We start from the raw sequence: 72,089 nt of genomic DNA on the forward strand, positions 1-72,089 counted from the left end.
CTCCAGGAGGTTCAGAGCTGCTTTCCACCCACTGTCTAAGATCTGACTGAGCTCCTCCGTGGCGGTTAAACAAGCCAGCTCTGTGCTATGCTGAGTGGGGAATCCAAACTGGGAGGAATCCAAGATGGCATTGTCAATAATAAAAACTGATAGTTCAGTATCTATCACCCTTTCGATTACTTTTGCAGGAAAAGGAAGTCTGATATTGGTCTATAGTTGAGGATCTCCCTAGCATCCAAGTTAGGTTTTCTTTTGCAAAGAAAGTATAGAGGCCTTTTTCCAGTCCATTGGAAAGTGCCCTGTCGTGAACATGGAGTTAAAAATCCCTCTTAATGGAATGGTTATAATTTCTGGTGAGATGTGCAAAATATTAGGAGGGCATGGGTCTGAAGGAGAGACAGATTTAGTAGCAGCAATAAGTTTGGCGGTTTGTTCGACGGTTAAAGTAGTGAAGGAAGAAAAGGTCTGGGGGGCTGATGCCGAGGGATCCTGACAGGGGAGGTTGACAGAAACTTTTTGAGTTGTGTTCTGTTGGAGTAATTAGGTTATCTTCAAGTCGCCACTTCCTCTCTAATTTGCAAAAAAGTTGTTTCTGGGCTCTCAGGGTGTCATTGAACCATTGTTCTAATCGTGTTCTTCTGGATCAATGACACCGTTTAGGGGAAGCTAATTGTATCATAGCTGAGGCAAGCCAAGAGTAGTATTGAGCGGCTGCTTGGTCGGAATCAGTGGACAGATTAGAAAGTGTTTTTAGAAGAGTTGAGTTTGAAGAACTAGCCTCAACTTTCTTCCAAGGGCGACTGAAACAGATTTCTCTGGTTGCTTTAGGTTTTAATGCGCCAATTGAATATCGAATAGGACAGCCTTATGATTGGACCAGACCATAGGCAGAGCTCCGGTCCAGTTTAAAAGGGGATTGTCTGTAAAAATACCATCTAAACAGAGTTTCGCAATGTGAGTTGAATCTAACACGTTGTCTCATGTCTGCGCTATCCATTTGATCCAAAAGTGCTTTTGTGTCTGGATCGGCGAATTTTTCTAGATGGAAATTAAAATCCCCTAGCACCATGGAATTGGGATGATCGACTTTATGAGCTAAAAAGGTACCTAGATTATCTAAAAAAAGTGACCTTGGATTTAGGTGGGCAATAGATTAAAATTCCATTAAAGGAGTGTTGGCCGTACAGTTCGATTTTACAATCAAAGGCTTCACAGTCCTTATTGTCTGTATTCACTTTAATATAGGACTTGAAGTTGGATTTGAGAATTAGGGCAATGCCCCCGCCTTTCTTCCCCACCCGGTCTATTTTATGAATTTTGTACCCTATAGGTAAGGCCAATAATAGATCCGGGTCCGAGGAGGCGTCTGCCCAAGTCTCTGTAAGAAAGGCTATTTCTATCTGGTTACCCTCCATGAATTTTCAGAACGCAATAGTGTTCTTGATTAGCGACCTCACATTAATAGGAGGGCAAGATATTCCTCTGGCGTGTGCCTTAATAGTGGTGTAGGTTTGTGTAGCTATTGGGGTATGCTGGATACTTAGGCTGCAGTTTATGCACCGAAATCCGACTTGATCTACATGGGGGTCAATGTGTGGTCCGGAACATGTTTTACCTGCCCGTTTTGAGCATCTTGGCTGTATTGTATTCTTGGTTTCGACTGGAGATAACTGGCCCAAAACTGGCAGCATGGCCGGCGCCGGTTGTATTAGCTGGTATTAGCTTTATTTGTTACGAATAAAATACATGATTTTACACAACTTATTTACATACACAGCTGAGCCAACTAGATTTCACTTTTCTGCTTCCTTGAAGCTTTCCAGTTGTATCATTGTACATATGTTAAAATTAGTTGGTAATTATTCAAACTCATCTAAGCCTATGATTCAGTCTACCTCTTCAAACATCCCATCTCTTCATCGAGCCTGTTCAAGTACATTGACAAGTTAAGATGTTGGGGTTCAATCAGGCACCCACCTAGTCTGTAACCAGTCGGATCATTGTAACTATGGGGCTGATTAGGATTGCGGTCGGACACCCTATCGGAGGTGGGACCGGCTGGCAGGATGGCGGCGGACCCGCCAATGAAATTACAATGCGACTGCCTCCAAGGCAGTCACTATGTCTATGTTTTGTACTGCGGCAGGTGCTGCCTGCTGCAGCACACGTCGCAGGGCAAAACATAGACATAAAAGATATCCCTGCACTATGCGGCAGGTATCATGCAGTGCCTGCCACATGGTGCAGGGCTATGTAGGGGGGAACCATAGGTGCCCCCCAACACCCAAAATCAAGGGCCAGGGAGAAGGGGGCCCGCTATGGGCCCTCAATGTCCTTTTCCGGCAGCCTTTGCATGGCGTGTAAACCGCCATAAAGTGTCTGGCAGGGAGGGACATCATAATCCGTACGTCAGTGCCTGGCAGGCACTGCCACCATTCTAGGTGTTATGGCTGCCTCTTACGCACCGGCTGTCTCAAGGAGCCCACCAGATGCATGGCATTCAGGAGCATATTAACAAGGCCTTTATCTCCGCTTTTTTGGCTTTAAAAGCCAAAGAAGCGGAGATAAAAATATCGACCTATCAACAACAGGGTGCTAACATGCAAAATCGCATGTTAGCACCCTTCTTCACTACGCTTCCCTTTGCATCTCTAATGAGATGCAAAGTGGGCGTTCCAGAGCAAAATAATAGGAGAAATGTCGCTAAGCGACTTTTCTCGTATTTTGAAGCTTCACGCTAACCCTGTTAAAGACAAAAAAGAAGCGCTAACCACGGTTAACACTGCTTTTTTACGTCTGCTAATTTTCAGACTTAGCCATATAATCCAATGGGAGGTGGATTACATGGCTAAGTCCACCATGGGCTATCAAAAAGGATATCCCTATCCTTGTAGTTTTATCGCTGCATTACCAGCAATAACCTCCCAAAATGCCGCTATCGCTGGATCTTTTTTATCGCCTAGGCGGTTAGCGTTGTTAATAACGTCATAACCAGGCGATATAATCCAGCAATAGCGGTCGTTAAAAAAATTAACGCTAAGTGCCCTTAGCGTTAATTTTCCCTGTTCCTTGTTAATATGCCCCTTGGTCTTTGCGACCGCCCATTGAGATCAGTGATTGTGGCAGAGACGGCGATCTTCCCCTGACCGCTGTGGGTTGTAATTCGGCAATCAGACCTATGGGCTGTCAGCAGTTAGACCGCCTGTTGGGGTGCGGTCGACGTTCATCAAAATGGGGCCCTATATTTTTTTAAATAGACGTTTAGAGAATAATACCTTATACATGTGTTTAGTACACAAATACAACAAATACATAAACAGTTTGCTTTTGAAAATGTAGTAAACATAAATATCTATTGTAATTAAACACAAACACTGGATACTTAGAGATAGACATCTAATCGTTGAGCCAAGATGACACATGCAACTTACCCTTTGGCCCAGTTGGCTACTGAGGACTAACAATGGCCTGCTTTATTCATTGGATAGTTCTTGGACATTCAAAGTTCCATAACAAATGCCTTCAGATGTAATACAAATATCACTCAGACACACACACACACACTCACACTCACTCTCTTAAATTTGGATGTATATCCTTTATCTGTGTATTCTTTAGATCCTTTGTGTATTTCCTTGGGAACGACAGAGGTGTTTGTTGACCAAATTTAATTGCTGCTAAATGATCAAAAAACTCTCAAAAGAAGTACTCATGAGATGATAAAGTGGAAAATGGTGATGCAGAGATAAATCAGCCAGACAGCTTGGTAATGTTTTTTATTGTGACAGAGGTAGACATAAAGAAACAAAAAATACATAGAAACATTCAAAGAACAGAGGAATTTACATTTTGCAAATTTCAGTTTCTTTGCTTGTTGAGGGCAGCATGATCACTCTTCACTCTCTGTTTTCTAGGGGAAAATAAATTAAGTTTATTTAAAGAGTTATGTGAAAGTCACATAGAAAGAGTATTACAATCTGCAGGATACGTGATTATATTACTAAACCTATTGATACTGGGAAACAAGTCAAACACCTCAAGCAGGAATACATTTTGATGCTTCAAACAATATGGTGGTACAGATTTATCTTCATTTTAATTAATAAAACCCACTTTATTCAGTTTGATGCTCTTTCATGATTCAAATGTTTTTATCAGAAATGATCAAAGATAGATATCATCATGTTCTCAGTCGCTAATGCACCTACATCCTCACATGTATAGCAAGGAACACCGACACTTTGGGCACATGGGTTCCTATAAATTAATTAAGGTTTGCTTTTTTTTGCTATAGTGGAATTTGACTGTTGATGGTATAACCCTTTCCCATACCTTAATGGAATAATCAGGATTTTACTACTCCTTGTATAACCCTTTTATGAACCTCCACCCCTTTGTTACTGAAGGCTTTCGGTGTTACATTTGATGTCAGGAAAAGTGTTGCTAATTCTGGAGCATTGCAGTTAGGATTTGATCAAGCTTAGTCTTGGCAACATTTAAGTTTAGGTAAAACTGATAGAATAACCCTTGCAATGAAGACAGAATTGAGATCAGAACAACATGCCTTATGCTTCATATATATTACCTTGCTCCCAGCATCACGACTCTTTGTCCTGAGTTTATTGACTTGGGATTCTGCAATGTCAGCCCTTTCCTCAGCTTCTTCAAGCTCGTGCTGCACCTTTCGGAATCTGCTTAGATGAGCATTGGCTTGTTCCTCCTAATTGAAAAAAAATCAACAATTTACTTGCATATAGTATGGAATATTTCATAGAAATTAGAAAGTTACATTTTTAATGGATCCACACAACAGCCACATGTTTAAATGTGTTACAATGGAGATAATGGACATTGGCACATGCCTAATCCTTCACACTTCTGCGTTTGGTTTGGGGGAAGAAAGAACTTTTGTACATATGCTATGGTTTCAACATTCGATTAGGACTCAATTCAAATCAAAATTAACTTTATTCGGTTTTCATCGTATGCAAAACCATAAAAGTACAATTATAAAATTTTTCTTTTTACATCTCAAGATTATAAAAGTTCCATTAATTTAAAAACCATTATATAATAAAATTGAATTAAAAAGTATTAAAATCTCATGATATACAGAAAAGACTAGTTTTAAAAAGGACATTGTTTTACGGTTACATGGAGATACTGTACCAAGGCAAAAGAGTAATGATCTATTCTAAATTTGGTCTATGCCGAACAATAAACTTTAAAAATTTGATTATGATCTTCGTTAACCATTCCTCCTCTAAGAACTGTAAAGGGAGCAGTGCGGGACGGCATTTTCTAATTCCCATGAATTTTAATACCGGGATAAGCCAGGTCTTTCTAGGTTCACTATAGAACTTACAGAATAAAATTGTGTGGATAGTGGCCTGGGTGGAGAGATCATCACATGGACATGGTGGTAAAACTGTTGCCCAATTGTTTCTTTTTGGGTAGGTAACCAATCGGTGGAAAGAAATCTCTCATAACTAGTGGTAAAGTTAAGTAGGGTTGGATAGAAAAAGTGGTTTGTATAGCCAGAATGTGTCTAGTAGATAGTTTGCTGGCCACTTTGGTCAGTCGCAGTTCGTCTAAGTGCATTAGGCACTGCGCTCGAAATGCTTTTCTGGATATTTCTAGGATTGAAGTGGGTGAATGGAAATATTTTCCCAAGCCTAGGTTGTACAAAAAGCTTTTGATCTAACGTAACCACCCGATCTTGTGAGCATTTTCCAAGGAAATACAATCCAGAATAAACCCTTGGGAAAAAGTGGTTTTGTCTGATGTCCATATACCGTGCCACAGAAGGAGCGGTTGTATTTTAACAATATCAGCCAGATAAGAGAGACCCAGTTCCACGTGGCACGAAAAGGTCGCAGTACCCCGAGGAACTGCAAGGAGATACCTCAGGAAACTGTTTTCGACCATTTGTAGGACATTTATATTTTCATAGCCCCACACACCTGTCCCGTATGTCACTACAGTTAAACATTTGGCCTTGTAAATCTCTATGAGTTCGACGGGGGGCCTTCTTCCCAAATTTCGTGAAAAGTTTACCAGAGCAGTGGTGGCTCTCATAAAGAGGAGTTTCATGACTCTATAGCCGGTTTCCAAGTAATTTCTGATCAATGGTAATCCCTAGGTATGGGTATTTTTCAGTACTGTCAAGTTTTTCATTTTCCAGAAAGATATCCTTTGTTCTTTTTTTACTGGATCCCGAGGACATAACAAAGTTTTTTTTAATGTTAATGCTTAGGTCCAGGTTGGCCATAAAAGAACTGTATCGATGGCCCGCTGTAATTCAACTGCGGTAAAAGAGGAAGGATGTTACACTGCCTCACCTATTTAGGGTGGACGGTGTCATATCTTTTCTTCCTGTCTGTCACCCCAGGAAAAAGCCTGACGGTGATGGGACAGGAAAAGGCTACAATAACCCTCTCACTCTGAGAGAAAACACCCAGGGTGTGGGGTCATTAATGTTTTGATTTTTAAAAAGAAACTCTCACTTTGGGAGTACGTTTTTGAAAACTAAAAAAGATTTGGTGGACAACTCTCAAGGTCAATGGTGGCCCCCTGCCAAATTTTACTACATGGAAAGGAACCGCTTTGATGGCAGTTCTCTACATGTACAGAGATGACCGATGGACCTGCTTTGGCACGCAGAGTACCATCAAGATGGAGAAGGTAATGTCCTCTTCTAACCCAATGGCCAATACTCTGTCTGCCATAAGGCCCTTATTCCAAGTGGCTCGTGTTAAGTGTGATATTTATCGTACCCGCTAAATACCAACACTACAGGGCGTATTTTTTATCAGGTGCAATGAGTAGCACCAGTTACTAGCTTCCCCCAGAGCATCACGTGCAGATTTTGTTGGTTACCTCAGTAATCTCTGCAGGTTCCAGATTAACAAGGGGGCTTTTGCCCTTTCAAATTCTGTAAGGTTTAGCCTGCCAAAATTGAACAGAGCATGCATATTTTATCACACCCCTTATAAGAAATGCACAGCTCATAATCCCAGTATGTGCGGTGACAGGAGCTACCAAACATGTCGTAAATTTCCTGTCAGCTCATAATGAGAGCCTTAATTGAGTTAAGTGTATGCAATTTAGTTACCAAGATTATCGCTTAATTTTCTGCTGTTAAATTCTGTGTCTCCGCTTATGAATTAATAAACATGATCCTGGGTGACGATTTGTGATTCAAACAGTTTAGACAGATGGCAGCAGCTCAAATTTCAATGAGAAAAACCTAGAGATTTACCAGCTGTAAGCGTAGACGTCGTTTAGAGGTCACCAGGGGTCACAGCTGCGACCCCTGGCTTGCCCTCTGCTACCCCTAGGGCTGCCTTTGCACCCCGGGCATCAGAGGAGGCAAATTCAGTGCCAGGAACCCTTGGCCAGCTGGGGCTCCACTCTCTTTATTTTCTGTCAATTATTTATTAGTCTAATAGTGAATTAAATAATATGAATTATTGACTAATAGTGTATTAAAAAATGGGGAACAATAAACTGGAATATCCTCTTCCATGGCAGCTGAGGTAAGTAAAAAATGCTTTTAAATGTATTTTGTGTGCGTGCTTGAGGGTAAGATGTGTTTATATGGGAGAGAGTGTATATGTGTGAATTTGTGTGCATGTGTGTGTGACTGAAAGTGGAGGTGAAAGAGCGTGGGATGCCACTTCCGCTAACCCTGGCATTTCGGTGGGTTGACGTCCTTGACTGTAAAGTGATTTTTATCCAGAAGTCTGCCAAAATCCTATCTAAAACGTGGGCATTCTCTCAGGCTACCAACAAAGCATCCAAGAGTTCACCAGTGTGTCCGTTAGTGGCCCTTCCAACTTCTGGTTTGTCATATCATTCAAGAGACTGCACCAATATCCAGGGAGCAGTGGGGGAAATCTTTCAATTCTAACATGTTGTCATTGGAAACCGGTGACACTTGTATCTCTTGTTCATGGCTTGTCAAGTGCATTAGATTGTCAGCATAGTGAGTGATGTGTAGAATAATAAAAGCCGAGTACATTTCTGGCTATGGCACCATTCTCCAAAGAATTGAAATGTATGATTGGAAAATATCTGTATAAAAGAGTAAGAGACAAATACTGCTAAACTTACCGTTTCCTCAGCCTGTCTCTTGTAGGCTTTAACCTTTAACTGCAGCTTGTCTGCCAGGTCCTGCAGTCTCAGGACATTCTTCTTATCTTCCTCAGACTATAATCACAAAATGTGTTGGATTTATTAGTAGGATCCATTCTTATCATCGTCTGCATTGGTAAAATGGTAAATGCTTTATATTTGTAAGTCATTTTATTTTTCAGAATAAAATACTTCTAAAAAATGTTGATTCTGTTATGATAAAAGAGAAATACATTCTTCGGAGTTCTATTTATTCATGAATAAGGTTAAACTCCATCCTGATTAATTATACATACCTGGTATGTCAGTTCCTTTACTCTCCTCTCGTACTTGCGGACACCTTTGATGGCTTCCACTCCACGTTTCTGTTCAGCTTCCAGCTCGTTCTCCAGTTCATGGACCTGAGAAGGGATTTGATATGATTATAGTCTTCTGTCACTGATCTCCACATTCAATTTTTAATCTCTGCTGTGCAACTCACTCTGCTCTCCAGTTTCTGGAGCTGCTTCTTCCCACCCTTCATCGCGAGCTGCTCGGCCTCATCCAGGCGATGCTGCAGGTCCTTCACGGTCTGCTCCAGGTTCTTCTTCATCCTCTCAAGATGGGAGCTTGTGTCCTGCTCCTTCTTGAGCTCCTCTGCCATCAAAGCAGCCTACATAGAACCATAAAGTTGTGCTTAGTACTGAAGTGAACATGTTTTTCTTTCAAGCACATTTTTGTTTTTTAGTTAAAACACTTTTTAGTCCATTAACACCCAAACTATTGTAGCAGGATTATGAATGTATCAAATTACTGAAGATAAAACCAGGTCTTGAGAGCTTTCCTGATTGAGTTGTATGTGTGTTCTTTCACTCCAAAAGATCTTGGTATAGATTTTCTCAATGGTGTCACAAGAGGCAGTCAGCTGCACCACTACTACAAATCTGCATAATTACTTGCCTACTTGAGCCGTTCATCTACTACCTACACCACCATTACTTTCATATTCCTGCCTGGATCCAAACACACCTATAATGGGTCCAGGATATTACAGGAATCTGCTTCAAGCTGTTGCTCAGCTGTAGCAGAATGCTAAGAAGACAAACAGAAATGGCAGGCGGAAAGCTGGACTGAATTTAGAAAGTTGGATAAAGAAAGGCCTTTTTCAGCAATAGTATTAATCCTATAAGTTTCCTTTCCTGATGATCTCGCTTGTAAACTAGAAAACAGCAGATTTATAAAAAATAACTTTTGGTAGATGTTAAAGTCTGAAAAAGGGGAATGATAAGAAATGGTCTCTGAGATTCTGGATATCAGACGAATGAGGGACACCCTCTACTTCATTATTGCTGTGGAGCTTTGTACACTGAAGCAAAACAAGTTGGGTGACTCGACACACAAGACATCAGAAAAAGTGGCATTACTCCTACATTAGGCAGGATACGAAAATTTCCAATATACTTTTTGGGCCATAAGTATACAACATTTGTTAAAATAGGTTTTTAAACATTGGTTAACATATTTGTAAGTGTGAAATTGCACATGAAAGTTGGTTCAGATGGTTGAGCATAGACTAACCTCCAGGGTTTTCATGTGACAAAGCTCCCTATTGACCCTAGTCGGATAGAACATCAATCAATATAAATGCTTTTGTGAAATGTACAGACTGCCAATAGGAGGGGACGATCTCATCTTTCTTTCTGGAATCAGTGGTCTGGGTAGTTTTTTGTTGTTGCAGAATATCAGTAAAGAGTGAAACCGGATGACAGAGTGAATGTCCTGTATTTTCCTGAACACAAGGAAAGGCCTGAAAACAATCTATTGTGTCACTCAAAAAGGCAATAGTATTGGAAGTGATATTTGGTTCCATCAGTAATATAAATATCTCATAATAAAATGATGTTAACTGCAAGCGACATTCACCTGCATTACCTGCAAACATGAGTTAGTGACCAGAAAATATTGAATATTAATGATCTCTAACTTCAAACACTCAAGAGAAATTACTCACAAACCACCACTTTGTTACAAGCTGTGGCCTTATATAATGGTGTTAAGATTGGGGAAGGTGGTCTTTCAGAATGGACATATAGGGCTTGATATGTAATTTAGAAGGCTGACATTCCATCCACTATTAAGGCAAAGTTTCTACATCCCTCAAGGAAATGGAGAAAAACCTATCACATTTAGTTCTTTACCAGATTGAAAGAGAATTTTTAAGTGGCTATATCCTCCAGGGAACAACGCAGTTTACGTGCAATCTCTATGGAATATGTGCCATCTCCTGTGTCATTTAGACCCTCAGTGTGGTGCATCTGTTTTTTGATAACAGTCTTTGAGGAGAGGCGAGGGATTATAGCATGGCAGGTTCTACCTCTCTCTCAATATTGGTCTTTCACATAGACAAGTTCCACAAATATTTTGGTGGAGCACCAAGTTTAGTTCAAAAGGTTGACCCAAAACCATTTCTGGCAGTGGTTTTGCTGCATATTAGCAGAGAAGATGGCAGAGCCGAGGAAATTCTACTAATGAGGCCTCTACCATGCGCCTAATATTAAATAGACTAGACTTGTTACAGGAGAATCAGACCTTTAATCTGACATTTTCACCCATATTCTCTCTTACCAACTGTTTCCCAATGAACTCCATAGTCTGGTGTGCTTTCAAGTTTATCATTCCAACTAAAATCAAGTATAAGGGTTTTGAATCCCTTTGGTGAGTGACGAATCATGCCAGCTGTGAAATATAATAAAGATGCTGTGGTAATAAAGCTTGATTGTACTGTCACAACAATGCTAGTATTTGTGTTGTAACTCACCAAAATATAGACATCTATGCCCTGATTAGGAGTGGATCTGTGTATTCCGACCCGTAGATAAACCCATGTTTAGGCATGGGTTGGAATAGAGATTTGCTATTTACTTAACACATCAAATAATTATTAAAAACATTAAATACCTCAACCTTCATTAATTTTCAGCAGGTCAAGCCTGCTGTAATTTAATTGGGAAAAACATGTGGAATTCGCTGTATCATGCACATTATGGTGTGTTAAACACCAGAATCCACATTATTCCCCACCAACTCGTAATAGGTGGTATTTATTAAAATCAATAAATAATATGCCCTGCGGTATCGTTATTTATCATATACGATAAATGCTACCTACGCTCGTAATCAGAACTCTATTGTTATTAGGATCTTTGAAACCACTAATAAAACATACTCAAAGCTTTATTTATCAAGAACGTTAAGAAGAAACCTACATCAGTTATGGCCTTCTTGGCTTTTTCCTCAGCATTCCTGGCTTCCTGGATGGCTTCCTCTACTTCACTTTGGAGCTGAGAGCTGTCACTCTCAAGCTTTTTCTTGCTGTTGATGAGACTTGTGTTCTAAAAATAAATTCCGCAATTAATTTACTGTTACTGTTACATGCAACACCTTATGTTGCTATATCATGTAGCTAATGTAAAAAATAGGTTGTACCTGAGAATGGAGGAGCTGCAAACGTTCACTTGCATCAAGAAGTTCTTGTTCAGCGACTTTGCGAGATCGTTCTGTCTGTTCTAAAGCAGCCCTCATCTCTTCAATTTCCGCCTGCTGCAGGTTGTTTCTGCGTTCAATGACAGCCACCTGTTCCTTTAGGTCCTCTTGTCCTCTAACAGCATCATCAAGATGAAGTTGGGCATCCTACCAGAAAATAAACACACTTCAAATAAATGACACGTATTCTTGAGTGAAAGATTGATATGGAAAATAATATTTGGAAGTATAAGGAACTCAAAGCAAAGATAGCAATGAATATATTGGCAATATGAAGTGAGTAACTGCGTGGTACTAGAACGGATTTTACTCTGAAACACATCCAAAATGTAACTTCAGTAGTGTGGGAAATACTGGATTCACCTCTGTGGCATGAAAGATCTCATAACCTATAGAACGATCTACCTAAAATTTAGATAATAGATAATTTTCCAATTACTCCAGTTTTGACATCACTGACCACAACTAGTAAAATAAATGGCATATCATTTTCGAAATAACAGTTAAGGACACAGAGAGTCCGCCTCCCCCTCAAGATCATCTCTTACGCCGACGACACCCAGCTGATCCTCTCCCTCACCAACGACCCCGCCACCGCCAGAACCAAACTACACGAAGGGATGAAAGACGTCGCTGAGTGGATGAGATGAAACTGAACTCAGACAAGACGGAAGTCCTGATCCTGGGCTCGTCACCCTCCGCCTGGGACGACTCCTGGTGGCCCCCCGCAGCGCACCCAGACCGACAGACCACGCACGCAACCTGGGCTTCATCCTGGACTCCTCCCTCTCCATGACCAGACAAGTCAACGCCGTCTCCTCATCGTGCTTCAACATCCTGCGCATGCTACGTAAGATCTTCCGGTGGATCCCCACCTAGACCAGGAAGACGGTCACCCAGGCCCTCGTCACTAGCCGACTGGACTACGGCAACTCCCTCTTCGCCGGAACCACTGCCAAACTCCAGAAGAGACTCCAGCGGATCCAGAACGCCTCAGCAAGACTCATCCTCGACATCCCCCGACACAGCCACATCTCCGGACACCTGAGAGACCTGCACTGGCTCCCGGTCAACAAGAGAATCACGTTCCGACTCCTCACCCACGCACACAAAGCCCTACACAACCAAGGACCAAGATACCTCAACAGCCACCTCAGCTTCTACACTCCCACACGCCAGCTCCGTTCGACCAACCACGCCCTCGCCGCCGTCCCCCGCATCCAAAGGGCCACCACAGGAGGAAGGTCCTTCTCCTACCTGGCCGCCAAGACGTGGAACTCCCTCCCGACTCACCTCCGCCGGACTCAGGACCACCTCGCCTTCAGGAAGCAGCTCAAGACCTGGCTGTTCGAGCAGTAGCGGACCACCCCCTCCCCAAGCGCCTTGAGACCCTCCGGGTGAGTAGCGCGCTATATAAATGCATTGATTGATTGATTGAACTTCACAATACCTTTTGCTAGACCATCACCCAGAAACTTCTACTGAAAGCCTTCTTTTTAATACTCCTTACTGAAAAAAGTATGTCTTTAAGTCCACACCCATTAGCATATACCAAAAGATGTATGATCCTTAGTTGATTAAAGTGTATTGTTGGAAGTCAGTGCAGAAGAGAATAAATTTATCAACCAGTGACTATAAATGTTAATTAAAAAAGCTAGCCTACTGTGTAAGAAGCATGCGTGAAACCATCAAGTTCTTTAAACATTTGTCACAAATTGGGGGCTGTGTGTTTGTTAATATAATTTCTACAGAATGGATTTCAATATTCCTTCTATCTGCCTAGTTGCAAAATATTCTTGTATCAATGATAGCAATACATTTTGAATGAGTGAATGAATTTATGAAGTGTCTTGTTGCTTGTCCGAGGTTCACTCTTTCTTATAAGAAATATAATATACTTTAAAATACCTACAAAGAATGTTGCAAGACATCTTGGACTTCAATTTAATTTGCCCAGAGGTCGTGCAACTTTATATAGTGAAATAACTTTTGACTGAGTAGCAATATCTTATTATTATAGTCTGGGAGTATTATTATCCCGTGCATGTTACAAATGTACACTTCCAAGTGATGCAGTAGCAAGTTCTTGCGTAACGAACATTCTCGGGCTGTATTCATGCCTCTGCCTGCATGGTATGTATTCCTTATCTTTGATGTACAATTCATGGCTGACTGCAGCAAACATGCGCACAGAGTTCACATTAAATAGTAAATTAAATAACAGCAGGAGTAAAACGATAGTAGAAACATATGGCCCGGCTCACACAACCATTTTTTATCAGCATGTTTAACTTAACAGAAAGTAGGGAGTAAGTGACATATGTAAGGAGTAAACCACATCTATTCACAAAAATACTTGGCAAGTCGAGCTCCCCCTTTAATAAAATATAATGTGATTAATATTGAAAACCAATCTGTAGTTGAAAGCCTGATTAGTAATATATGTATTTTGCTGAAAATGTGTATAGTACAATAATGAAGAGCTAAAGATGCAGAAATACAATGTGAGATAGTTCACCTTGAGTTGCCCCTGTACATTCCTGAGCTGCTTCTGCGATTCAGCGGCTTGGCGGTTGGCATGGCTGAGCTGAATCTCTATTTCATTCAGATCTCCTTCCATTTTCTTCTTCAGCCTCAGAGCATCATTCCTGCTTCTGATCTCAGAGTCCAGTGTACCCTGCAGAGAATCTACAGCTCTCTGGTTGTTCCTCTTCAGCTGTTCAATCTCCTCATCTTTCTCTGCCACCTTCCTGTCGACCTCACCCTTGATCTGGTTCAGCTCAAGCTGAATTCGCAGGATCTTGGCCTCTTCGTGTTCCAATGATCCCTTTTAGAACATGAAAATAAAGAAAATGAGTGAAGTAAAGAACATTAAAAATGTGATATTTGTATTGAACAATAGGTCACTAGAGTTGTTTGGTTAATGCCAAAATGATAGCCTTCACTCACTTCCGCTTCTTCTAGGGCAGCCTGGAATTCACTCTTTTCTTGTTCAACTTGCTTCTTGGATTTTTCCAATTCATGGATGCACTTTCCGGTTTCCCCAATTTGTTCAGTAAGATCTGAGATCTCCTCTACAAGAGAAATATATTTAAATAGCATAGAGTGCTGATTCTTTAATGTATGCATTGTGCTTCATTGGCGAGAAAGATTTTTATGCAACCTATAAATGACAGCATTGTATGTACAATATGAGAAAACATTACTGGCTGGAAAGGTTCATGGTTTCTGTATTCATGCCTAAGAGACATAGAAGCATTCATTGACATAATGGGCCTCATTAACAGCTCCTTATTTTCAGTACGACTTCATGGCAATGTCTTATCTTTATCATCATCAGAATTAGTATAATTTAAGCTGCCATTATACAGAATGGAGAATCTTACGTTGCAGGTTCTTGTTTTCACGTTTCAGGGTTTCAAGGTGATCCAGAGACTCTTCATAGGCATTCTTCATTTTAAACACCTCAGTGCTCAAGGATCGGGTATCCTTTAGCGCTGCTTCTAATTCAGCCTGACCTTCCTCATACTTCTGTTTCCAGTCTGCTAGGACCTGGTAAAAGACGTATTATAGTGTATATTACAAATCTGAATTGCAATGGACCCTTAATGCTTTCTCTGAAGGTTTGTGTCAGATGTTACCTTATCAAAGTTCCTCTGTTTCTTGTCGAGAGCTGCAGCAGCACTGTTGGCTCTCTCAACATCAACCATGAAGTCCTCTACTTCAGCCTGTAGTCTCTGCTTGGTCTTTTCTAGAGAGGCGCACTTGGAGTTCACAGCCTCAACCTGCTCCTCTGCATCCTGTAGTCTCTGAGCAAGCTTCTTTCTGCAGTTTTGGAAGAAAACAAGAATATTGTAGATCATAAAAAAACAGCCAATCATATTCTTGCACCTTCTTACTGAATTGAACATACTTGGCCTCTTCCAGTTCCTCTGTGCGCTGAATGGCATCAGTTTCATACTTGGTCCTCCATTGGGCAACTTCCCCATTGGCTTTGGACAGAGCGCGCTGGAGCTCAGCCTTGGCTTCCTGTTCCTCCTCATATTGTTCACGGAGCAGATCACAGTCATGTCGAGCAGATTGCAAGGCGTGTGCCAGGGCGTTCTTTGCCTTTAATCAGATAAAAAAGGTAAACACACATTCACACATACCCCGGTTCAGTCAACACTGTCAAAAAGCCTCCCAATTTAATCTAGTGGTTTCAAGAAGGTAACATAAATGCTCTGAGGATGGTTCTTGCCTGCAAATCTGCCTTTGCAAACCACAGGGTTTGCACACACAAACCCCAGATCTATCCTGCAAAGCCAGACTGGGGAAGCAATGTGTCCAGATTTAATTTCTTCTTAGTGGGTATATTATGCCAGTTCTATTTATAAATCAAGTCATCTTGAGGTTCTTTAAGTTATCATCAACACAAGTGCTACCCTTTATTTTGTAATAGGGAGTCTGGATAAGTAAGATAGTAAGCAAAGATATGTTCCCTAGACATCATTTTTTAATGGTTGTCAGGGGCATTTGTCCCATTAGTACAGCACAAGCTGTAGTTTACGCTCCACTAGAGGAGGACCTCTCGCATGATTTAAAGATCCCTTTCGGAGAGGCACTGATCTCTGTTATTCAGTGAAGCCACTAGAGTTGCAGCTCTACTGAAGCCACTAAACTTTGCCAAAACAAAGTGCGTTGGGGTCATTATTTGATTTAACGGCCCTGTCATGCACGGCTGTCGTAGACAGGGAAGTCTAAAGATGATTGCCCCACCCTAAATTGGGCAGGGTAACTGTCACTATGACCTGGCGGTCCTTGTTTAGATGTGCTGCCAAGTCAGAGGTTCATGCTAATCGAAACCGCTGGGGCTCTGCTGGTGTAAGCCTGGAGCTTCTCAAACCTCTAAATGAGGTGGAGAAACTACATGTTTTCCAGTGCAGGAGATCTGCTGATTTACGCCGGGCCTCCTACACTTGTGATTGTGCAGAACATCTAATAGGGGGAACATCCTTTACGACGCGGATGTTACCCCGCGCTACCATTACGGCGCGTCTCTTACAACACAAGTCGTAACCACGACTTGCGCTGGAGGGCGCTCAAGGACAAGGAATAGTTAATTTACTATTCCAACACCTTCCCTACTATCCACGGGGACTGGTGTTGGAATAGTAAATTAAACTATTCCTAAGTCCGCACCCTAAAGCGCAAGTCGTGGTAACGACTTGCGTTGTAAAACACGCGTTGTAACGGTACGCGTGGTAATAGCCCGCGTCGTACCGTCATACATCCTCTAATAGTAATCCACAGTGAGGTGTTTCAAGAAAATTCCTAGGGAACCCTTGTTTGTGTAGCAATGGTCCCTATCCTGTTTCCATGTACCAGGATATCAGAAAGCTTACCCACACTGAACTGCAAATGAGCCTCAATACCACGCTTAGCTCTGTTGTGATCCTGGACTTAAGCATCGATTCTGTTGTACACATGTGATCTGTAATCTATTGCATCCTCTAATACTTACCGGGTAACATTGCTCTCTTTCTGACAAGACCACAGACACCCAAATATGCAAACCTACTCCACAAGTAGTAGTTGTCTATCCCTAGCGTTCAATTTGGGCTGCCATTCTTCTGGCACATCTGAAGTAAAGGGATTTCACTATTCGAACATTAAATATTCTTCATGGATTGTTATTGTGAAAATGACCAATTACAATTGTGTGCTGCATATGTTTCCAGCTGTTTTGAATAACGCACCAGCCATTCTGGGAGCTTGAAAATTGATGAACCAACTCTAACCTGGAACTCAGGTTTGAGGATGAAGGGAGAGTGATGCACCGTTTTTAAACATTAGCATCTTGTACGTATATCCTAAATCAGACCTATAGACAGCAGTTCAAGATCAAATATTTACTTTTACACTTCTGGAATGCTCCAAAGAGTGTAGGTTTAAGATGAATCTAAGAGTGTCTGCTACTCTTTGTTTTTAGGTTTCCTATTAAGCACCCTGCCAGAAGGGAAGATTTGTAAGGATGTGTTGTGCTGTTTTTGACAGTTATGCCCAATTGTGCCTAAGTGGATGTTTTTGTGATGTGTAAGATGTTAACTATAGCAGTAATATTTCCATGGAACACAGTTAATATTAAAGTCAGAAAGAAAGATACCTTTGTCTCTTCTTCCAGCTGCCTCTTCAGTTCTTCTGTCTGCTGAGTAAAGGCTTGCTTGCCTCTTGTGAGCTGAGAGACCAAAGATTCTTTTTCTTCCACTTGGCGGGAGAGTTCACCTTTTATCAAAAAGGGTTAACCATGTAAGTAACTTTATAGTGCATTTGAATATTTGACTGATTTGTGCGCAATTCTTTATTTTCTTAATCACTTCAGAGTATAAACTGTAAATTAATGTATATCCTTAGAAATAAAATGACCTCTGGAATGCTGTGTTTAATATGTTTGAGAGACCTTTAGATAGGAACTCTGTGGTGTGACAGAATATCAACTTTTGCCCAATTAGCTTCAGTACTGTTACACTTACCTGAATTTCACCCCTTAGCCCATTACATTGTCTCATTCTTGAAATAGAACAATAATAGCTTGTAGGTCAGACTACTAAAATCAAAAATATTGACTAGCGTATAAAAAACATTTTTAAAAGTATTGCTCTGTTGAGTGTTGAGTTACTATTATTACCTCCAGTGTGGTGCTATTTTTGCAGATAATATGTAGAATGCACTATTTTTCTAAGACAATAGTTATGCCTTGATATTCTGGTACCAAACCAATTAATATGTATGAAATACTCATGTGTAAACCTGTAGTAGGTGCATGCTAATTATCTGTTGATTAATTAATTAAGGTATTTACACTGTGCATTCTGCGGACCAAATCAACTCCTGGCATTGTGAGATACTTGGGGGGACCTTGCATGTCTTGTGCATAGAATATTAATAACATATTGGGACCCTTCAGGATTTTAGATTAATTTCAGTATTAATTCCAAAACTGCACCTATAGAGTGTACATGCACTTGTGGCCATTTTCTGATGGGACTAATGTTGATTGATAGTAGAGTGGCACATTTTGGTTTATATATGGAACCTGTTACAAAGTTCGGGCAGGTGTCCCTTGTTGAATGCTAGTAAGACAAAGCTTTACTTGACTGTGATCCAGTGGCTAGTCTTTAGTGTCACTTGTGGTTACAGACTGGGTTTTTACTCTAAACAGAGTGACTCTGCACAGCTCTGAATTGTTCTTAGTAAGTACAATCTTGGTGTAAATATGAACATGTGTGTGCTGTACTTGAACAAACTGGAATCTCCTACGCAAGGTATTACTGAAATTCCTACCGTTTTCTGTCTGAAAGCGTGCCTTCTGTGTACTGAGGTCATTAATAAGACGCTGATGCTCATCATTTTTGGCCTTAATCTCGCTGAGCTGATCCTCAAGTACACGGCTCACCTTCTCCAGGTTTCCCTGTAGAATAAGAGGAATTGAATTAGAAGTCTTTAGAGAACAGTATTTACTGATTAGAAGATTGCTTGCCATTAGCTTACCTTGGATTTGGATACATTCTCCATGTTGCTGGCAAGGTCATCTATTTCCATTTTGTATTCACTCTTTTCTTTCTCCAGCTTTTGCTTGACACGCTGCAGATTGTCGATCTGTTCCCCAAGTTCTGCAACACTGTCTGCATGCTTCTTACGAAGCGCAGCAGCAGTAGCTTCATGCTGTAGAGTGGACTCTTCCAGGTCTCGTCTCAGTTTCTGGAACTCTGCTTCACGTTTCTTGTTCATTTCAATCTGGGCTGAAGTTGCTCCACCAGCTTCTTCCAGTCTTTCACTGATTTCTTCAAGTTCCCTGGAGAGATCAGCCCTTTGTTTCTCAACCTTTGCTCGAGCTGCGCGCTCAGCTTCAATTTCCTCCTCCAGCTCTTCAATGCGCGCCTGATGAATGAAATATCACATTCTGAGAATGACATTCTAATGATAACATTCCGCACTTCTGCTATACTAACTTCACTAACTGAGCTGATAATTGATACATTTCAGTACCTGGAGTTCTTTGATTTTTTTCTGCAGCTGGGCTGCCAGAGATTGTTCATCTTCAATCTTGCTCTGAACTTGGCTTAATTCAAAGTCTTTCCTGAATTTCACAAAAAAATGCATGTTAGTAAATGTAAGGTTCTTGTCTGCATGTCATGCTGACCTGCTTCAGAGTTGCTAGTTTAGCCATTTTAAAACTTTATTATGAATCACACAATTAAAAGTTACAATAGACAAATTCATACATAAATCAAATGCGCCTGATTTTCTTTATAAATAACAAAATCTATTAAAAAATAATTTTATGCGAGAAAAGGTTGTAGACAGAGAAGAGGAAAAACAGAAATCGTTGTCAATATCAACCTTCACAATGTTATTACCCTTTGACAGTGATGTCTATCTTTGAATTACGCATTTTGCAGTTGAGGAATTTACCACAAATGTTATTAGAAAGCTATGGAAATTATGTAGTTCATTCTTGTTCTAATCCCCAGTCTTGCAAATTTCCTGCATTTGAATTGAAACATTGCAACTATATAGCTTTATATCCCCCTTACATGTACTTACTTCTTCAGTTTTTCATCGCTTTGCTGTTTATCATTCTCAAGATCCATCACAGTTTCCTGGGACAGCTTCAGGTCACCTTCAAGCTTCCTCTTGGCCCTCTCAAGGTCCATGCGAAGTTTCTTCTCTTGTTCCAAAGATCCTTCAAGCTGAGTATTTAAATTAATATCTTAAATGCTATGATGATGAATAGGGTTCAGTTATTTATGCACATTAATACGGTCATTTTTGACAAAGTGATGGCATACTGCTATATTGGCCAAAAGTACATTGTGTACTATTTTGGCAGACGTGCTTTTGAAAAATGTAGTTGTTTTCATCTTCATCGGTGCTTACAAAAAGAGTTTGCTTAATCCAATGTTTTGCGCTCCAGTTTTTAACATCTGCTTATTAATATCTGTGGTATCAGGCTCATCTGGAATGCAGTAATCCCAGGTACACCGATTGAGCAGGCGTAATATTGTGTGAATGTGATAAGTTTAGCTCTTTTATGTGATGTCAGGATCCATAATGACACAAACCATATCAGAAATAGACTATGATTGGTTAAAATGTTTCACCCAGGAGATTTTAAGGCATTGCTAAATCACACAAAATGAAAGAAACTATTTGTTAGATTTGTGGAAGGTGGTAGAGGTTTGTTTCTATGTGGGTGGGTGTTTGCATGTGTGTAAGTATGAACACAAATGATTTAGCTAAAACGCTGTAAAAATGTTAGTTTTTGTCTCAAATATCCATTGTTGAGGTTTTCAGCATAGCGTAGGCCAAAAGTAGACTGCATCATATGTAATGGTAAATTGAAATAATGGCTTCAGGTTACCATGGTGTCAGACTTACTCGCCTGTCATGGATTCAATAATACTTTGCTCATATGGAGTAATTTCATACTAGATCATGACATTAGGTGGTAATAAGTTACCCAGAGGTATTGTACAACTGAAAGATATTTTTACCTAACTACAGAGAAAGGTGTTTTATTTTCATTATATATCAATAATTAATGTAGAGTCTGTTTAATAAATACATTATTTATGAAGCTTGTAAAGGATTACTTTTGATTAATTCTCATGACCAAATAAATAATTGAATACTTCTCACTGAGTCTGTTTGACAACACAGCAGAACATTCTTGTGTACAGAGTTGTATGGGTCCTGCTATATACCATACTATCAGACGATTGTTTCTTATCAGTTAGTACTAAGTCAGATGCTCTTTCAACCTCGAAAGAGGTGCCCACTGTGGGAGAAATCTGTCTTTTAGGACCTTACAGTTTTTTTTTAACCAATTCAACCTTGTATGAGCACATGATCTTCTGTTCACCAAATGTTAAGCAATACGTGCAGGTTTCACACACTATTTGATCCTCCCTGCCATCAAGGATTGACCCACTTTTCAATACAAAGCTCCTCAGCGCTTCCATTGAGTAGGTGTGGAAAGATCACAGAATAGAAGTCTCCTAGAGCCTTGCTTGCCTTCATTTCATGCTGCTCTTTCATAGCCAGTGAGACTAGGAGCAGCAAGGACAGTAGCAGGAGTACCAAAGGACAACACAGAAAACCTACAGCTATTTCTTCTGGCTGCCTATAATTGGAATCCATATGTAAGAGTTTTAACTATATTTTACTCTAACACAAAATGTCATCAAATTAGTTGTTTTGCGCTTAGCTATTTCTCCCTGAAATAATATGTGAGCTGCTGCCCAAATAGACTCTCTTAATGTTGCTCAAGTGGTATAAAAGCATTTGTAGAATAATGTGTCTTTTATGTACCTTAAGGTAGTACATGTATTACATGTGACAGAATCGTATTGCAAATAGTGGTAAATAGTATTAAAGAAAGTCTTTGTAAAGGACTGTATGCCATAAAATAATGTGAAACGTCAACCTAAGGTTTCCTTTCATGCTCTTTGAAACACGTTCCTTTTAAATGTATACTTACATCATCCACTTGCTGTTCCAGCTTGGTTTTGGCTTTGGTCAGAGTGCTGACTTTATCTTCCTCTGCCTGTAGGTCATCCAGGGTTTGCTGATGGGCCTCCTGGAGAGATTTTTTCTCTTTTGAAACTTTTGCAATGTTTTCATCAAGTACAGCCATTTCCTCTGTAAGATTCTTCACCTAAAATATTCAGATGAATACAAATAATTTAGGATGCAGTTATTCTCTATATTTTTGTTAATGTAAACAATCTGTCTACATTTACCTTATTTTCTGTGGCATGCTTTTCCTTCTCTACTTTGGCAAGAGTTAGCTCAAGGTCATCAATATCTTTCTTGAGCTCAGAGCATTCATCCTCCAGTTTTCTCTTCTTTGCTGTCAACTCTGCATTACTTTCCTCCTCATCTTCAAGTCTTTCTGTCAGCTCTTTCACTTTAGCTTCCATTTGGATCTTATTTTTAATGAGACCTTCGCATCTTTCTTCTGCATCTGCCATGTTTTCACTTTCCTAATAGAATAGTGAATACAGAATGTGTTTAATATTTATTTTGTAAAAGTATAGTTAGTTGTCTTTGACTTATGAACTGTCACCTACCGCTTGAACCTGTAATGCAAGATCATTCTTCTCCTGAAGAAGGACAACCATTTTCTCCTCCAGTTCCTTCTTTCTTGCTTCAGATTTTACCAGAGCTTCCTTTGTCTTTTCAAACTCTTCTTTCATGTTTGCCATTTCCTTTTCTGTCTCAGCGCTCTGCAGAAGTGGCTTTATCTTAAAATAAAGCTTCATCCATGGCCAGGTTTTGACATTCATGAAGGATCTAATATTGTACTGGATGGTCATAATGGATTCTCTGTTCAGGGTAAAAACAACAAATATATTATGAAAGGTTCAGTTTGAGTCATTATTATAGATTTTAGTGAACTGTGAATTTAAATAAATACCTTCTTTCCATCATTTTCCTGAATTCTACTCTCATGAGGAATCCCCTGCAGGCAGCCTGGGTTCGGGTGATAAGCTCTGCTAGCTTTTCATCTCTCATCTCTTCTAGGGTACCCAAGAGGCCGGCTTTGAAGAACACCTTCAATGAAGAAGTGGACGATGAACACTTACTGGCATTCTTAATGTTCCTTATTTTAATAATTTAATATATATATAATTTCCTACCTTTGTGTGGCCAAACTTGTACTGAGTATGGTCAACATCAATGGAACCTAAAAGTTTCTCACTAGCCTTCTTGCTGTCAATGAAGGCACCGTCAGGGATAGCACTTGCATTTAGCACTTTGTACCTTAAATAAATTATGATTAAACTTAGTTTTACGGTCAGTTCAGAAATGAAAAATGTGTCGCTACATTGTTTTACTTAACATATTTCTGGGATTAATGCTACTGTGTTATACTACAATTTTATGTAACTGATGTATAGGATAACGTTAATACATGATTTACAATCTAAAGAATATTATGAAAGTTATGAAATTCGCAACCAGTGAAACCATGTTTGTGCAGCTTTAGTGTAAAATCATCTTTTACCTATAAGACAGGGTATATTGAACTATATTTCACACAGGTGTTACTTGCAATCTTTTTACCTCTGCTTAAAGTCACCATAGAGGATCCTGCTTGGAAATCCCTTTCTACAAATTCTGATGCCTTCTAACACACCATTACATCTCAACTGATGGATCAGCAGATGATTGTCCATTACACCTACAGACAGAGAGTAGAGACCATATCAGTTCATGTAACACTCTCATGCAACACAGTGATACTCCAATACTGTATGAATGGGTAATCATCAAAATGACACTCTACCTGGAGTCTTTGTCTCATTGGGAATCAGGCAGCGCACAAAGTGGGGATGAGTGCTCCTCAGGTTAGTCATCAGCTTGCCCAAGTTTTCCTGTAATTGGGGAAATACAAGAGTGTAACACACTAAACACATAGAAGCCCACTTCTGAAATATCGGGTAAAACAAACACCTCTCAAGCAGTATTGTCTGATATATCATGTCACAGGACTAATTGTACCACAGTGACCTACAGTTATCTGTTACACTTACTCTGAACAAAGCAGACACGGTCTGGAAGGACCCGCCCTTCTTCTTCTTTCCTCCTTTTCCACCAGCAGCAGCTGCAGCTTCTAAGATTTGAAAGTAACAAAATATTACATGCATCAGGCATTCTGTCAAGATGACTTAGTTTTATTGTTGTTGCATCTTTTACTATTTGCATACAATATAGCATGATATTTACCGATTTCGGCTGCAGTAGCGCTGTAAAGCATGGACAGAACTTTAAGGGATGACTTTTGATACAGCTGGATGACAGAGTCATTCAATGGATCCTTGTTCTTCTCCAGCCAGCCAGTGATGTTGTAATCCACAGTACCAGCGTAATGCACCAGAGAGAAGTGAGCTTCAGCCTTTCCTTTGCCTGGCTTCGGTTTCTCAAAGTTCTTGCACTTGCCCAGATGCTGGTCGTACAGCTTGTTCTTGAAGGAGGTGTCTGTAGACTTGGGAAACATGCACTCCTCTTCAAGGATGGAGAAAATACCCATGGGCTGAAAAGAATAGATGTTATGGGTGAGCACTTACATATTTGTAACCAGTATTACTAAAACATTATTCACAATATGACCCACCTTCTCAATAAGTTCTATGCAGGCAGCGAGATCCATACCAAAGTCAATGAACTCCCAGTCAATGCCTTCCTTCTTGTATTCCTCTTGTTCCAAGACGAACATGTGGTGGTTGAAGAACTGTTGCAGTTTTTCATTGGTGAAGTTGATACACAGCTGTTCCAAGGTGTTGAACTAAACCAGAACAGTCATTCAGTGAGTAGATATTCATTACGATTATAGTATCAAAATGCTTCTACATCTAAATATCTTAAACTCACATCAAAAATCTCAAAGCCTGCAATATCCAGGACTCCAATGAAGTACTGCCTGGCTTGCTTGGTGTCCAGCTGCTGGTTGATACGGATCACCATCCACAAGAAGAGTTTCTCATAGACAGACTTAGAGAGTGCGCCAATGGAGTTATAGACCTGATGGAGGAAAAATTACCTATGTGACCTTGAAACAATGTACTCAATAAAATATTTGCTGATATTTTTCTTCATAAAAAGCAATCAGTATTCCTGATAAACACATGCAAAAAAACATATTTACCTGATTAACCGTCTGCCCCTTGGTGACAAATTCATTGCCGACCTTGACTCTTGGGTAGCACAGTGCTTTGAGCAAATCCGCTGAATTCAAACCCATCAGGTAAGCAATTTTGTCAGCAACTAAAGGTAGAACAGATGAGTATTATATTTCTGCTCTGTATATTTCAAATTTTCAATGCCACTTCTGCAACTTTTTATTTATGTCGACCTTTTAAACTGTTTCACATAATAATTGATATGATTTTAGCTACACATATTATCTCCCATTCCACTTAAATTAGTTTTTTTATTTGGTTCTTCACTTCCGTTACATTCCTGCTCCCTTATAGTCAATAAGATTATGTGACATTAATGTGCCTGTGGCCCTGTCTGTGTAGTAGCTGCATCGGTATTATTAGACTGGTTAAGTGCATATTTTCTTAAATAAATCCCCTATAGGAGCTTTTTTACACATTAGGGGGCCTATTATGATTGCGGTTTTTCCGCATCCTCCGGGCCGGCGGAAGCCACCGCCGGCCCAGAGGATGCGGAAAAACCGCAGCGGACCCACCAAAGACCCACCGCCACATTAGGATGGCTGGTGGGTCCTGGTTTCCGTCCGCCGCTTTTCCGCCGCGGTTGGCTTACAACCGCGGCGGAAAAGCTCTAATATGGTGGCGGTGTCTCTCAGACACCGTCCACCATATTAGGAAGTGCTTGAAAAGATGCTTTTCCGTGCGGATTTTCCGCCGTGGAAAAGCATGTGGAACTTCACTGCGGGGGCCCGTTGCGGGCCCCCTAGGTGAAGGGGGGGGTGGGGGGTGCACATGGGGGGTACCTATGGTACCCCTCTGCATTTGTATGCAGAAATCGGCAGGCACCGCGCGGTGCCTGCCGCTTTCTGCATACAAATGCAATGTATGCATTTTTAACATTGCGGCGGGTGCAGCTTGAAGCTGCACCCGCCGCAATGTTAAAGATAGAGGATGTGACCGCCACCCTGGCAGTCACATCCTAATCTTCACGGGGGAAACGCCGCTGCCCATGCGGACGTTCCCCCCTACTCTATGGTGGGGGACGGACTCAGGTCCGTCCGCCATCATAATCGGCCCCTTAATATGACATTTTCACCTATGTGGCTATGTTTAGTGAGCCAGGCAAACAAACTTTATTTGCATGTTAAACACACACATAGAAGTAAACATATAGTTAAAAGTCAATTCATGGAAATTTAGAGAATGGCATTAATTAAAGATTAAAAATATAAAAAATATAAAATTACCATAGCATACTTTTCCAAGAAAAAACTGTAGGTTTAATATAAATATTACCTTTCAAACAAATCTCTGCATTATTTAATAATTGGTCATGCTGACAAGTTGCTCTACATTGTACATAATTAAATTGTTTTAAATATGAAATATAAAAACTTTTTATTAAAGACTACATAGAATTGAGAAAAAATTAAATGTAGGATGAATTCAGTGCCTACCCCATCACATAGACAAATTTGAGACGACAGAGAATGTTGATAGCCAAAAGGAAAACAAAGTAGATAAAGAATCGTCCCTGACTAGAAAATAAACAGTAATTACCTATCCGTCTACAAGCACCAAACACTGTTAAAAAACCATTTCCATGACCATCTTCAGGGAAATTCATTCTTTTAAAGCTGGTTTCATGATTTCAGCCTTTTTCCTTCTGGGGTGATTACTCACTATATACCATGCTTTCACAGCCTTCTTATCTTGTGCAAATATTAAAGATGGATTATCAAATAGATGGGAAAAGCCTATTCTACTTAAGGTTTCTGATACATCAACCAACCAGAGAATACTAGAAGCTTTTTCTAGGCTTAGGCAGTTCTTTTGGATGATATGATTAAGGGTTTTCTCTGGATTACTCTATACTGAAACCACAAAGCCAAAGGTGACAATTTAATGTGATCTTCCATGTAGCTGAGACCTAATTCCCCTTGGGCAATATCTGAAGAGGATATCTAACACCCTCTTACAAAAACGGTTCTCCCCTATCAATAAATTGGCGCAGTTTGCAAATCTCCACACCCCAGAACCACGGGCTACAGTTGGAACTCAACTGTCATTTGTAGATCTCAAAATGTGGGATTAGGCCCATATGCTCAGAAAGGCGTGGTAGACTTAGGGCCGAATTATGAGTTTGGTGGTCCATCGGACTGCTGAACCCGTGGTGGCGCCGTCTCTGGACTGCCAAATTGGCGGTCCAACCGTCACATTACAACTACGGTTTTGAGACCACCACAGGACTGCTTCAACCGTCGGGTAATCCTAATCCCGCTGGGGTGGTGTGGTGAGAAATCTATTGGGGCTCTACAGGGCCCCCTGTTTTCTCTGTGCATGTGGGGTGCATGCAGAGGGGAACATGTTGTGTCCCCATGTATTTTTGCACCCCCTGTTCTTGCAAGGACCGAAATGCACAACATTATGCATTTCTATCTGTGCAGGAACGGGCTGTGGCGCTCCTATGGCGGTGCCTTTTTAAGGCTCTCCTATGAGCCATAGAAAGGCACTGCCGCAGGACCGCCTGCCAGGATTACAACTCATAATCTGGCGGGCGGACTGACTAGAGGTTTGGAGTCTTAGAGCGGGGCGCTGGCGTGTTGGTCCGCTCCAAGACTGCCTAACTCGTAATCAGGCCCTTAATTACTTGCATATGTGTCTGATGGACTTTAGCTAGGTAATGGTGATGTGAGTAGCCCATGACTCTGATGAATCACAACAAATGCCTAAATATGAAAAATTATTAACATAATTTGAATAGCTGGAACCATGAATGATGCCTGGAATACTTTTTCGTTTGTAGCCGCTGACCAAAATGTGTGACTTCCCAAAATTCATCAAGGGATCTCAACTGGACACGAATTCCACAAATTCGTCGACCAACGAATGTCAAGCATTAGGTGTTAATGATATGAACACAGCCTCGTCTGCATACAGCAGAGGGGGTGGTGGTGGTATGTTATTGGCAATGGAAAAATCACACAAGGAATTTGCCAAGGACAGGGTGAGATTGTTAATATATAAAATAAATATCAATGAGGAAAGCACGCAGCCCTAGTATCCCCCTCTACCTAATGAAAAAGGCTCTGTGAGCTTCCCTCGGGCCCCATATCTAAACGTTGCTATGAAGTTTGCATGGAACTAGTCCAAAAAATGAACCAATGTATGGTCAAAGCCCCGTTTCAGTAAGATCTGACACTGTTTAGAGTGCTTAACTGAATCAAAGGTCAATGGTGTATTTGCTCAAAATAAGGTGGAGTTTAAGGCACTGCTCGACTGCATAAAGTCACTTCTTAAATCCGTATTGAGCGAATGTAAAATATTATTACTACGAGCCAAGGCACACACCCAATTGAAAATTAATTATCTTGACTGTGGTATCAATGAGTGATATCTGGCAGTAGCACTTGGGATATCCTGATTAGATTACCTTTTTCAAAATCTGGTACTATTATCGAGAAAGAAGAACAGCTTGGGGGGGTTATTGCTAACCAGGATATTGTAAGCGCTGGTCAATAAAGGAGCCCATAATTCCACATTACACTTCTTTAAATCAATTGGCAGTCCATCTGGTCCGGGAACCTTATGGCCTGGTCTAAGTTTGATGCCTTCCTTAACCTCTTCTAATTTTAAGTCCAACGTAAATGGATGAAATATCCTAGGCTCGGACAGGATAGCTGATGATCCATGCTCCATTGTACTATAAACATCTGAGAAATGGTTAACCCACGCTGCAGTGTTTATGTGACAGCTAATTAGGATTTCTTGACAAAAGCCTAGCTTACACATCTTGGCAATAGTCTAAAATTCCTGTGAATCCCTTAGTTCATCCACTGCTACCAATTGCTCTCCATTTGCTACATTAACCTCTTGCCTCCTATTAACCAATATTACCTTATAAAATCAATGCGCATGTGCCTCCTCAGCAGGAACCGTGGGAAATGCCATTAAGGCTCAATTGCCTATTTGCTCTCGTGCATTTAGAATCATACCATTTTTGGGCGGGTGAGTATGTTAATATTGTGCAAACTAAGGGCACAGTAGACCAGATGTACTAATTGCTGGCCGTAAAAATCTAGTCACAATCTGCAACCAGTATTTTTGCAACCGGGAAATAATTTAATGATCGATCAATGTACTAATAGGCCCACTTGTTACAATCCAAATCAGAGTGGGCCGGATGTTTTAGTAAGGTAGGCAATTTACTCCAATTGGTGGCCATCAAAGGTATGGTAGTCTAGTAGGGTGAGCAGACCATCATGTCCGTGATTGCATTTCAATGAGAGGCAGTTTTTTTTCAATGCAACCTGTTTTCATTAAAGGAAACAGCTGCATTTAAAAAGAAAATATTTCGCTTTTGAAAAGTTTGCTTGATAGTTTCCAGAGGTCCACAGGACCACTCCCTACTGCCCAACAAATTATATTTTTAATTCCTGTCAGCAAATGTATTACCACCCCAATTTGGAAGCCAACAATTCTTCGGTGTTACTACAGGCACAAAACATTGGTACGTCACACAACGATTTGGTACTTGGAAGAAACACCTACAACAAGTGGCTTTCAAATACCAATTGAGTATGTGTTCGCAATCCCATTTTAAGAATCAGTAAAAGTTGACAGATTATGAAAATGGAATTAGTACATTTAAACAAGCACTGGCAAAAATAATAAATCTCGCCTTTAAAATGTGTGTGCCAAACTGTTGACTTTGCCAACATGTGTCTATAAAGTGTTGTTTAAAAACTGTAAAAGCAAAGAAACATTTAAAAATTCTGACTGAAAGGCAAATAATTGTCTTATGGTATCTCAAAACTGTCCATTGAATGTAGTGTTTTACATTTTTTTAATGGAACGGGTCAGATGAACGACCGGGACATTTAGCAACTCGCAAAATGCGCTCAATTGTGAGTCGCTAAATGCCATGTACAATAGAGTTAAAGACACTGTTTGCGATTCCCAATGGGGTTGCACATTGCATGCCTCATCAATATTCATGAGGCACTAGCAATTTGCGACCCCATTAGGAATGGCTGGCCCTCCCATGTATTGTGGCCTGCTGGGCTCAGCAGACCTCCATGTCTGGGACTGCTTTTCAATAAAGCAGGATTTTTTTTTAATGCAGCCCATTTTCCTTTAGGGAAAACGGGATGCATTTTTAAAAAAAATGAAACTTTTTGTTTCAATTTTTTAGGGACAGGTTGTGGTCCCTGGGACCACTGCCTGCCCCTAAAAAATATTTTGCCCTGCATTTGCAAAGGTTCTCATTTGCGAATGCATTACCACCCTCTTGAAGAAGGCAGTAAATTGTGATTGTTTTGCGCTGGTAATTGCGATCACAAAATATTCGTACATAGGATAGCGAGTCGCAATTAGGAAGGCACACCCTTGGAGCACCCCTTCCTAATTACAAGTCTCAAATCCTATTTAACAAGTCGCAAATTAATTGTGACTCACTAAATAGGGTTCGTACACGGCCCTATTAATTTTTGCATGCGCAAACGGGTCACTAACCTGTTTGCGCATGCAAACATTGGTCGTACATCTGGCCCCTTGAGAATGTAAAGGGAAACACTTGTCAAGGCCGAATTTACTATCCACAAGATTCAGCCATTTTCTCCTCTGCAGTGGCCCTGGGAGCAGATTTAGGGGCTCAAGGAGATGTGTCCTGCTAAGTACACATTCTGCCTCAGACACCTGCTGACTGGGTGCTGCAAAGAGCCTGTCCTTTAGTGCTTTCATGCAATATGTAGAATGCAGGAGATAAAATAAAAAGAATCCTTAAAGTCTGCTATTCAGCTCTACCCCAGCAAAAATATTCTTTTTGTGCTTTTACAGACAATCTGGGAGGGGTGAGGAAAATCACAGTGCAGGAGGTTGGGAGGAATGAAGCAACACAAGAGGGAGAGAGCTAGTAAATACATGCACTTTCATGGGGTGTTGAATAGGGGTGGGTGGAATTTGCGTAGTCACGCTATGCAAAGCTCTGTGAAAAGGTAAAAAAGCTCTGCAAGCACGCAAAGGTTCTGTGAACATGCGGAATTGCTTGTTCCACCTGTTCACAATGTTTTTTCCTGTTCGCGAATGCTGCCTGCGTGCTCAGGGCGAAATATCTTGCGAACACGCATTTTGAAAGCGCGAACAAGCAAAAAATTCTGCGACGCCGTGGATCGCTATCTTTTTGGGCAATTCTGAATTCTCCGCGGAACGTGAAATTACACAAATTCCGCGAGCGGAACGGAATTTTCCAGCCAGGCCTAGTGTTGAAAGAAAAAGGAAAAGGTAGCTTGTTATATGTGAGAAGTTACAGGATAAACGTCATCTAGTCCAAGGGATCACAAAGAGGCCATGCTCTATGAGGAGGAAAGACACAATAAGAAGAAGGAAAACCATTGAGGAAGTAACAAGCAGATGAGAGTGACACTAAAGCCGATAAATGGTGGGAAATGGGCACGCTGTAAGCCCACTGTAAGCTCACTCCCTGTCTGGTTCGACCTAAAACGCATTTTTAAGGTCGCAAACAGTGAATTGGGATTTTTACAACAGTAAAAATTATTTGTACATTGGGCCCAGAATGCGTAATGTTGGAGCAGGATACCCTTTCAGCCTAGGGTAAAATGAGTGTATTTCTGCAGTTCACACTCATCATAAGTTATGCAGTTGTTTCTCCTTACCCCTCTAATTTTGACCTTTCTGCGGTAAGGTCAGTTTCACTTTGAATAAAGAGATTAATCCCCTTAAAATTGATGCATTTTATTTAAAAAAAAAAAAATAATTTGATGCATTTTAAAGTCTGATGCTATTATCTAAGATGAGGGTTATAGCATGCCCTACCTTCTGTGCCATCGGGCTCGGCCTGCTCCTCACGCTGTTTCTGCTTGAACTTCATGTTTCCGTGGTGCATGACTGCTCCTGTCAGCTTGTAGATGGCGATCTTCTCATCTTGGTTGAACCCCAGGATATCAATGGCACTCTGTCATGAAACAAGGGGGATCCTTTTATGAATGGGAGAATCTACCTAATTGAATGACCATGTATGGTAACTTTTACACCCCTTTCTGTTAGCAGGTTTGGGTGAGTAGGCGAGGAAGCCCCAGTTCATTGTCACTTACATCTGTAGCCAGAAGTTCTTCTTCGTCATCGATGCTCTTCACGGCAATCTCACCCTGGCTGACGGTTGGGTAGTCATATGGGTTTGTGGTGATGAGCAGCATTTCTGTTGAAGAGAAAAAAATAGAATGCATTAAATAATGCAGTAAGACACTAGGCAAACGCCTAAATAACTACCTTTTCATGAATTCCATTTGTTTGCTGTACCTTTATCAACAACTCTTGCAGGTATCAATGTGTGCTGCATTTCCATTATAAAAATGGAAAATATGTCAGTAATGACATCAATGCTAATTATTCCGTTTACATTTTGATCTTGTTAGTGAATCCACCAATGCAGAATTTAGATTTCTGGCCAATTGTTTTATTTACTACAATTTAATATCAATTCTGCAATATTTTGCCTCCTAGACAATTTGATTAAATCATATTAATCATTCACTAAGTTACACATTTTTCTCTCTGTGACTGTTACACTAGCAAACAGGACTCAGTGAACCACAATGTTTTTTTTTTTTGACGCTACAAAAATATAATCTTTTAAAACATACTTCTATTGAGTGCAGATAAAGGGAGATTTGAATAATGTTAGATACTAACCAACCAGCTCTGGCTTCTTATTGGTCATGATCTGGTAGAAGATGTGGTAGCTCCTCTCTGCTGACAGCTGGAATGTGACTCTGGACTTTTCCAGCAGGTCTGTAATACAAACATAATTTATGACAAATTTCTAAATATATATCTTTTTCGTTTGGGATATGTGTGTGAGTGTATATATGGACATATGTATATGTATGTCTTACATGTTTCAATATCTGCAGAAGCTAGTTTTCCTGTGGTTCCAAAGTGAATTCTGATAAATTTACCCTAAAAAGTAAATAGAGGGTAGAATGAATTCAGGTGTTTGTTAAGAGACAGCAAATGGTTCTTCAAAACCGTGAATTGGAAGTAATTGGAAGTCTTACAAAACGGGATGAGTTGTCGTTCCTCACAGTCTTGGCGTTACCAAAGGCTTCCAGCAGAGGGTTAGCCTGGATGATTTGATCTTCCAGAGTTCCCTATTAGAGAACCAAGGTTTCATCATCAATTAAGTTGTCTGACATACATATAGTGCGTGGTGTTAAAATGAGTTGAACAGAGAAACAAACCTGCATCTTGTTGCCTGTGCCGGCGGCTTCTTTTTTCTTGTCACCACCACCAACAGCAATTGTTGCAAAGTACTGGATGACACGCTTGGTGTTCACAGTCTTTCCTGCACCAGATTCTCCGCTGTAGAGAAATAGGAAATTCAGAACAATTCATTTAAGTGCCTCAGCCACATAAAGCTAGTGATGTAAATTAAGCACATCAATTTTATACTAATGATGTATTACTTACGTGATCAGAACAGACTGATTTTCACGATCTGTTCAAGGAACGTCAGAAAAGATTGTGTTAAGAAATGCTATATTTGAGTAACAATGATAACTGTTAAATCAAGTAAACCATTACCTGTCAACATGAACTGATAGGCGTTATCAGAGATGGAGAAGATGTGAGGTGGGGCTTCCTGGCGCTTCTTGCCTCTGTAAGCAGCCACTACCTCGGGGTTGTACACTGGCAGCCACTTGTAGGGGTTCACAGTGGCACAGAAAAGACCAGAGTACGTCTGAAATTAAAGAAAGGGATTTTTATTAAATGTAGAAATATATGGCTGGCCAAAGCAAAATAATTTAAGGCATACATCTATTTTCAACTTTGTCAGTGAATTGTTCGTTTTTTTTTTTAATAATACACTTTACAAACACTGGCTCCCACTGTGCATGGTCTTTGATAGTGTACAACGGGCTTGGCCCACAGCCAGGCACTCCACCTCACCTGGCACGTGTGCCCTATCCCTCCTCTTACTTTGTTCTCTCCCTCTTTGTCTCTCTTCGTCTCCCCGAGCCACGCGCTTTCTGTCTTTTTTTACCGCCTTAAAAATTATGGGGCTTATTTATGAGCCCTTGCGTCACTTTTGCGCCGCCGACGCTCCAGTGGCGTAAAAAATGCACCATGTTTCATCATATTTCCAAAGTGACGCATCTAGGTAGATGCATCACTTTTTAAACCCCTGCGCCACATTACACCTGGGCCAGGTATAATGTATGCTGGGTGGGCGTTGCAACGCAAGTAAGCCTCGTAGAAGAGACGCAGCGAAATCACTTCTAGGATGCAAATGTGTCAATATCTTATGCCTGCCTCACAGCAGGCGTAGGACTGATGCAGGCACATTGAAATGGGACTTGCCCATGTTAAGGGACACATTGCTAAAGTTGTGTCACTTTTGTGACACACTCCAGCAATGCGTCCTTTCTGCGCCTACAGATACGTCAGAAATATTGCGTATCTGTAACTCTTTGCAACATGATGCGTCATATAGGAAATATGACGCAACCAGCATGGCGCAAGGAGGGTGCAATGAAAAGTGACGCATCGCTGTTTTCACGCAGTGATGGGTCACTTTTCATAAATGACGCCCTATGAATTTAATCTAGTTCGCAATTTATTCCCAAAATGAAAATCAAATCCACTATTTGGAATTGCGACTTATTCTGTTCGCATTTTATTCCTGTGGTACTTGGGTTTTTCCACGTCACTGGGTGTTCCTTAGCACTCCCTGCGGTGGAACAACTGGGGTCTGCCCATTACTGTGCATTTTTCCCCCCACAGCTCAGAAGTCCTGAATCAAACTTGACTTATGTATTCAAGATGGCAAAAACAATATCGCCAGGGACCTTCACCAGCTAATGACATTTGTCAAACAATCCAAATGGGATTGATAAAAGGCTCAAATCACTGAATCATGACTTATAAGAGCACAGAAATAAAAAAAAAATTGACTTTCGAGACTGCTCTGCACCCTTTTTAGCAGGCTTATACCTCCAAAAATACGAAAGGGAATGATACTACACCAAAGGAAGCACTTTCTGAGTAGGGTTGTAGATTCAGGTTAAGTCTGATGTAAATCTCTTAAGCACTATTGACCGTACACACAAGCAGAACTTTTCTCCTGCAAGGATCTGCATGAAAATTGTCACGCCGGGACTCACCAGACTACGCATGCAATGGCCAAAAATGATGCATATATATCTATGGGGTAAAAGCTATCAGCATCTCATAAAATGCCTTTTCAATGGAAAACTGTCCTGACTCATAACTACAAAGTGGTGACTGCCACGCTGTTATAACCACTGGTTTTAATCTACGTAAATCATTTTGGGTGCTTCTCTGCATTGTGGAAATAGGTTATCTTTTGTATTGTGATAGACCCTAAACGTGGAATCCATCCACTGCCCAGATATGTGGATCTTTACATTTTGAGCTGAGTTTGCTGGTGTGCTTTGGGAGCACAGGTTTAGTCTCTTGAATTGGTGGAACAAGAGTGGTGATGCAAAAAGGGATGTCTGGCTGTGGCGGCTGATACAAGTGAAAAGTGATGAGTCTGTGGAGGGAGCGCAGTTGGAGCACGGGAGGGGAGCACAGGGGTGGTGGTTAAACATAAATAAATAAAAGACTTCCCTCATGCTGCCGGCCCCCTTGCATCTCTGCTCTCCTGCTCCCAGTAGTCCCTAGGAAACATCACAGGCTCCTCATCCAATCGAGACGCTGCTCTCATGCTATACCCAGCATGAGAGCAGCATGAGGATTGGCCTGAGCGGGCTGATTTGATGCTCGCTCAGGTACAGCGAGTCTGTGCTGTATCTCCAGCCGACTGTGGAATACAGCTGTGTTGGAGAAACCTAAGTGCGCATGTCTGTTTGGCCAGCCTAAGACGGCCGGCCAAACAGACAGGTGCACTTGTAGCAGTGCGCACCACTTTTGCTCCCAATCTCCCAGTGTCAATCAGGATGGCCCAGCCCCGCCCTTGAATCGGCATACTGAACATAGCAAGGACAATTTAAATGATAATAACATGCTTTATTATCATTTTATTATTCCTTAATTCACTGCTCAGAAAGCAGTGGGGTGGCGCTCCTCCACCTTAACGGAGGAGCCGCCGCTGTGTCTGGCCTTCTTGAGCTCCCACTAACCTGATTGCCCTCTTAGTGCTTTCTTACCTCCTACCATGTTTGCTGAATTCTCGTAGGTTTGTTAAACTGTAGCTTTGTACAAGCTATTGTATAGTATCAATCAGTATATCATTCCCAGATAATCGATATTTGTATGTGTGTTGGTTAGTGTAAAGTAGGGCACTGATTTACTCATTGGGTGTGGACTAGGGACAGCTTTGTCTGTTTCTGCAGTCTATTATACACTCACAGATAAACGCATCATAGCCTTAGTGATACTAACTATAGAAAGTAGCTTTTGGTATACCTGCTTCTGCCATTTGTCTATCAAAGTGTCATTCTCACTTTGCTTCAGTCCATAAGACAGTATGTGTAGAGTTGGAGACTGGTCCTGAACCCTTCATCTACTAGGCAATGCCAGTCACATTGTGTATGAGTGCAACGAATAGCCATTCTGTATTTGGCTTGTGAGACAGTGTGAGTAAAGGTATAATGTTTGTTTATATTTTTCTGCACATAGGCAGGGGTAAGTATCAATAGGGGAAGAAGTACCTTCTCTGAAGACATCTCATCGCCCCCTCCCCAGTTCAAACACACCCAGACAAAGAATAGGGCATTTCAGGACATCACCACTCCCCCGGCCCAGCCTTCCTGAACCTGTGGGATAGTGTTGATGAATAAATATCACAAACTACAGGAGCAGAATTTCCAGCACCTACGAGGTCATCTAATGCATTCCAAGTCCTTCATTTATCTCTGTGATGCGTTGCACAAGTTGGAGACTAGTGAGTGCCGCTGCTCTACTGATGGCGGCCCTGTTAAAGTCAGGCATCAATGAAAAGCTATGATTAGGCCAATCTCTTCCTCACAGCCCATGCCCTAGTCTGCTCTGACATTCCTAATGCTGCATTGTTAAAACAGTGCTTAAATAAATACTTGATAGTATACCTGCACGAGTGCTGTTCGGTATACATGTGTTTCTTTATGTGTGTAGTTATAAATATATTTGTGCCTATATGAATGCAGAATGTGTTGGGATTTGTGGATACCTGCATGACTTTGCTATGCATCTGCACTTTAACTTGATGTGTGTGTGTGTATGTGTGTGCATGTGTATGTGTTTGTATGTGTGTGCGTGCCTGTGTGTACTCGTACCTGTGTGTGTTTGTGCATGAGTGCATGCACCGATGACTGCATAGTATAACTTTGTGTGTATGCACTAGACCAGTGCCAGGTCTGTTGAATTTATCAATGCTTATTTTGCTATCTGCTGCCCTTTTATCATTACCAGAACCATTGTTTTGAACAGGCTCCAGCTTCGGGCAGGCATAATGCCTACTGGAACTCGGTGGTAGGTGGTTGGGATTGGTCAGAGGTCCACTCTCTGTATTTAGCTTCTAGTTGGGGCAGGCATCATGCCTACTGGGACTCTGTGGTTGGTGGTTGGGATTGGTCAGAGGTCCACTCTCTGTATTTAGCTTCTAGTTGGGGCAGGCATCATGCCTACTGGGACTCTGTGGTTGGTGGTTGGGATTGGTCAGAGGACCACTCTCTGTATTTAGCTTCTGCTTGGGGCAGGCATAATGCCTACTGGGACTCTGTGGTTGGTGGTTGGGATTGGTCGGAGGTCCACTCTCTAGGGATGATTTACAAGCCCCTTGCCCCACTTTTGCTTCACGTTTAACGTGGGAAAAGTGACGCAAAAGTGATGCAAAAGTGGCGCAAGGGGCTTGTAAATCTGCCCCTCTGTATTTAGCCTCTGCTTGGGGCAGGCATCATCCCTACTGGGACTCAGTGGTTGGTGGTTGGAATTGGTCAGAGGTCCACTCTCTGTATTTAGCCTCTGCTTGGGGCAGGCATCATGCCTACTGGGACTCTGTGGTTGGTGGTTGGGATTGGTCAGAGGCCCACTCTCTGTATTTAGCTTCTGCTTGGGGCAGGCATCATACCTCTGGGACTCTGTGGTTGGTGGTTGGGATTGGTCATAGGTCCACTCTCTGTATTTAGCTTCTGCTTGGGGCAGGCATCATGCCTACTGGGACTCTGTGGTTGGTGGTTGGGATTGGTCAGAGGCCCACTCTCTGTATTTAGCTTCTGCTTGGGGCAGGCATCATACCTCTGGGACTCTGTGGTTGGTGGTTGGGATTGGTCAGAGGTCCACTCTCTGTATTTAGCCTCTGCTAAGGGCAGGCATCATACCTCTGGGACTCTGTGGTTGGTGGTCGCGATTGGTCAGAGGTCCACTCTCTGTATTTAGCCTCTGCTAAGCGCAGGCATCATACCTCTGGGACTCTGTGGTTGGTGGTCGGGATTGGTCAGAGGTCCACTCTGTTTTTAGCCTCTGCTAAGGGCAGGCATCATACCTCTGGGACTCTGTGGTTGGTGGTCGGTATTGGTCAGAGGTCCACTATCTGTATTTAGCCTCTGCTAAGGGCAGGCATCATACCTCTGGGACTCTGTGGTTGGTGGTCGGGATTGGTCAGAGGTCCACTCTCTGTATTTAGCCTCTGCTAAGGGCAGGCATCATACCTCTGGGACTCTGTGGTTGGTGGTCGGGATTGGTCAGAGGTCCACTCTCTGTATTTAGCCTCTGCTAAGGGCAGGCATCATACCTTTGGGACTCAGTGGTTGGGATTGGTTGCAGAGGTCCACTCTCTGTATTTAGCCTCTGCTAGGGGCAGGCATCATACCTACTGGGACTCGGTGGTTAGTGGTTGGGATTGGTCAGAGGTCCACTCTCTGTATTTAGCCTCTGCTAAGGGCAGGCATCATACCTACTGGGACTCGGTGGTTGGTGGTTGGGATTGGTCAGAGGTCCACTCTCTGTATTTAGCTATTGCTTCTGGTACTAATGGTGGGTCTGTTCCCTCCAGTGAAGTCCTGTACATAAGTAAGAGTGTGATATTCTGTGCTTGGCTTCATGGAATGTATGGGTCATACTCTTTCACATAAAGCTTCCTTTGCCTATATGTCTTCTGTAAATACTAATACCGTGCTCTGTAATTTGAAGCTACTTTGGGTGTTGCTAATATTCAGTAGGCTAATTTATGTAAACTGTTTTATGGGTGTAAACCCCCTCTGGTTAAACTCAACCTTAACCTGTGACGAGTAAATGGCTGCTTCTTTTAGTTTGTGTAGCTAAATGGACTCAATTAAGAGGGGCCCTCGGCCCTCCTCAAGTCAGAGTGTGATAAGTATTAAAGGTGTACATTTCAGACACGGTAGCTGCTGATAGGTTTGCTTTTCGGGTGGAAAGCACAGGCTGCGGTCATTGATTCTACATTTCAGACATGGTAGATGCTGATAGGTTTGCTTTTCGGGTGGTAAGGCACAGGCTGCGCTCATTGGCTGGACATTCTTTGGGGGTGTTCTGGGATATGTCTGTTGACCTGTCAAACTTCTCCATTCTTACTTACGTAGATCATCCAGGCTGCATACCGCTCGGCGAGGTTAAACAGCACGGAGGCTTCATTCAGATGGGTCATTATGACCATGTCTTCAATCTTGTCGTACTTGGGAGGATTCTGAGGGTAGACTTGGGTGTCTTTGACTGTTACAGTCTAGAAAGAAAGAAAGACAGGCAAAGATGAAGTTGGAGTTGAGCAGAGATGTCTGGCTGCATTCTGTGCTAGGCTTGTTTACGCCATTATTGGTATAAGATTATTTTTACCCTTCCATCATCGGTCTTCACGGTGACTTTGCCACCCTCTCGGGCCGTGATGGTTCCTTTGACGAAGAGCTCTTTATCGTCATCTACGAAGCAGGTGTTCTTGGCATCAAATGGCCTGTTTTGGGCTTCCAGCCTCTCCTTGTCAGACTTGCGCAAGTACTGCGCAGCCTCCCCAAACACCGCCATTTCTGAGTCCGACGACATGACTGCCGACAGTTACTAGGGTAAAATGACAAGTCGGTTATTATAAAGAATACATTTACTCCTGCAAACATACCTCTGTGTATCTTTAAATTTGGTGAATGGGAAAAATTAATGGCCAGGGCTTCAAGTGGGATGAAAAAACTGGGGTGTCGCTCAAAGGGGCGTGGTCAATTTAATTAGGGGCGTGGCTTAAAACACATAAGCTAAAAATCTGTGCTTAGCATAGTGTGCCGCCCGACTGGTATTTTGCTGTTTCTGTCATTGCATCCAGATATATGATGCAACAAGTAACATCATACCTACAACAAGTCAGGACTATTGGCTTTGTCAATGGTATTTAGTTACATGAGATAAATAAGCAGCAACTATGGCTTGTATATAATATTGAAAAAGCTTCCACTTAAAGCCCCGGTGACACCACGACAATGTTGCTGCTCCTGAGTTTCACAAAGAAGGGAAATCAGAGAGAAAATGACTCTCTATAAAGGATTTCCCCTTCAACTTTCACATGGCATGACGTCATGCCGTAACATCTCCACTAGTGAGAAGTGAGCAGTGTGCGCACGCGCACATCCATGTGCCTGCTGTCACTGCAGTCTGGAAAAAACAGGGACCGCCGGTGCCAGGGCACAAAACAGAGCCCGATAGAGATCCATTTCAAGGCCTCCTTTAAACAAGCATTTACAATGCAATGGTTTCGCCTTTGGAAAAGTTAGAGCTATTGGCATTGTAAATGACACAATTTGTATTTATGTGTTGGTTTTGAAAACAGATAAATAAATGGCATTGTCATTTACATTGCCATTAGCCTATGCAGTCACTCTGCAGTCCCTAGCACTCCATAGCACTCCCTAGTCACTCTGCACTCCCTAGCACTCCCTAGCACTCCCTAGTCACTCTGCACTCCCTAGCACTCCCTAGCCCTCCATAGTCACTCTGCACTCCCTAGCACTCTGCACTCCCTAGCACTCTGCACTCCCTAGCACTCCCTAGTCACTCTGCACTCCCTAGTCACTCTGCATTCCCTAGTCACTCTGCACTCCCTCGCACTCCCTCGCACTCCCTTGCACTCCCTTGCACTCTGCACTCCCTTGCACTCTGCACTCCCTAGCAGTCCCTAGTCACTCTCCCTTGCACTCTGCACTCCCTAGCACTCTCTTGCACTCTGCACTCCCTAGTCACTCTGCACTCCCTAGCACTCCCTAGTCACTCTGCACTCCCTAGTCACTCTGCACTCCCTAGCATTCCCTAGCATTCTGCAGTCACTCTCTGAACTATGCGCTTAAATCGCTCCTTGTGTATTTTTTAAGGTCATGGCTTCTTTCTAGTCCCCCCCTGGACAATAGTTTTGACAACCCGCAGTTTTAAATGATGGTTAATATTTAATAAACATGCGCATGGTTTGTTTTACAGAAGAGGGCACGTTTCACAATGGGCAGTTATCGTTGACGCTTCCAAATTTTGCAGTGTTTTTAAATGGGCCAAAAATAATAGAACATTATTGCAATGTATGCCATCCCACATTTCAAGAGAAACAGCACCAATATTGAGGGGTACAGAAATGCTAAGCCCCCTGCCTCTCCTCACTCTGCAAGGCCTCCGTGAATGTATTTGTTCCCCTTGTCAAACCGGTAATGCTGTGTTAAATGCACGTAAAATGTGGCACAAGTGCCCTTGTGTTCACGTGACAGATTCTGTACTGCGCCCCCTCCTACAAGAAGCCTCACATGCAAGGACATTGAATCACTGCCACCTGCCAGGAAGCGGAAACCTGGCACTGCCTCAACACACAAGCACAGCCTGCAGATTTCTGAACGAGCCAGAATCAGCCGAGCGGCACCCTGCAGCCGACCCAGAAGAAAGGCGGGCAACCTTTTATAATGAGGAAGCAGCTAGCGGCGCGAAGCTGGACGCAGGCAGAGCCGGCGGAACGACAGACAGACAGCAGCGGGCGAGATGGAACCCTCGATACACTCTTAAACATTCTTTGTGTGAACATTCAACAAAGTGTAAAAGCTCAGAAATCCCGTCAACTGTTTTTAGATGTGGACTTCACATAATAAAAATAATCAGCGATTATTTGCAAGACGTATTTCAACTGAGTTGTGCTCAACCATAGTTTAACCTTCGGCTGGCGAGTACCCAATGGTTGCAAATCCTCGGTTCATAAATGGAGCAGATCAAATCCAGTGGTGTGTGTGGCAGATGATACTGCCTACTTGTGCTTTGCTTTTACATACTATGTCATTCCTGCTCTGAACACGCCTTTCAAAATGGACACTGCTATAAGCTACTCACTCAACCTTACTACCAGCAAACATTGTTTATCTCTGCCAGGGATGTGGTGCTTAGTTTTACAGTCTCATCTGTTTCTAGGTAAGAAAACTATCAATGCCCTTTTGGCAGACGCTCTTCGAAGTGAACTACAAACAGAAAAGCTCTTACTGCTGCAAACCCAAAGCCATCAAGTCCCAGGACACGACTGGTGTGTTCACATTAGTGCACCTCTGGCCTGCTTCTCCTTTAGTCTCTTAGTTACCAAAATCTATGCAAGTTAGCAAACAGCAACATTTTGCATATTCATTTTAGAAGACAGGGGTCGGGGTTTAAATGACATGCTCTATCAGTAATAGTATATGTGCGTCTACCACAGTCTCTGCTGACTTTGGGAAGACTTGTGACATTTTCATTACTTCTAAGAACATTTCTGATATTTAATCGCATTTAGTGAGATTAGGGACCGCAACCCGAGTGACAGCGGGAGGGGGGCGGGAAAGGCACGGACAGCGGGAGGGGGGACGGGAAAGGCACGGACAGCGGGAGGGGGGTCAGGAAAGGCACGGACAGCGGGAGGGGGGGCAGGAAAGGCACGGACAGCGGGAGGGGGCGGGAAAGGCACGGACAGCGGGAGGGGGGGACGGGAAAGGCACGGACAGCGGGAGGGGGGACGGGAAAGGCACGGACAGCGGGAGGGGGGGCGGAAACGGCAAGAAAGGCAAAGCAGAAGGCAGCACTCACCTGGACTTCTTCCGGCGGCGGTCGGCCTGCAATGACCAAAACAAACCTTCCCCCCCCCAAAAAAATAGGAACCGCCCACCACCACAATGACGTTGTCAAAGGGGCAGGATGAGAAAAAATCGCCTGGAACGCCCACCAATCGCCTCGCTGAAAGACGGACGCCTCTCTCTTCCAATGGCTAGCCTCCATTTATGGAGCTAGCCAATGGAACAGAGAGGCGGGACTTTTGTCCATACTAGTAAACAAAAGTTTTCGCCTTGCGCGAAAGTCTGCTGCGCAGCTTTCGGCGAGGCGAAACCTAAAAACTGCCGGTGCTCAGCACCCGTGAGACCCAGCCCACTTAAAGCCCTGTGAATGGCCTTTCATCCTTTGTAAATTATGTATATTAAATGAATCGCGAAAAATCACCAATAACCATACCAGATCAATTGGGCAGCTCAGTGAAGAGTGGTACTTCTGGGTCGGTGGTTGAGTCGGACTCTGATCAGGTAAAGATAAACGCTAGGTATAATTTCCAGTCTGTTCAGAGGCCTGTGTGGGATGAGCTCATGGTTTCGGTCCACTTCTCTGTGGGTAGGAGTCCAATTCACCAGACCCACCCACAATTCCCTCTGATTGGACCCCTGTGGTAGTCAGTGCAGAGAGGCCAGCATTGATCTAGCTGGACCTGAATGGGCCTCTGTAGAGCAATCATCACCTTTGCTGTGCTTAAGCATGCGTGAAGCCTGCTGTGCTTGAAAGACCTGATTCGTTTCCAGCGCTCTCCGCCCTGCACCTTGCAGCGCACTGAAAGCTCACACTGTCCCAGAAAGGGTTCAGTCTTTACTGTGTGTTGACTCAGTGGCGGCTGGTGAACTTTGATAAAGGTTGGCCTAATTGTAACTATCCAGCACACCAAGCAAACTAATCTTCCAAGGAAATCAGACTAAAATGTGCATTAGGTGCAAGAATCTTTAAATAAATGGACTAAAAACTATAGATTGTAGAGGGAGTTTAATTAATTTGGATATACGCTCTCAAAGTAACTCCTGTAAGTTTGCAAAACATAAATACCATCTTCGGTCTTTTAAGCCACCTATATCTGACTCTTTTCCTTTTCTCACCCCGCTTCTACTAGGTGGATTATCAAACATGAGTCAATACATTGAAAGGGGCTGAATTAGAAAAAAACACAAGTGTCAGAATCTCAGCTATAGAAAGCAGACCCATCCCTCAGTTGAATGTTGCACATTAACCATACGTTCACGCCATTCCTTCACTTTTGCATGCATTTTGTAGGGTACTGTTCTGTGCCTGGTCGTTGACTGTTCAGTGCTGTCCTGCAACAAGGAGGCGTGTCACAACAAAATGGGAGATACCCTTAAATCCAATTGGGACAGGGTGGAGTATTATAAAGAGTAAAATGTCCCAACACGGACATCCAATGACCCTGGCCCAACTCTAATTTCCATTGTTAGGCACTACCTACAGCATAATATACACCCAAAATTGTTGCACAAACACCTTAAAACACATTAGTACGTCAGTAGAGCACAGTAAAGCAGCCCAACAAAATACAATTGATTTTTAAAAAACTTGGTATTTTTATTCTAATCACAGTAAAAAGAGGGATTAACCTCCACAGTTTTAAAACAATATACAGTCCATACACATAAAAAAGAAAACAGTAAGTCGATGCGGCATTTTGGTGAAATTTCGATGCTTGGAAATATTCAGTTTTTTTATTGTATAGAAAACTATCCTGAAGAAGGTGACACATCGAAATTTCACCGAAACGCTGCGTCGACTTACTGTTTTCTTTTCTATATATGCAACAATTTTGGGTGTATATTATGCTGTAGGTAGTGCCTAACAATAGAAATTAGAGTTGGGCCAGGGTCATTGGATGTCCGTGTTGGGACATTTTACTCTTTACAAGGAGGTGTGTGCCATATCTTTTATGGTAAGTGCCTCAAGGCAGAGAAGTGCTGCTGGCGACCCCGCAGACACCATGTGATCTTGTAGACTATACATAAAATGCACCTGTCTACAATTTTCATCCCCTTTATTGATAACCTTCACAGTATCAAGTCAAATGCAGCTTTGCAGAATGGCACATTGAAGCTGGGTGTATGCCCCAGGAGGTGCCCGGTTCCCCATGGACTACAGAGGCTGATGCCCACTGTGCTTAGGAGTTCCATGAAGGGCTTGGCTGGGTGTCCTTGGCAGCCCCTCCCAGAAAGTGTTCATCATCTTGGATGAGATGGTCCTAGAAGCTGGTTTTATGCCCCAGGAGGTGTCCGGTTACCCCATGGACTACAGAGGCTGATGCCCACTGTGCTGAGGAGTTCCATGAAGGGCTTGATTCAGTGTCCTTGGCAGCCCCTCCCAGAAGGTGTTCATCATCTGGGACTAGATAGTCCTAGAGGCTGGTTTTATGCCCCAGGAAGTGCCCGGTTCCCCTCATAGCTCACAGAGATTATTTGCAAAAATATTAATAAGCTGATTATGTATTATAAAATTGAGAAAACATGCCACTACCCATGAATATTAGATGTTAAACACAATTATAATTTGGACCAGTGTCCCACAGGGGGCATAAAAGAGCTGACATGGGATCATAAATTCAATGCTGATCCGAGCAAGACCCCCAAAATACTTTGGCCCAGGGCCCCCCAAATTCTTAAGATGTCACTGCGTCCCCTCGATGTGTTTCACTGCTGGGGGGGGTCTGAAAGCTGCAGAGAAGGCTCTCCTCCCGGGGCATCTGTTCGAAGGAAGAGTGTCTTTAAGCGCATTCTGTTAAATATGGGACAGCGGCATCGCAAAGACTGACCCCCGCCCAAGAGTTACACCAATCTGCCTCACCCAACTGAGGCCATTAAAGTCTCACAGTTACGGCCCCATGAAAGTCGGCCAGGTTCCATAAATAAATAGTTAACGACCCACGAGCAGCTATTTAACTAGCAGTGGCATCTAAGCGCTGTAATAAAACCCTCTTAATAAGGCGAGAGTCGCCTTCAGCCCCCTGGAGGGATGACTGCTGATCCAGCCTCAGAGACCTAACTGGGAAGCAAATGACAATTTGTCTCACACTGAACATGTGCCAGGAAGGGGGTAACCTCAGCCCAGGCTCCTGGACCTGGAAGGTGCACTGGGGTAGCTTGTTAGAAGGGACTTTGTGCCCCTCCCTGGTTTGACCGTATGATTCCTACTTCATCTGAAGCTCTTGAGAAATGTGACATTCCAGTGGCAGGAAACAAGGAATAACCTTTACTTTCATACGGATTTTTTTTTCCAATTAAAATAAACACGGATTTTCTGATTCGTGTCATACAGAGTTGTTGCATTTTTGAGATTCTGAGGTGTTCCGGGTGGGTCTTAGAAGTTGTCCTCTTAATATGTGTTATTTGCGTTTCCTGGATGTGCATTTGGTACATACATAGCAGTTTAGAGACATCATTACTCTAAAGTAATGCTAGAGTATATTCTTCCCGCTCCATTACTCTAAAGTAATGCTAGAGTATATTCTTCCCTTTCCATTACTCTAAAGTAATGCTAGAGTATATTCTTCCCTTTCCATTACTCTAAAGTAATGGTAAAGTATATTCTTCCCGCTCCATTACTCTAAAGTAATGCTAGAGTATATTCTTCCCTTTCCATTACTCTAAAGTAATGCTAGAGTATATTCTTCCCGCTCCATTACTCTAAAGTAATGCTAGAGTATATTCTTCCCTTTCCATTACTCTAAAGTAATGCTAGAGTATATTCTTCCCGCTCCATTACTCTAAAGTAATGCTAGAGTATATTCTTCCCGATCCATTACTCTAAAGTAATGGTAGAGTATATTCTTCCCGCTCCATTACTCTAAAGTAATGCTAGAGTATATTCTTCCCGATCCATTACTCTAAAGTAATGGTAGAGTATATTCTTCCCTTTCCATTACTCTAAAGTAATGCTAGAGTATATTCTTCCCTTTCCATTACTCTAAAGTAATGCTAGAGTATATTCTTCCCTTTCCATTACTCTAAAGTAATGCTAGAGTATATTCTTCCCTTTCCATTACTCTAAAGTAATGCTAGAGTATATTCTTCCCGCTCCATTACTCTAAAGTAATGGTAGAGTATATTCTTCCCGCTCCATTACTCTAAAGTAATGCTAGAGTATATTCTTCCCTTTCCATTACTCTAAAGTAATGCTAGAGTATATTCTTCCCTTTCCATTACTCTAAAGTAATGGTAGAGTATATTCTTCCCGATCCATTACTCTAAAGTAATGGTAGAGTATATTCTTCCCGCTCCATTACTCTAAAGTAATGCTAGAGTATATTCTTCCCGCTACATTACTCTAAAGTAATGCTAGAGTATATTCTTCCCTTTCCATTACTGTAAAGTAATGGTAGAGTATATTCTTCCCGATCCATTACTCTAAAGTAATGGTAGAGTATATTCTTCCCTTTCCATTACTCTAAAGTAATGCTAGAGTATATTCTTCCCGATCCATTACTCTAAAGTAATGGTAGAGTATATTCTTCCCGCTCCATTACTCTAAAGTAATGCTAGAGTATATTCTTCCCGCTCCATTACTCTAAAGTAATGCTAGAGTATATTCTTCCCGCTCCATTACTCTAAAGTAATGCTAGAGTATATTCTTCCCTTTCCATTACTCTAAAGTAATGCTAGAGTATATTCTTCCCGATCCATTACTCTAAAGTAATGCTAGAGTATATTCTTCCCAATCCATTACTCTAAAGTAATGGTAGAGTATATTCTTCTCTTGTCAGCTCTTCCACAAGTTCAAAAAGCGAAGAAAAGGTATCCACAGATCTCACAGCTAGTCGTGGGTGTGTTCTGTTTTGTTCAAGAGTGCACTATAAGGGTGACATTGTGCTGCCCAGTTCTTCTCAAGTAAACTTCTTTCCAACCCCCATTTTCCTTCTGCTATTAAAGTCTAAACGTCAGAGGTTTGGAAATAGTGGAGTTTTGTGGGAGTGACTACATCCCAGACCCATGGGAATGGCCTCTTGGCCAGAAGCGCAGGAAGCCTGGACTTGGGGTGCAAACTGCGTCCTAATCATTGTGGGTGCCTCTTTCAAATGAAGAAAGGGAAGCTACGAAGATCTTTTCTTGGTGGGAACATTGGCAAGTTATCTGTCGCTCCTCCTCACACCACGGATGGGAGGCCTCACCTGAGTCTGAAGGCTCTGTCGGTGGTACCCTGTTTATTTAGGGTGAAGCGTCCGGGGGGATGTGCAGCGTCCTAGGGGGAGTGCAGCATCCTGGGGGAGTGCAGTATCCTGGGGGAGTGCAGTATCCTGGGGGGAGTGCAGTGTCCTGGGGTGAGGGCAGCATCCTGGGGGGAGTGCAGTATCCTGGGGAGAATGCAGCATCCTAGGGAGAGTGCAGTATCCTGGGGGGAGTGCAGTATCCTGGGGGGAGTGCAGCATCCTGGGGAGAGTGCGGTATCCTGGGGAGAGTGCAGCATCCTGGGGAGAGTGCAGTATCCTGGGGGAGTGCAGTATCCTGGGGGGAGTGCAGTATCCTGGGGTGAGGGCAGCATCATGGGGGGAGGTGAGTGCAGTATCCTGGGGGGAGTGCAGTATCCTGGGGAGAGTGCAGTATCCTGGGGAGAGTGCATCATCCTGGGGAGAGTACAGCATCCTGGGGTGAGTGCAGTATCCTGGGGAGAGTGCAGTATCCTGGGGAGAGTGCGGTATCCTGGGGAGAGTGCATCATCCTGGGGAGAGTGCAGTATCCTGGGGGAAGTGCAGTATCCTGGGGTGAGGGCAGCATCATGGGGGGGAGGGGAGTGCAGTATCCTGGGGGGAGTGCAGTATCCTTAGGGGAGAGTGCAGTATCCTGGGGAGAGTGCAGTATCCTGGGGGGAGTGCATCATCCTGGGGACAGTGCAGTATCCTGGGGAGAGTACAGCATCCTGGGGTGAGTGCAGTATCCTGGGGAGAGTGCAGTATCCTGGGGGGGGGGAGTTCAGTATCCTGGGGAGAGTGCAGTATCCTGGGAAGAGTGCAGTATCCTTGGGGGAGTGCAGCATCCTGGGGGGAGTGCAGTATCCTGGGGAGAGTGCAGTATCCTGGGGGAGTGCAGTATCCTGGGGAGAGTGCAGTATCCTGGGGAGAGTGCAGCATTCTGGGGGAGTGCAGCATCCTGGGGGGAGTGCAGTATCCTGGGGAGAGTGCAGTATCCTGGGGAGAGTGTAGTATCCTGGGGGGGGTGCAGTATCCTGGGGGAGTGCAGTATCCTGGGGAGAGTGCAGTATCCTGGGGGGAGTGCAGCATCCTGAGGAGAGTGCAGCATCCTGGGGAGAGTGCAGTATCCTGGGGAGAGTGCAGTATCCTGGGGAGAGTGCAGTATCCTGGGGAGAGTGCAGCATCCTGGGGAGAGTGCAGTATCCTGGGGAGAGTATCCTGGGGGGAGTGCAGCATCCTGGGGTGAGGGCAGCGCCCCCGCACACAGGCTGTAATGTATGTATACTTGTAAAGCGCACTGTTACCTCGTTACGTGGTGCCCTGGCGCTGTATACCGCTGGGGAACCCGTCCTGGCTTTCCCTGTGAGAGGGCACCCCAAGGTGACGCCAGGCATCCCCGGCGTTGCTGGGGCCGTTGTGGAGATTAAGCAAGCTATTGCCCAGAGTTGCAGAGTGGGACCCATGGTTAGCGTAGGCACCTAAGCGAGAATTATCGAGTCCGCGGACATTGACCCAAGACCCTGCCGCGTCGGGAATTGAACCCTGGTCCCGGGCCGACCTCTGCTTCAGGGTCTGCCGCTTCTAACCGGTGAGCCACACTTCTCCAGACTCTAGAGAGGCTTCTCTGCCCTCCAGCCTCGCTCACTTCTACGCGCTTCTGTTGGATTAGGATTTATGCAGCTCAGCACGGAATACCCCGTGCAAGGACTACAAGGGGTGGGTAAACCTGTTGATTCATGCTTTAATATCCCCCTCAGTGGACTCGAGTCTTACCTCCCAATGCCTTTAGCTTCAGAAACCAAAACCTTCACGGAGCCCCTGCAAAAAAAGCACAGCACATAAGTCATTCCGATCAAACATCACATCACAGTTTGCTTTTTTGCAACTTAAGCTACGTGCACGCATTGACACTTTAAGTTAGGAATGCTTCATTTTTGTCACAATGCTTAGTTTTGCTCGAACTCGGTGTGAGGGGGAAAGGGTGCCTGAGGGGATGAAGGGATCCTTAGGTGTGGGAGTTCTTGAGGGGTACCTTTGCTGCACACCCTCAAACGAGCTGTAAAACGACTTAAATGTGCGCCCAGAGCTGCTGCACTTACCGTAAAGTCTGAAGCTGCAGCAGTGGGACGCCATCCCTTCTTATATACAGGCCCATCTGCTGATTCAGCACGGGTGACCTTCTACTGGTGGAAATCAGAAACCGAATGCGACAAAATCAAATGTACACTTAATTCTATAAATAACGGCGGCAATTAAACATGGTCGTGAATGGCAAGTGGCGGCGGCTATAATATAGATAGAACATTAGTGATGCCGGAGCTATGTGTGCACGTATGGGGCTCAGGAGCCTGCCTATGCCAGGAATCTGAGGCGTCTCCAGCATCCCTCTAAATGCAGCTGATGGAGGAGGCGAGCCACCCAGGACCGCTGGGACAAATCCACCCAGGCAATATTTAATGACCTCTTTTATAACGTGCTGATTCCTTCCTGCCGAATTCCAAGCTCCATAACCAGACGCACAGGCTTCCTCTCTTTGAGTCTTCGGACTGTGGGGGGGGGGGGTGGGGGGGGGCGTGGGAAGCCTGTCTCTAGGACCCCTCGTATGTTCTCATCCCAGCCTTCCCTATCACCTCTCCTCGATTGTTGCAACATGTTTTTTAACAGTTCTTTTTCCCCTGTCCCAGGTAAAGAACCAAAGTAACTGACTGCTTTTTGCTCCCGGTTGACTGCACTTTGCTCATAGCTAGCTGCACTTTGCTCATAGCTAGGTACACTTTGCTCCCAGCTGACTGCACTTTGCTCATATCTGGCTTCACTTTACTCCCAGCTAACTACACTTTGCTCATAGCTGGCTTCACTTTACTCCCTAACTACACCTTGCTCATAGCTAGCTGCACTTTGCTCCCAGCTGACTGCACTTTGCTCCCAGCTGACTGCACTTTGCTCATATCTGGCTGCACGTTGCTCCCAGCTACCTGCACTTTGCTCATAGCTAGCTGCACTTTTCTCCCAGCTGACTGCACTTTGCTCATATCTGGCTGCACGTTGCTCCCAGCTTCCTGCACTTTGCTCATAGCTAGCTGCACTTTGCTCATAGCTAGCTGCACGTTGCTCATAGCTGGCTGCACTGTGCTCCCAGCTGACTCCACTTTGCTCATAGCTAGCTGTACTTGACTCATAGCTAGCTGTACTTTGCTCCCAGCTAACTGCATTTTGCTCATAGCAAGCTGCACTTTACTCATAACTAGCTGCACTTTGCTCCCAGCTAGCTGCACTTTGCTCACAGCTACCTGCAGTTTGTTCATAGCTGGCTGCACTTTGCTCCCAGCTAACTGAACTTTGCTCATAGCTAGCTGAACGTTGCTCATAGCTAGCTGCACTTTATTCATAGCTAACTGCACTTTTTTCATAGCTATCTGCATTTTCCTCATAGCTAGCTGCACTTTGCTCCTATTTAGCTGCACTTTGCTCCCAGCTGTTTCCACTTTGCTTATTGCTAGCTGCACTTTGCTCATAGCTAGCTGCACTTTGCTCCTATTTAGCTGCACTTTGCTCCCAGCTGACTCGACTCCACTTTGCTTATTGCTAACTGCACTTTGCTCATAGCTCGCTGCACTTTGCTCCCAGCTAACTGCACTTTACTCATAGCTTGCTTCACTTTGCTCCCAGCTAGCTGCACTTTGCTCATAGCTACTGCATTTTGCTCATAGCTGGCTACACTTTGCTTACAGCTGGCTGCACTTTGCTTACAGCTGGCTGCACTTTGCTCAAAGCTAACTGCACTGTGCTCATAGCTATTTGCACTTTTCTCATAGCTATCAGCACTTTGCTCACCAATACTTCACTTGAGAAATACCTTTGACCTACTTTCTGGATCAATTATTTTATTTATTTATTTATGCGATTTTTAAAGCGCGCAAATACCCCGAGGGGTGTCTCGGCGCTAACTTAACAGAACTCTCATTGTGTTAAAAAAAAGATTTTATATTGAAAACAACCAAGTTTTAAGCTTTTTTCCTGAAGTTGATCAGCGTGGGAGCCGTTTTGATATGGAGGGGTAGAGTATTCCAGAGCTTGGCTGTTGCGATGGTAAAGCATCTGCCTCCCCAATTGGCCCTTCTTGTCCGTGGAACCTTTAACAGATGAGCAAATGAGGAGCGTAGGGTTTTTGAGTGTTCAAGCGGGCTGAATGCTATTTTTAGGTATGTTGGACCTAGATTATTAATAGCTTTATAGGCAATGCATAAAGCCTTAAATTTAGTCTGGTTCCTCACTGGGAGCCAATGCAGCTGTCTAACATACGGGGAGATGGATGCAAACTTGGGAATGTTTAGTAAAGTCCTGGCTGAGGCCTTTTGAACCGTCTGCAGTCTGTTGAGGACCTTTTCTTGGGCATTAAGCAGAAGGGCATTACAGTAATCTGTTCTGGAGAAGACCAGAGTACTGATAAGAGTTTTGCCCGCGGAGGAAGGAAGATACGGAATTAGTTTTTTTATCCTCTTTAGGATGTGGAAAGATGAGGAGACCACAGAGTTGGCATGTTGGTGGAAAGTCATTTTGTTGTCGAATATGACTCCCAAATTAAGTACCTTAGACACAGGGTGAGGAGGCATTCCCATCTCAGGTGGCCACCATTGGGGGGACCAGATAGGTTCCAGTTTCCCGAATGTCATCACCTCTGTCTTATCAGAATTTAATTTGAGACAGTTTGATGACATCCAGGAACTTATTGCCCTCATTCCCTCTTGGAAGTTGGCGGCAACCGTTATACCATCATTATATACGGATAACACCAGTTGCTTTCAGTTAGAGCTTTTAGTGCTGGTATGCTCGTCAGTTAGGAAATGGGTTTTCCTAGATGGTTTTATTTCATATGAAAGTATCAATGTGTGATATTTGTAGTTTTGTACATTTTGTTTATCAGAATTTGAACACACAAGTTGGCATTACAAAATATTAATTATGATAAAGTGGGAATAAGTTTCATGTATATGCATTGTGCAGGGTTAGAGTATTGTATTATGTTGTAATAAAGCGTTTATATAGGGCCTAATAATCCATTGAGGGTGGCTGAAGCATATTTTAGGCTGCGTAGCACACCACACTGTGGTGTAGTGCGTGATAGGCAAACTATTGTTACTCGTTTTGACTCTATGTGGTAAGCATTTTGGTGTTGTGTGTAAGTGACGAAAGAGGTTAGCTTATCTTATGTTGGTATGCAGCACCTACGAGTGTGATAGAGAGAAGGGGTGGGAAACAGGCGCACAAAATACATATGATAGAAATAGGTGGAGGCTATAATTCACTCTGCAGGTCCGGGCTTATGTTTCATGGTTTCTTGTGCTAGAAGCAAGGGGAAGATGCAAAGATTGAAGTGGATGGTCTGTGCTCTAGGCAGCCCAGTTCCTCTATGCAACAACACAGCACCATCCCACTCAGAGAGGTGTATTGTGTGCAAGTAAACCAAAAAGGTGGGGGCTGGTAATCAGAGAAGGCCCAGTAATCCTTATTAAAAAGTCAAATTAGTAAAATCAAGCGGCATGTCCAAGTTTGAGAGATGTTGACATGCGCAGTAGCAGAGCCACTTTAAAGCCAGGATAACTTCTGCTACAACTACACCTCATGAGTGAAGAAAGACATGAAAGTGAGGCCAAGCATGGCAGCTACAGCAGAAACGGCATCATCTATTAAAAGGCCCAGTTTCCAGCTACTCCTCTTAGCCCAAAGGAGAGCAATATTTTGAGCAGGTATTCGCCCAAACCCTCTCATTCTCAGAAAAACTCCCAAAGGCAAGCGAGCACCAGCTGTATGAGCCCAATTCAGGTCATGGATCATACTGTAGCCGGACTGGCACCCTGCACAAGCGATAGCGGAAGACAAAGTGATTGTTACGTTGCTGCTCTGAAAACACAACAAATCCGCCTTCCACTTATTAATATTCTTTTCTCATTCCTCCATACAAGCCCAACACTTTTCCTAAATACCAGAGACCTTTGCTCTTTCTAGTTTTCACGAGGAGACAGCCTCCTTTCCTTCTAGAATTTTTCCCAAGACAACTTCCATCGTCATTATTAGTAGTGAATGAGACTTCAGAGTAAAAAAGTCAGTGCAGCCGAAGGAGACTCACGCTGCTTCCATTGGTTGACTAGGACAGCAACATGGCATAGACTTAGTAGTGCTCTTCACTTAGTCCAGTTTTTCTCTGACCTGTGAGCCTTGCAAACAAACTGTGTAGATTGCACACATAAAAAGTCTTTGTCTTACTTAAGTCATCCTGGCCCTGAACCATACACAAGCAAGTAACACTCTTACTTCTGTTTCATCCATAGGCCTTCTAGGCAGAACATGGACATAATTGATTAATTCTCAGGTCACCTCGCCACCGCACCCATCCAACATGCCCACACTACCTTCTTGGGTGGAGTGGAGAGGTGAGTGGAGAGGTGTGGCTCACTGGTAAGAGGCGGCAGACCCGGAAGCAGAGAACGGCCCGTGACCAGGGTTCAATTCCCGACGCGGCAGGGTCGTGGACCAGGATCAGCGGACTCGACAATTCTCGCCTCGGTGCCTACTCTAACCAGGGATCACACTCGGCAACTCTGGGCATTAAGCTTGCCTCATCTCTACAACGGCCCCCCACAGACGCCGGGGATGCCTGGTTTCACCTTGGAGATACCCAGAAGGGACCATCTCACAGGGAAAGCCAGGACGGGTTCCCCAGCGGTCTTCAGCGCCGGGACGCTCACGGGCAGCTGCGTGCTTTACAAGTCCAACACATTTACATTTACATTTACATTTCATTTGGGTGACTACATTCTCCCACACAACAACAGCTTAAAAAACACAAGAGACGGGGGGCGTGGCCAAGACGGCGATCATGGCGGACGTAGCTTGAGTGAGCTCCGTCCCGCCGATTCTCTATCCTTCCTAAATCCTGCGTCGCCCTGACCAGCCTGCACCCTAAATCGAGTGGCGGAGAGCGGCTCCGGAGGGGACCCCTTGACAACAATTGCGGCGTCCCGGTGATCCGGGATCTGGGACTTGCGGCCTCTGGGACCCTGAACAGCGACGAGGCCTGCACCACACGCCGCGGCCGGGACCTAGATTACTGAGTAGCCCGCCCGGAAGTGGAGGAGAGCCGGGGTGTGCCGGCGGAGGGTGCCGCTCCGGTCGCGAGACGCTGCGGAGCGGCGGCGAGGATTGGGCTGCCCCACTGGTGCCCCGACACTTGGAGCGGAGGCGGACACAGCGGCTGGAGGGGGAAGCAGTCGGCGCCCGGACGGAGGTCGAGGTGGGGTAAGGAGTGGCCGCGCGGCCTAGCGGGGGAGGGGACGGGTCTGGCCCCACTCGGCGGCGGGCTCGAGCCGCGGGGCGCGTAGTGCTGGAGCAGTGAGAGGGCGGTCACTATACCGGCTCTCCTACCTGTTTCCCCCCCCTCCCTCATTTGAAGTGCAACCCTACTGGGCCTCCCCCGGGCGCCGGACAGTCTGAGTGCTTCCGCTCGGCGGTCGTTTCGGACCGCGGCGAGGGGGGTGGGCTGAACGGCCTCCCCCCACCCCCCCCCACACAGACTCTTGCATGACAACGGACTGGCCGGCGGCCCCCTGGGACACCTTACCTTTGACACCGGTAAACGTGGCGCAGGCTCTGGGGTGTCTCCAGTGAACCCCATAGTGGAGTGAGTGACCCCCCCATTAGCGGCGTAGTCTGCCAGCGTGGTGCAACATCATCCCCGACCACTAGCAGTGTGGTGAACTGCAGTCGCTCCGTCAGAGGGTGCATCACGCTCGGACGTTAGCGGGGCCACGGCATACCCAGGCTACCTCAGAGACGCTCACCGCCAGAGAACGCCCATCCAGTTGGGGGTGCCCCTGGGCCGTCGGTCCCCCACGATTGGGGTCAATACTCCGCCAGCGACATGACGAGAGGGGGCAACAGCGGAAACGCTTCCAAGCAGGGCCCGATGGATAAGTTTGCCGGGCCCAGTGGGGGCGCTGGGGCTTCTGGAGGTCCCCAGGGCACTGGGCCGGACAACGCGGCGTTGATGGCAGCGATCACACAATCGTGGGACATGCTAGACGCGAAAATTGGAGCGGTCGGCGCCGACGTGACCTTGCTCAGACAGGATCTGCGCAATGCGGTGGCACGCATCACCGAAACAGAATCCAGAATCACAGAAGTTGAGGACGACGTGGTGAATCTCAAAAAGAGAGTTGCCGCCATGGAAGGGATCCAGAAGGGACTTGCGCTGCGGGTGGAAGATGCGGAAGGGAGGGCCAGGAGAAACAACCTGCGCTTTGTGGGCTTCCCGGAGGAATGCGAGAAAGGAAATATGGAGGCCTTCCTGACCCAATGGCTGGAGGGATGGCTCCCCCCGGACTCCCTGTCGCGCTGCTTTGTGGTGGAACGGGCACATCGTGCACTCCTTCCCAAACCGCCCGCTGGGGCTCGCCCCCGCTCGGTGATTGCCAAACTGCTCAACTACCACGATAGGGACGTTATCTTACGGCAAGCCCGCGCCCAGGACCCACTAATGTTTGAGAATCACAAGATCCTGGTGTTCCCGGATTACACGAAACTAGTCCAGCAGCAAAGACAGTCGTTCACCGTGGCCAAAGCACGTCTGCGAGAGCTCAAGATCCCCTATGCTCTACTATTCCCGGCTCGCCTGCGTGTGGTCTTCCAATCTCGCACCCAGTTTTTCAACTCCCCGGAGGAGGTGTTTGAATGGACAGACGAAGCGGTGCGAGTCAAGGTGAACACCCCCCCCTCGGAGGGGCTCGGACTCGTTAACCAACGGGAGACCCCCGAAAACGCCCCGACGATCACGCAGCAGGAGTAACTGGAGGTTGCGCTCTCAGAAGCGCCCACCTCCCAGCGATGAAACGGCGGAAGCACCGGAGGAAACGGATTCTTCTCCCTCGAAATCTTGAGACCCACACGCTCACGCCGGTTCTGGACATAGGATTGAAGGATTGGTGAAACGCCTTGACGGCTGGAGTAGGTCTAGCGCTACTCTTGGTCATGCCACGTACTGATTGACTTCATGATTCCTTCTTCATGGGTGGACGGTTGGTCGGGAGACGCTCGTGCGAGAGCGGGCCTACTCCCGGAGTTCATTCCCGCGTGTTGGGTGGGAAGTAGTTGAATACCTTGTGGGTAGTTGGGTGGGATCCATTGGTGTAGTGGGTCTGTGGTAAATAAATAAATAATACCCTATTTTTGAAGTATAAATGAATAACAGATAGCTCAATAAAATAAGAGTCAAGATTCGAGGTAGTAGGAGTTATGCAGGTTTAATACAAAATAAGGACAGGAACAGGACAACCTGCACAGGAATAGGATGGCAAGCCTGGCAGCGCTGCCGGGGTCAGGATCAGGACAAGGGAAAAGACTGGACAACTTTTAATAACAGTACATCGGCATATATACATAACGCAAACACATAGCATTACATTGCAGTAGGCGTAGCAGTGGGTGGAGCAGAAGGCATGACGCGTAGCAGTCGCGAAAGATAAGGGTGAAAAGAGGTGTAACGGGGCGTATACATAGAAATGTGATGCAAACTTAACAGAATATGTCATGAATAGGGCGGAACCATGGAGGGGGCTACCTAAGGAGCCGGGACCTCTAACCTGGTGGTGCGCGCAAACTTGCAATGACGTATCACTAGGAGAAGCTGGGGGCTATGAACTCTGTGCTAGGAGCAGAGACTGAAGTCTGGAGAGTCAGGGCGACATGTACCTAAACAGTATCTAGTATCTGATGTTTAGAGAACATGTTGATATAAACTAGAAGTCAGGAGGGGAAAGGCTAACTTGATTCTAAGACTGGAGCATGCATTATTCTACATGTAGTGCGTGATGAGGAATACGAAATGACCATTAAATACAGTATTTCTCTTACATGGAGCCGTATAGGCTAGACAATGACGGAAACTATTGATGCAGTTCAGTAGCTTAGGAATGCAGAGAAGGAGGACTGAACTGATAACTGGAACTATAACATACTTTTGGCAGACTCAGAGGTAGAGCCAGCTGAACCGGGCACTGCGAGGCAGGAAGTAAGTGAAGGGTCGAGGATACAGGTGGGGGCTGTATCGCTCCTCAGCGAGGCTTCAGGAGACAGGAGCTGAATCTGGAGTCCAGGCCCTTTTGAGGCCTAGAAACGGGGACTTTACAATGGAATAACGTGCACACTGAGAAACGTGGCAACGTAGCTTTACATAGGCCTGATATTCGTAGTATTCACGAGAGCTGGAAACTGGCATACTAGAGGTGGACACAACTATAATTGCGTCTTGAATCGAACATAGGGAATGCATATGCATATTTAATCATGCACACATAACATATGATGGATGACACGTAGGGACACAGAACATGGCAAAATTTACTTTTCCACATTCCCTCCTGGTCACTACGTTTCCATCAGGAAACATCAATTTTCATGATACCATCTATCATTTCATACAGTATCATTTGCTCGTCTCGAATTATCCTGGAACGGGATTTAGAACGGGGCTTGGGACTAGGAATACAAGAGGTAGCACAAATGCCGCAAATCGCAGGGCCACATTGTATACAGAGACAGCAGCTGAATATGATCGCTACTGCAATACCTAGAAAGGACAAGACTTTCCATCCCCATGCGGAAATTATATTCCAGAACCAACCGGACCATGTCCAGGTGCCTGGGTCTTGGTGTATCAGATGGGCAATCTTATGGAGTCTGGTTATAGCTGAATAAACAGACGGCGCGTTATTTGGAATGAAAATGCAGCAACTGGATCCGATGACTCTACAGGCCCCGCCCCTATCGGCCAGTATGACGTCAAGGACGAGACGATTCTGTAAAACGACAAATCTCATAGCAGATTGCTCTTCGGTTAAGTTACCTAGAGCAGAGGCAGTCTCATTTACTACAGCTTCAAGGGTTCTTGTTAACCTACGGATCAGTTTACTATTCTGGATAGGTCCTATAAAGAAGAAGAAACCTCTGTTGAAATCTGTATACTGTTCTAGAGCAGTTTCAGTATAATCGACAATTGGGGACTCCCTTCTATGCCTAATGTGTACTAGATGTGTATTCCTATGATAATCAGGTGGGGCTAGAAAAACTGGTGGCAGTAGGAAGGCAATGTAACAGGTTCCCTCCCAATCGAGGGGCAGACGGACATATGCAGTTTGACCACAAATAAAATAAGAATGACGTGAAGCTTTGAAGATAGATTTCCCACTGTCACTATACTTGACAATAGTAGTACAATCACTATGTCCTACATGTACGGAACCATAATTTCGGACACATAATTCGCCTTTGACTGGTAGTACTGAAATAGCAGGTAAGTCTGGAGTAGTATCAGACTGAACATTCAAGACCATGAAATTCGAAGAATAATTACCTAAATCATACACTTCATTTTCTAGATCTAACCCTGTTCTGTGGGGAAGACCTTGTTTGTCTGGAAAACATGTACTGTTAAGAAAAGACATATCTGTTGAGGATGACGTTAAGGTGGACCATGCTCCACACGAACCATTATGTGAAAATGGATAAGGAAAAAGTGGCAGAACTCCCTTCGGTGTCTGGAAAGGGGGGAGTCGACCACACACCCAACAATTAGTGGCATTGCTGGTCTGGTGTGAGTAATGTAACATGCGGATGAATGAATTATTACGCATAGCGAGGCGGTAAGAGAGTTCATGAGGAGGCAGATCACTAAACGTGTGCTCTACTGTAGCATTAGAAGACTTATTTACATGAGAAACTGGGAAATACAGGTAAAATGCATAACTGGTGCAGGAAGTCATAATGCTGAGAAATAATATGAAACTCAGAAAAACGATACATCGGATTGAGTTTTGACTGACTCTCTCACTATGGGGGTCTATTTTATACATGTCAGAAACAGTCTAACCGTTTCACCTAGGGGAGGACTTATACAATCAAACTGACTGACTTATTTTACTAGACCGGAGTTTTAGCTTATACTCCTGTTGCGGAGTTTTCTCTAACAGGGGAGGGGTTGTAGCAATGTCTTTTGCGGGACAGTCCTTGAGAACAATATTTTGGCAATCCTTCAAATCCTGGGAAATGTTCTTTAAGACGGGTTTCAGTCCATTAAATTGTTTTATATGAGAAAGGTGCACCCAGCCTTTGCGTCCTTCCAACTTCACGGCTGTACGGGTGGTGAGGAGGACCTGTCGGGGCTCTTTCCAACGAGGCTCCAGCGGACTTGATCTGTCAAAGTTGCGGACCATCACCATGGATCCTGGAACGATTTCATTCGGTGCCACCTCGGTATTGTCCGGAAATGCGGCGGCAACCTGTGAACGACATGAGTTGAGGGCAGACATCAAGGAAGCTAGGTAATCTGTCAGCATATTACATGAAACATCGGTAATACTTCGGGGTCTAGGAGTACCCCACATGTTAGGGGGGCGGCCGAATACGACCTCGTACGGGGACAGACCTGATCTGGAATGTGCGACCATGCGCATATAAAACAAAGCAACTGGCAGAGCTACCAGCCAATCCACACCTTTCTCTTTGCATACCTTTGCGATACGAATTTTTAGAGTCTGATTATGTCTCTCTACGAGACCGGCTGCTTCAGGATGGCGTACACAATGAAACTTCCACTGGTACCCTAACAACAGGGAAACATGCTTCATGAGTTCAGATGAGAATGGCTGGCCGTTGTCAGAATATACGACTCTAGGGAGTCCATAACGAGGGAAGAACTCACGAACCAACTGCTTGGCAGTGGTCGCGGCTGTGTAATCTGGGACTGGATATGCTTCAGTCCACCTGGACAAAGCGCATACAACTACAAGGACATACTTGAAACCTCGACATCGCTCCATCTGAATATAATCCATCTGGAGGACTTCAAAAGGGTGGTCAGGAGGCTGGAATCCACCTTGTTCCACCGGGACACTTTTACCTGGATTAAACTGGCAACATATCATACAGGTACGGACTTTCTGCTTGGCTGCAGCTCGTAAATGCTTGTTGAACCAGATGTTCTGGATACTGTCTAACATGGCTTTTTCTCCTAGATGTGCTGGACTATGTGCGGTATTAATAATGACTTGAACCATAGAGTCGGGGAGAAACCATGTGGCTCTACCCTTCGTTAACCATCCTTGATCTGTCTGGACCCCTCCTTGTTCGGACCATTTCTTGATTTCTTCAGGAGTAGCATGTAACTGTATGTCTATGACATCTTGTGTAGGGTCCTTAACTGTCATACATGTAGTCGGATCTGGAGTATGTGTCTGATTAACTGGAATGTCTGGAGTCTGTGCTGTAAGCTTGGCTGTGCGATCTGCTAAATCGTTACCTTGAGAAATGGTGTCAGTAACTTTCGTATGTGCTTTACATTTCATGATAGCGATAGATGTCGGTAAATGTATGGCATCTAACAGAGCTTGAATAAGGAGACCATGCTGAATCTTGGTTCCATGAGAAGTCATGAAACCTCTCTCCTGCCAGAGCACTCCGAAGTCGTGTACAACTCCGAATGCGTAGCGTGAATCTGTGTAAACATTAACTTTCTGGTTCTTGGCGTGTATACAGGCTTGTGTCAGAGCAACTAGCTCTGCTGCTTGAGCAGACAGGGTGTCAATACGGTGTGTCTCTATAACTTCAGTGTCAGTAGTCACTGCATACGCGGCGACTAGTTCTCCTGTACTAGTTCTCATACATGAACCATCCACATAAAGTGTCAGGTCGGGTTCTGGTAATGGAATATCTGTCAGATCTTGTCTTGGTTTTGTCGTAATGTTAACTACTTCCACACAATCATGTGTGGCAGAATTCGAAGTAACTGATGGTAACAGTGTAGCAGGATTCAGGATGTTGCAGCGTCTGATTTCTATGTGTGGCTGGAACAGTGTCAATTCATAACCTGTTAAACGTGCAATTGTCAAGTGCTGAGTCTGTGTTCGGTTTAAAAGAACTTCCACGGAGTGTGGAACTTGTACTGTCAGGGTATGTCCTAAAACTATGGAATCACTTTGCCTGATAGCTAGTGCTGTGGCTGCAACTGACTTGAGGCACGCAGGCAGAGCCTGGGCTACAGGATCTAATGTGCTCGAAAAATAAGCACATGGCTTGTATTGTCCTGCTTGATCTTGTGTGAGAACAGATAATGCTGTACCTTCGCGTTCAGTAACGAAAAGTATAAAAGGCTTACTGTAGTTCGGTGTAGCTAGAACTGGAGCTTGGCATAGGGCTTTCTTTAACTCATTGAAACTAAGTGTATGTTCAGATGTCCAAGGGAGGACAGTCGATACGGCTGCCTCCTGTGTCGTTAACTGTATCAGTGGTTTGGCTAGAAATGCATACTGAGGAATCCATTGTCTGCAATAAGAAGTAAGGCCGATAAAAGCACGTACCTCCTTCTGGGTCTTGGGCTGAGGAAGACTCGCTATTAACTGGATACGGTCTGGTGTCAACTGCCTACCCCTCTTGGACAGCAAGTGTCCTAAGTATACCACTTGCTGGACACAGAATTGGAGCTTAGAAGGGGACACCTTGTGCCCCATCTCGGCCAGGAAATACAAGACTGTAAGGGATGCTCGCTCGCAAGCACGTTCAGAACGGGCTGTGATCAGTATATCATCGACATACTGGAGCAGGGCAGTGTCAGTTGGCATGTGAATGTTGTCTAGTTGTCTCTTAAGTGCTTGACTGTAAATACTAGGACTTTCTGTGAAACCTTGAGGAGCTCGTGTGAACATATAGCTCCTTCCATTTAAACAAAATCCGAAAAGGAACTGGCTGTCTGGATGAATTGGAACACTAAAAAATGCATTCTTGAGGTCAATTACTGTAAAGAACGTGGCTTCGGAGTCAATGGCTGTTAACAGGGAAGAAATATCTGGGACAACTGGATACTGAGGAATAATACATTTATTAAGTTCTCGTAGGTCAATCACTAATCGATATACTGGGGGTGCATTTGGATCAGTACGTTTCATGACTGGAATGATCGGAGAATTGCATACATTGGAGTCAGTCTCTACAACTACTCCTTGAGCCATGAGCTCGTCAATAATTTTGGATAAGGCTGCTACAGCCTCAGGTGGCAATCTGTACTGTCTGATTCGTGGTAACACTACACCTGGCTTGAGAGTCACACGATGGGGTGTGATTTGCATGTAACCTACATCAGTTGGACCTTGTGCCCATAGATGCTGTGGAACATTAGACAGTCTCGAATCAAAATCTCGTAATACATAGTGACCCTTGAAGTCACGTAGGAACAATCGTATTCCCTCTGGGGAACAGCATATAACTGCACCTAACTCTTTCAGTGTCTTAATGCCTAATAGATTTTCGGGACATGATTTAGTAAGTAACAGATCAGTAGTGCGGGACAATGGACCTACTTCTAGAGAAACTGGCTTTGAAATCTCATTTACGATAGGTTTTCCTGAAAATCCAAGGGAAACATTTCTTGAGCCTGAGAGCGGAGCCCCTGGAACTTCGGCGTGACTAATTGTGGTCCTACTTGCCCCTGTATCAATCAAAAACTTTCTGTCTTTCCCTAATACTTGACTGTGAACATAGGGACCTTCTTGATCTACAGGTATCTCGATGAGAGGCAAGCCTACCTCCCTCTCTAGGCTGTTTCATGAATACTGCTGGTACTCTGGATACTCAGACTGTGCATACTGGTACATCTGCGATGTAACATGCTGTGTTGCAGCAATAGGCTGCGGTGCTGTAACTGTCTGTGGTGCATTCTGTGGCTGTGGAGTCTGTGAGACTTGTTCTTGTCTAGGCGGACGTGGTCTTTCTTTAGTCTTACCGGTAGCTATGTTGTGTTTCAGAACTGCACACTCATTTATAAAATGACCTGGCTGTTTACAATAATTGCAGTTCCCTTTAACGGGAGCTGCAGGATGACTGGCTTGATTCGGACCCCTCTTCTGACTGTCTTGAGGAACAGATTGTGCAACTAGTACTTTCATCTTCGTGTCTTTCATACGTTTTCTTTCGTGTTCTTGTTCTTCTCTGATTCTATTCTGGTGGTATTGGAGCATCTGCAACATCTGGGACGGGGTATTAGCTTGCCAGGTACTTTCGACTTTCAAAACTCGATTTTTAATCTGTGGGCTTGAATTCTCGACTAATTTAGTAACAAAAAGGTGAGGGTATGACTCACTACTTGTCTTGAGGCCACTGTTGATGCTGAAACATTTTTCAAATCTAGAATAAAAATCACTAATATCCTCATCTTGCTTATGTTTACAGGCTGAGATTGCATCCCAGTCTTCTTTTCTAGTTGTCAATAATCTGGGTAGAACTTGAATCAATAATTCTGGTAAATCTTTACATTTATCTCCAAGACCGGTACCTGGTACTCGTGCCTTGTCTTCAGCTTCTAGAACTGCCCAATCGATCTTTTTCTCTCCCACCTCCCATTCTTTTTCCTTGAGCTTTTCATACACCCCTGCGGGCAGCAGAACTTTTAACATTTTAATTATATCTGGATACGTGTATTCTCCCATACGGAGCATGTCTTTTAATTCTCTATGGAACCCTGCTGGATCTTTGTCATGACAGGGAATTAATTTCTTCATCTCGAGGAGTTCCATCTTTGTAATCGGAGTGTAAACAAACACTCGTTCTAGTTCGCCACCCGTTCCTCTAACTGGGTGGACTTCTCGTAACGGATTCTGTCTCTCCATGTAAAATGGTTTACTTTCTGGGGGTGAAACATGAACAAAATGCGGGTTCAGAAACGTTCTATATTTGTGACGCTGTTCTAGAATGACACTGATTAAGTCGGTACCTAAACCTCTCCATCTATACTGGAGTAACTCGTTCAGGATATCATGTAACGGACCTGGATCAGAATGTTGACCCTCATACAGAGTAATGAGGTGCTGGATCATATACATACCCACCAGTCGTTGCTCGGTTGGGGGCAGTTTCAGAAACATTTGTGCCACTATTTCGTCTGGAAAAGTGGTAGAATCAGTAATCCATCGGACTGCTGATCGGGCTAGTTCTTGTTCATGCATAGTACTTAACTCACTGTAACCGATTCGTGATTTCAGAATGTGATCGGTAGCTTGAAATACTTGTTCTAGAGAACCTTGATCTGGTACTGGATGATGGAAAGTAGACTTGGGTTCTAGACGTAAATGGCGATCTGGAAACCTGGATTTTCCTACGTACGCTATTCTGGCGGAATTCTCGTCGTCTATCTCTTCAGTATCAGAGTTACTTTCTTTCTCGTTTACTTGTGCTGCTTTACGTTGTTCGTGTATCTTTATTATTTCTCTACGGATTTTCTTGTACATACTCTCCATAGCATTGATAGTCTTGTGCTTACCCTCGGCTATACTATTACTCCACTTCATCAGGGCTTTCATTTCGGCCTGATTCGTGGACGGGTAATCTTGTTCTCTTATTAGACAATTAATCAGAAACTTTAATATCATGAGCTGGATCTCGGCTTTCCTTTGAGACATGGCCTCGCTAATGCTTTCTGGATCTTCCCCTGTACGGATGAAACGATATATTCTGTCTAGATCTTCCTTCATATCTGGTAGGGTGACTAGATACTCGGCCACATTTCTTACGCGTAATGAATATAAAACCATATCATTTTCGCCTGGGACTGGGTCATAACAGCATTCGGCAAGGGATTTTCTTATTTCTGCAACAGACATTCTTGGCGTACGTTGTGACGCTTGCATATGTAATGCGGCTGCATCTAAACGTTTACGTGGCGGCGGGGTTTGAGGAAGACCTCCCCCTGCGGCCCCTATACTAGAATCATCAACTGATGCTTTTCGTGCTGGCAAGGTGGGAATTTGAAATGCGGGCTGGACTTGTATGGCCGGCTGGACCGGGGGGACCGTAGCAGGTACCCCGGTGTCTGGAGGAGCGGGAAGTGCCTGATTTACAGGGACTGGCGGAGCGCGAACAGGATTTGCATATTCTGGGACTGTGTCGTCCAAATAGGATGAAATAAAAATATCAGCTGCGGTCGGTTTGTGACGTAGCTTGGTCGGAACTAATGATGGCGGGAAATTACTGGATGCCTCTGGGGTCGCTTTTGGCAAGCCCTCGGCAAGGAGAGGGTACATACCCTTAATGAGGGCATGCCTCTGTCTGTCTGTTTGTTCGGCTTTAACTCGTTCACCAATCTCGATTAATTCCCTTTCTTGGGCTCGTTCCAAGGATTCTCTACTTAATTCTGACTTTCTGATTTCTTTTTCGGTTCTTTTATGAGCTTCTTTACGCCATAACTCGATGGCATCTTTCTGTGATTGTCTGGCTTTCTTTTTCCATAATGCTTCTTCTACTCGCATGATGCACTCGGCATCCCATGTACCCGATACGGGCCATCTATACTTTTCTTCTAACTGTTTGGTATACTCTACCCATAAATCTAGATACAATATGGCGCTTATGCCATGCTTCTGATACATAAAGTGACCTGGACTGTCCCTCGGCGGAACAGGAACTGCTTCTTCTAACAAACCCTTTCTAGTTTTTAGCTGACGTAATCTCGAAAAGAGAGGCATGACTGAACTTATAATCTAGACACAGTACAATACACAATAAACACGATACTTATTCCCCATTCATACCACGACATAGAAATACATAAAGAACATTATAAACAATACTATAAACAATAGTTCGAACAGAATACCACCTGGAATACGGAATACAGAAAAACAGAATGCATGTATTTTCTCGAGAACAGAACTGACTGGAACAGAAACTAGATGCACTGCTGAAACAGTACGGAACATACCGGTCCTATAAAGGGACGCATCAAGACCCGTATCCACCTAGGTGAACACTTCGTTTGTGGGCCTGGGTACCACCAACCCACGGACCAGAGTCAATTTAGATTGACCCTGTCTAGATACTACCCCAGTAATGGTACTCACCGGGCAGCAAGAACGGAAGGCCTCGGGTCGGACTGGACTGCTACGACGACGGACGACGAACTCCGGACTTCAGTTACGGGTGGACCTCCGGATACCTCGGACCTTGGACTCTCGGCTTGGGCTCTGGTCGGGACTCGCCGCGTTCCTCCACCGTCTCGTTTGGATGCTGGACCGCCTCCTCCGTCTCCTCCGTGGGCCTGAGGGATACTCTAGCAGAAATATCTGCCTGTGCACGGTATGGTTCCGTCACGGCTGCAGAGGGTCAGGGGGTCGGCGTGGCTTCACCGACGCGTGGGGAAAGGGCAAGTCCCTGTTCGGGCGCCATTATGTGGTAAATAAATAAATAATACCCTATTTTTGAAGTATAAATGAATAACAGATAGCTCAATAAAATAAGAGTCAAGATTCGAGGTAGTAGGAGTTATGCAGGTTTAATACAAAATAAGGACAGGAACAGGACAACCTGCACAGGAATAGGATGGCAAGCCTGGCAGCGCTGCCGGGGTCAGGATCAGGACAAGGGAAAAGACTGGACAACTTTTAATAACAGTACATCGGCATATATACATAACGCAAACACATAGCATTACATTGCAGTAGGCGTAGCAGTGGGTGGAGCAGAAGGCATGACGCGTAGCAGTCGCGAAAGATAAGGGTGAAAAGAGGTGTAACGGGGCGTATACATAGAAATGTGATGCAAACGTAACAGAATATGTCATGAATAGGGCGGAACCATGGAGGGGGCTACCTAAGGAGCCGGGACCTCTAACCTGGTGGTGCGCGCAAACTTGCAATGACGTATCACTAGGAGAAGCTGGGGGCTATGAACTCTGTGCTAGGAGCAGAGACTGAAGTCTGGAGAGTCAGGGCGACATGTACCTAAACAGTATCTAGTATCTGATGTTTAGAGAACATGTTGATATAAACTAGAAGTCAGGAGGGGAAAGGCTAACTTGATTCTAAGACTGGAGCATGCATTATTCTACATGTAGTGCGTGATGAGGAATACGAAATGACCATTAAATACAGTATTTCTCTTACATGGAGCCGTATAGGCTAGACAATGACGGAAACTATTGATGCAGTTCAGTAGCTTAGGAATGCAGAGAAGGAGGACTGAACTGATAACTGGAACTATAACATACTTTTGGCAGACTCAGAGGTAGAGCCAGCTGAACCGGGCACTGCGAGGCAGGAAGTAAGTGAAGGGTCGAGGATACAGGTGGGGGCTGTATCGCTCCTCAGCGAGGCTTCAGGAGACAGGAGCTGAATCTGGAGTCCAGGCCCTTTTGAGGCCTAGAAACGGGGACTTTACAATGGAATAACGTGCACACTGAGAAACGTGGCAACGTAGCTTTACATAGGCCTGATATTCGTAGTATTCACGAGAGCTGGAAACTGGCATACTAGAGGTGGACACAACTATAATTGCGTCTTGAATCGAACATAGGGAATGCATATGCATATTTAATCATGCACACATAACATATGATGGATGACACGTAGGGACACAGAACATGGCAAAATTTACTTTTCCACAGGTCTTGGGCCTCCCGTTGGAGGGCTGAGATTGCCTGCACCGCGACAGGTACTTCAATGTTGCTGAGGTATGGGGTGGGGGGTTGGAGGGGGGGTTGTTGGTATAGTTCGGGGCAGGGGAGGGTGTGCAGGGGAGGGTGTGCAGGGGAGGGGGCGGGGGTTTTGGGGATCCGGGGATGGTGGGGAGGGAAGTTGGGGCTAGCTTTAGCACGGTGTACACGGGAACCTGGAGACAGCTGAGTATGTGTGTGTGGCCTCCGTGGCCTGATGATCTCGGGGTCTGGATGATTGATGGCGGTTGACGACCAGGGGGCAAACCTCTCACAAGCCTCGATGCGAATATTGAGCTGGAATGTGAGAGGGATGCTCGACAAAATTAAACGAAGTGCGGTTCTACGTCGGGGGAAGACTGAAATAGCAGATGTACTGTTACTCCAAGAAACACACCTCTTGGGCACCAAAGTCCTTAGTTTACGTAGATACGGGTATGAACAGGTGTTCCATGCTGGGTTTGCGAGAGGGTCCAGGGGAGTTGCAATTTTGATACATCGTAGGGTCTCATATACGCACGATACACAATGGCTGGATGTGCATGGCCTATATGTCTTTATTAAGGGGAGACTGGGGGTGAGCCAGTGGTCTTCGGCAGTGTGTATGCTCCACCCCCACTCCAAGGCGCCCTGATTGAACGACTGTTTGATGTATGGACGGACGTCCCGCAAGTGCTGACAATAGTGGGTGGTGATTGGAACGATGTGATGGACGGGAGACTTGACCGTTGTAGGCCTGGGGGGGGTCAATTGTCGGATGCTACTACAAAATTGAGCAGGATGGTGCGGGGAATGGGATGGATTGACACTTGGCGGCATCAACATGCATGCTGTCGCGAATATACATTTGTCTCTGCGGTCCACAAATCCTTTTCACGCCTGGACTACTTGTTCGTCCCACAACCCTGGATAGGTAGAGTCGACTCCACCTCCATACTTCCTCGAGGCCTGTCGGATCACTCCCCGATCGCGCTGACGTTGAGCCTCGGTGTGAGGCGACAACCGTTTCGCTGGCGCCTTTCCGTGTGGCACTTACAGCGCGATGACTATCAATCGCACATGAGGGAGGCTATAGCGCATTACTGGACGGAGAATGAGGACCCGAGTATAGATGCCATGACCATGTGGGAGGCCCTCAAACCTGTCCTTCGGGGCGTGGACATCGCGTGGTGCGCCACGAATCGTAAGGCCCGCAGGCTGGCAGTGGAGGAAGCGGCTGACCGGGTGCGAGGCCAGGAGGCGCAATGCCTGACGGGGGAGAGTGGGGATGCCGTGGAACAGCTACTGCACCTTCAGCGGTCGTACACCTCTTTATTGTTGGACGAAGCTCGACAGGTTTGGCTCGCTACGCAGAGCAGAATATACCAATGGGGGGACAAATCTAGCACAATGCTATATAGGTTATGTCAAGACACTTATCAAGCCCAGCCCCTGCCGGGACTCCGGGATGTCGCGGGCGGTCCTATCTCTGCCCCTGAGGCCCTGGCCCAGATGTTTGCTCAATATTATGAGACACAGTATGCCCCCCGGGAATCCCTCCCAGCGGAGGAGATAGACAGATTCCTCGCAGACCTTCCACCCCGGGCGCTCTCGGATGAGGCCCGAGCCCGACTGGACCTCCCGCTGTCGGCAGAGGAGCTAGGAGAAGCTCTGGGCGGACTAAACACGGGCAAGGCCCCTGGGCCCAATGGGTTCCCCTGTGAATTTATGAAGATGTTCCATCTCCAATTGGGGATGCGCTATAAGAAGGCCCTGGAGGCGGCTAGGGCTCATGGCAGATTACCAGCGGACTGGCGACACGCCGAGATTGTGGTTTTTTGCAAACCAGGGAGGCCCCAAGACAGCCCGGAATCATATCGTCCGATCTCATTGCTGAACTTTGAGGCGAAAATACTGGTGAAGGCGTTGGTAAACCGTCTTCTCCCTTACATCACAGACCTGATCCATGCCGACCAGGCAGGCTTTATGCCCCACAGGGCAACGAGACATAATATACGACGCGCTCACCTGGTGGTGGAGGCGGTGCGAGCGGCGGGCATCCCCGCTGCCCTCCTGCTGGCGGACGTGGATCGGGCCTTCGACTCCCTGAGCTGGTCATACCTCCGAGTCCTTCTCCTTCGGCTCAATCTGGGCCCACGTTTTCTGTCCTATATTCATTTGCTGTATACGGACCTGACAGCGGCGGTCAGAATAGCGGGGGCGACCTCCAGCTCGTTCTCCATCGGTCGAGGCACCTGGCAGGGATGCCCTCTTTCACCTTACCTGTTTGCCCTGGCTATGGAGCCGCTCGCGGCTTGGATGAGGATGGATGCCCAATTGCGCGGTGTTGAATGGGTGGGAGGCCCATCTGACAGGATTGCACTCTATGCGGACGATGTCCTTTTTTATCTTACGGACCTCAATAAATCGGGGCCGAGGGTCCTTGAAATAATGCGCATTTTTGGTGAGGTATCAGGACTTAGACTTAACACCCAGAAGTCGAAACTGTGGGTCCTGGGCGACAGGGGGACTTTTGGTCCCTGGGCCTCGGTCCTCCAGGAAGCGGCCGGAGGCCTCAAGTACCTTGGTGTATTTCTGACTGATGTGCAGGGAGTGTCGTGGTCCCGCAACATAGTGCCAGTTTGGGACAAGATCCGTTCGGATATGCTGATGTGGTCCAGGATGCCCCTGAACGTCTATGGCCGCTCAGCCATTTTTAAGATGGTGGCCCTACCCCGACTTTTATACCAACTGCAGAATCACCCGTACCCGGTTCCGCAGCAGTGGTTCCGACAGGTGAACTCCGCCTTGGGTCGGTTCCTATGGACCGGGGGAGCAATAAGAGTGGCGCTCCGCACTTGCTTTCAGTCGACCTACTGTGGACGGCTGGCCACGTCTGATGTCCAGTCCTACTATCAGGCGTCGCACTTACTTGTCCTTAACGAATGGTGGTACGGGGATCGCAGCGACCCGACCTATGCCCTAGAGAGGTACATGATGGACCCGT

At 44.5% G+C, this 72,089-nt stretch overlaps 1 protein-coding gene across 1 annotated transcript; it reads right to left on the bottom strand.

Moving 5' to 3' along the window:
• Positions 1-3,759: 3,759 nt before the first annotated feature.
• Positions 3,760-50,402, bottom strand: LOC144785847 (myosin-4-like). Its single transcript, XM_078664692.1, has 40 exons — positions 50,356-50,402; positions 40,176-40,394; positions 39,922-40,065; positions 33,966-34,122; positions 33,852-33,879; positions 33,623-33,743; positions 33,440-33,532; positions 33,278-33,341; positions 33,075-33,173; positions 32,477-32,580; positions 32,199-32,337; positions 25,352-25,470; positions 25,078-25,227; positions 24,821-24,991; positions 24,433-24,739; positions 24,240-24,319; positions 23,993-24,080; positions 23,770-23,887; positions 23,343-23,466; positions 23,120-23,256; positions 22,773-23,028; positions 22,443-22,685; positions 22,181-22,357; positions 20,245-20,390; positions 19,687-19,777; positions 19,189-19,578; positions 18,982-19,108; positions 17,804-17,922; positions 15,572-15,768; positions 15,300-15,483; positions 15,045-15,210; positions 14,608-14,732; positions 14,177-14,485; positions 11,602-11,805; positions 11,382-11,507; positions 8,618-8,788; positions 8,433-8,537; positions 8,116-8,211; positions 4,586-4,720; positions 3,760-3,910 (listed from the first exon to the last, which is right to left on the bottom strand). The coding sequence occupies exons 2-40, from the start codon at positions 40,377-40,379 to the stop codon at positions 3,890-3,892; spliced, it is 5,835 nt and encodes a 1,944-aa protein (XP_078520818.1). The 5' UTR covers positions 40,380-40,394; positions 50,356-50,402; the 3' UTR covers positions 3,760-3,889.
• Between the last annotated feature and the right edge of the window lie 21,687 nt (positions 50,403-72,089).

This window comes from Lissotriton helveticus, chromosome 10 (genome assembly GCF_964261635.1).
Source record: "Lissotriton helveticus chromosome 10, aLisHel1.1, whole genome shotgun sequence".
NCBI classification, from domain to species: Eukaryota; Metazoa; Chordata; class Amphibia; order Caudata; family Salamandridae; genus Lissotriton; species Lissotriton helveticus.

Excerpts from the sequence above, each read along its gene's own strand:
- LOC144785847 (XM_078664692.1), bottom strand. The coding sequence starts at position 40,379 with ATGTCGTCGGACTCAGAAATGGCGGTGTTTGGGGAGGCTGCGCAGTAC. Across the intron at positions 34,123-39,921 it reads ATGCAGCCTGGATGATCTAC|ACGTACTCTGGTCTTTTCTG; the intron begins GTAAGTAAGAAT and ends CTTTAATTTCAG. Across the intron at positions 32,581-33,074 it reads TAAGAAGCCAGAGCTGGTTG|AAATGCTGCTCATCACCACA; the intron begins GTTAGTATCTAA and ends TCTCTTCAACAG.